Source organism: Vicia villosa, linkage group LG6 (assembly GCF_029867415.1).
Source record: "Vicia villosa cultivar HV-30 ecotype Madison, WI linkage group LG6, Vvil1.0, whole genome shotgun sequence".
NCBI lineage: Eukaryota > Viridiplantae > Streptophyta > Magnoliopsida > Fabales > Fabaceae > Vicia > Vicia villosa.
Genome location: NC_081185.1, coordinates 156,947,588 through 157,019,676, shown reverse-complemented (window position 1 = coordinate 157,019,676; position 72,089 = coordinate 156,947,588). Strand labels below are relative to the sequence as shown.

The 72,089-nt window shown below is 33.0% G+C and overlaps 5 protein-coding genes across 8 annotated transcripts in view; 3 read left to right on the top strand and 2 right to left on the bottom strand.

Moving 5' to 3' along the window:
• Nucleotides 1-21,304: 21,304 nt before the first annotated feature.
• LOC131610729 (mitochondrial carrier protein MTM1-like) lies at nt 21,305-26,985 on the bottom strand. 2 transcript variants are annotated; one of them, XM_058882756.1, is made up of 10 exons: nt 26,783-26,985; nt 26,603-26,677; nt 26,422-26,514; nt 26,268-26,327; nt 25,950-26,120; nt 23,201-23,297; nt 22,955-23,046; nt 22,701-22,850; nt 21,965-22,023; nt 21,305-21,817 (listed from the first exon to the last, which is right to left on the bottom strand). In XM_058882756.1, the coding sequence occupies exons 1-10, from the start codon at nt 26,897-26,899 to the stop codon at nt 21,682-21,684; spliced, it is 1,050 nt and encodes a 349-aa protein (XP_058738739.1). In that variant the 5' UTR covers nt 26,900-26,985; the 3' UTR covers nt 21,305-21,681. The 2 variants fall into 2 exon arrangements, with proteins under 2 accessions (XP_058738739.1, XP_058738740.1); XM_058882757.1 differs by lacking the exon at nt 26,783-26,985 and having other exon boundaries at nt 26,268-26,343.
• Nucleotides 26,986-47,840: 20,855 nt separating this feature from the next.
• Nucleotides 47,841-50,056, bottom strand: LOC131610728 (ubiquitin-conjugating enzyme E2-17 kDa-like). Its single transcript, XM_058882755.1, has 4 exons — nt 49,888-50,056; nt 48,843-48,970; nt 48,536-48,640; nt 47,841-48,214 (listed from the first exon to the last, which is right to left on the bottom strand). The coding sequence occupies exons 1-4, from the start codon at nt 49,955-49,957 to the stop codon at nt 48,071-48,073; spliced, it is 447 nt and encodes a 148-aa protein (XP_058738738.1). The 5' UTR covers nt 49,958-50,056; the 3' UTR covers nt 47,841-48,070.
• Nucleotides 50,057-58,297: 8,241 nt separating this feature from the next.
• LOC131612917 (NDR1/HIN1-like protein 13) lies at nt 58,298-60,348 on the top strand. Its single transcript, XM_058884657.1, has 2 exons — nt 58,298-59,167; nt 59,783-60,348. The coding sequence occupies exons 1-2, from the start codon at nt 58,443-58,445 to the stop codon at nt 59,796-59,798; spliced, it is 741 nt and encodes a 246-aa protein (XP_058740640.1). The 5' UTR covers nt 58,298-58,442; the 3' UTR covers nt 59,799-60,348.
• A 7,129-nt stretch (nt 60,349-67,477) lies between these two features.
• LOC131615096 (uncharacterized) lies at nt 67,478-67,918 on the top strand. The gene has a single exon (XM_058886601.1). The coding sequence runs from the start codon at nt 67,478-67,480 to the stop codon at nt 67,916-67,918; it is 441 nt and encodes a 146-aa protein (XP_058742584.1).
• Nucleotides 67,919-69,989: 2,071 nt separating this feature from the next.
• LOC131610727 (exosome complex component RRP41 homolog) overlaps nt 69,990-72,089 on the top strand; it is a 5,260-nt gene continuing 3,160 nt past the window's right edge. Inside the window, exons 1-6 of one of the 3 annotated variants that reach the window (XM_058882751.1) lie at nt 69,990-70,136; nt 70,496-70,596; nt 70,682-70,728; nt 70,847-70,907; nt 71,286-71,324; nt 71,423-71,490. In XM_058882751.1, coding sequence (XP_058738734.1) covers nt 70,543-70,596; nt 70,682-70,728; nt 70,847-70,907; nt 71,286-71,324; nt 71,423-71,490 — 269 coding nt within the window. In that variant the 5' untranslated portion in view covers nt 69,990-70,136; nt 70,496-70,542. Of the gene's footprint in view, nt 70,137-70,459; nt 70,597-70,681; nt 70,729-70,846; nt 70,908-71,285; nt 71,325-71,422; nt 71,491-72,089 lie in introns of all 3 variants that reach the window. The other 2 variants (XM_058882754.1, XM_058882752.1) reach the window with 2 other exon arrangements.

The window sequence follows — 72,089 nt, the reverse complement described above, 5'->3', positions numbered from 1 at the left end:
CATAATAATAATTATTATAATAATACAATAATAATATTAATTTTAAATCACTCATATTAATAATACTAATAATATTATAATAATAATATTAATATATTAATACAAATAATATCGGTAATATAAATAATGAATTATTTCTAATATAAATAATATTGGTGGTATAAATAATAAATTATTTCTATATATATTATTAAAATATACAAGTAATTAAATTTCAAACCATATTTGAAAGTGATTCCCTAAGGGTGGTTCAGGCGATTCATTCCAACTATCGTGGAAATTCTGAATTTAGTTTAATTATCTTATTTATACAGAAATTGTTACAATGTTACTCAAACTTTAAGGTTAAGTTGATTAAACGCCAAGCGAATATGGTTGCCCACTCGTTAGCGAAGGCGGTCAATTCTTGGTCTAGGCTTAGTATTTTTAATGTACCTCCTCCTTGTATTGAACATATTTTGATTAATGAAATGTGTTAATTTTGTTTTGGTAAAAAAAAAAAACAAATGCTTTTGGGATTATTAAAACGTATCAATTTAATTTTTAAATTTTCACTAATTTTATTTAATGTCTAATGATACAACTCCAATACATTAATTCTCCTATATCATTCGAATATTTAATAGTTTCTTAAATTCTGAATAAATAAATAAATACTAAATTTATGAATTATTTTTCTACACAACAAAACAACCATTAAATAAATAATTATGTACCAATTCCTCTATCATTTAATTCATATAACTTACAGGCCCATAATACATTTTTTAACAAAAAAAAATAAATTAATGAAAATATTTAATTATAAGAGATTTAAGTAATATACAAAGACATATTTATATTTTAAATGAATTGTATGTTATAAATTATATAACTAAACCATTAATGAATTGAACCGTTACAATTTAAAAAATTATTATTGTTATTTATATTAATAAAAAAAACTTTATCAATCTTTGAACTACTCCCTAACAGTGGTATTAATAATAAATTTCCGGTTATAATTTTATTAATTATTATTGATATACTTGCTCTTGCTCTAGGTGAATATAAATATGACGCTTTAGTTTCATATCTTCACTTTTGTGTTACTCTTTAAGTTTGTATGATAGTTTTTATCTTCTTTTTCTTACTTTATACACGTGTATTGAATATTAATTTTTTTTCTTCGTGGCAGGATAAAATATTATTTATTTGCTAATGACACCTCATGTAAGTATTTAGATGTTTTTAACTCTAATTTTTAGATCAGTTAAATTAATATTTAAACAATTTGCATAGATATTTATTTCTATAAAAATTGATATCGATAAACTTTTATAGATAGTTATTTTTTTATTGTGAAAAAGTTTAGGTGAGTTTGGCTTCAGGGGCTTGCCATGGTAAGACAGTCCTCAAGGATCAAAGAGCTCTTATAGAGGCACTTACAAATCATCTATCAAGGGGATTCTCACATCATCCATGGGAATTGAACTCACGATCTCTCGGTGTGTGAGTCAACTCATTACCAATGATTAAATATCAGACATCGGAAGTAAATATCACACATCAAGACTAAATGTCACGTCCCTATATTTCATATCATTTCAAAGTTATTCTTATACTTTTGGTTTCAACAATGATCTAAAAAATGGTTTTTAGAATTCATTATGTATAAGTCTTATCAAAGACACCTTTTTAATGTATATTCATTTTGATACCAGCTTTAAAATTCTTCTCATCCTTTCAATTTTAATAAAAACTAAAGATCATATACACTCACGATCATATTAAATATCGGACATCTGAAGTAAATATCACACATCAAGAGTAAAGTCACACCCTTATATTTCATATAATTTCAAAAGTATTCTTATTTTAAAATTATTCTTATACTTTAGATTTCAACAATGATCTAAAAAATGATTTTTAAAATTCACTATGTATAAGTCTTATCAAAGACACCTTTTTAATGTATACTCATTTTGATATCAACTTTAAAATTCTTCTTATCCTTTCAATTTTAATAAAAATTAAAGATCATATACACTTACGACTATAACACTTCTTAAAAACAAAAATTTTAGTTATTGTTTTTACAACAAACAAAAACTAAACTAAAAAATATATAATTATTATTCATTTATTTTACTTTAAGTTGAGAAATAATATAATCTTTTTTATTTTATTTTGGATTTTACTATTTGAAGAATGTTAAGGGACAAATCCGATGGTGATGGTGGTCAGAGCCGTCTCAAACTTTTGAGAGGCCCTGTGTCAGAAGTTGATATTATCTTCAGTTGAATCGTGAAATTTTTTTAAGAGGCCCTATTTAAGCCTAAATTAACAGTGAAATATATAAATGGAGGCCCTTTTCGCCATAGCTTAAACATGAACAAGTGTGAGGCCCTGTGCTGTAGGTCGCCTTGCACACCCTCAAAGACGGCCCTGATGGTGGTTGACAAGAAGAAACTCAATTCATTTCATTAAACAAAAGACTATCAATACAAGGAGGAATAACATTAACGATACTACGTCTAGACCAAGAATTGGCCGCCTTGACTAACGAATCGGCAACCATATTCGCTTGACGCTTAATAAACTTAACCTCAAAGTTTGTAACAGAACTCAACAATCTTTGGATAGAAATAAATCAATATATTTTTTAAAGGAGTTACAAATAAGTAGTTTAAAATATAATCATGGTAAATCAATATATTTTTTCCTTTTTTCCTATATTCTTTTGTTTGGTATAGTAGATTAATTTTCGGCCATTAAAAAAAAAATCTAAGTAATTTTTCTATTATTTAAATTCAAAATTTTATACAAATGATAATAATTTTAATATAAAAGGTAGAAGATTATAAAAAGTTATAGAAAATTTAAATGATTAAAAAAATATATACTTGATTGACATAAAACAACAAGAAATTCACATATTTATCAGTAAAGTTATAATTTATCAAAATTATGAATTTTCTTAAAATAATAATCATATTTCAACATAAAAAATTCTTATAAATATATTATAATAAAAATCATGCAACACACAAGTTATATATTCAACCTCAAAATCATGTAAGTTTAACTTTTAGATTATCAAAAAATTCTTAAAATTAATATTAAAGTTTTGTGTTATTATATTAATAAAATTATGAATAATTCAATTTTTATGGTAAATAAAAGATAAAATTATATAATAAAATAATACTAATAAAAAACATTTTGATGTAGTGTAATTGTTATAAATTAAGACTAATAATGTATTTTAACATGTTAATAATAAATTAAATATCAACTTTTAATAAGTATCATAATTTTCTAATTCTAAAATAGTCGTGCAATGCACGGGCCAACAATCTAGTTTATAATAATATTATGTGTTTTGATAAAGGTGGATGTACAATTTGTATAAATATGTAACTTTATTTAATGAATGAAGAAGTAAAGGAAATAAAATGATATAGATAATTTTTTGTTAAGAGGAATAAAATAAGGTGACTTGTAGAATTTGAAAATATAAATTTGGCTTAATTGTAATTTTGCTTTTTTATTTTCATTTTTTGATTTTAATCTCTCCATTTTAAAATCTAAGTTTTTGGTCCCTTAAATTTGATTTTTTGAGAACTTTAGTCTCTCTTCAAATTTAAAATCAAAATTTTGATGACATGGCAGTTGACTTGATGATGTGTCAATGTTACATTTTTAATGAATAATTCCAAGTCATTACTATTAATTTTTAATTATAAACATTTTTTTTTTAGAAAATTAGAAAACTTAAATATTTAATATTTAAATTCAACCTTATATAACATTATTAATTCAACAACCTCCCCTCTTTTTCTCACCACCTATTTTACTGGTGTCGCAACCGACTTAGAAATTGAGAGTCGTCGCCATTATTTTGTCCTAAGGACGGGAATAACAGATAACCCCAATTGTATAGAGATTCTAGATTCGTGAGTCGCAGAGCCGTCCCAAACAATTTAGAGGCCTTGTTCTAAATTTTAATTCAAAAAGTTAGGTCCTAAAAAAAATAAAAATATATTTTTTAATAAACTAATAAATAATATAATATTTATTAAAGTAAATAATATAAAAATTTATACGGAACATCAATAATATAATATTTTTTTTATTTATAAAATAGTTTTCTATATAAAAAATCATTTATCACTTTAATAATATTTTAAATTTTAACATATAGATAAAATATGCTATTTTAATTACTATTTTCTTATGTATTTCATATATTTTGTTTTAAATAACTAAATCTCTAAAGACAATTTCATTAATACTGGATATGAAGGTAAAAACGTTTTAAATAAACAGAATGTACACAATGATAGAAAAACTCTGATAATTAAAATTAGATAAAATAGTGTAACACTCAATAATACAAAATAATAGTTAATATTTAAGCATGTTACTTCTAAACTTAACTCTTTTTAGATTCATTAGCAAGATGAGTAATTTATTCTGCCACATGAAATATAGTTGCATTTGAGAAAATTAGATTGTTTATTAGAAAAAATAATCCAGATTATTATTTTTATTTTCTTGACAGCAACAAATTTGTCATGAATCTCTAATCTCTAATCTCTAATGAGGCACATTTGAGTAAAGATTTTGTTGGGGTTGATTGTATGTCTAATGTTGCTTAAATTCTTAAATAAAGAAGGAAGTTAAAAAGTGGTTATTTGAGAAGTCTCACATTGCTTAGTGTGGTGAAGCAAGGGGGGACCAAGGCTATATATTGGACCTAAGTTCTTTGTTTTTAGATACACTAGTCAAAAAGCACTTTAAGCTTATATTTGATTTTCTTTGTTCTCTTATGCTCATGTATTAGAGTATTGTGAGATTTAGTTTAAATATTTGCTTTGTAAGAGTGTGGGTGTACTAGGGGATAGGGGTGAGAGTAGAGAAGTCTATGTGTTGTAAAATTTTCACATAGTAATAATTCTCTGGTTGTCTATTTAGACAACGGTCGTGGTTTTTCTCCGATTTTGGAGTTTCCACGTTATATTCTTGTGTTATTGGTTGTGTTCTGTTTATTTATTTTTTTTCTTCAGCTGTGTTATTTCCCAACAGTGGTATCAGAGCTTCGGCTCGATAAGATATCACAATTCTTAGTATTCTCTGTGGTTGCAGCATTGTCTGATCTTCCACATAAGAAAAAAATTGTGATATTGTGAAGGTGCTGAAGAAGGGGTGGTACTGTGAAAGTGTTGTTAAGGGAGGTTCTGGCTAAGGAAAGACTTGGTATTTAAGCCTGTCCGTTGTGACCCACCTCTGTTTCCTGGGAACCTACTTGGTGCACGATTTGCAGTCTACGCGCAACTACTATGTCTTATTCAAGTGCTATGAAGTTTGACATAGAGAAGTTTGATGGAAGAATCAACTTTGGCCTGTGGAAAGTACAAGTCAAGGATGTGTTGATACAATCAGGATTACACAAGGCGCTAAAAGGAAACACTTCCAACATGGAGGCTGACAAGTGGGAGGAATTAGATTTGAGAGCTGCAAGTGCAATTCGTTTGTGTTTGGAAAAGAATGTTCTCGCGAATGTGCAGAATCTGTCATCAGCCAAGGAACTCTGGGAAAGGCTCGAAGGGTTATATCAGGCAAAGGACATCTCAAATCGTTTGTTGTTAAAGGAGCAATTCCACACTTTGCGCATGGATGAGGGTACAAAAATCTCTGATCATCTTAGTACTTTGAATAATATTGTTTCTGAGCTTGAATCTATTAAAGTTGAGATTGATGATGAAGATAAAGCGTTAAGGCTTATTTTGTCCCTTCCACCTTCTTATATTCATCTCAAACCTGTTTTGATGTATGGGAAAGAAAAGTTGAGTTTTGAAGAAGTTGCAACTAAAATTATTTCTGAAGAAAGGAGGATGAAAAGTGATGAAAGTACTTCATCAAACTCGGCGTTGGTAACTAGAAGTGGGGCTAATGGAAAGAAGATCCATGCAAATAATATGGTGTGCTGGAAGTGTAGAAAGTCTGGGCATTTAAAGAGAAATTGTCCAGGTGGAGCAGTATCTGAAAAAGACTCTGAGGCAAGTGCTAGCAACGTCTCCCTTGTTATGGGAGATGACGGGGATCCTTTTTAGAAGATAAGGTGTGTCCTTATGGTATTTCCACTATACCATGCAAAAGGACAAATCATTGCTAGCGGATTCAGAGCAACACACAGGCATTGGTTGGCATTGATGCAGGGTGTGTGGTGAGATGTGTCGAGGGCTGAAGAACTTCCTAAAAGCCAACATGGGAGTTGCACCATTGTTGAAGCGGTAAAGCGGCAAGCAACAAAAGATTTGGAAATATTTATCCGGGAATTATCGTGTCCACAGAGATTGGTTGAGAAAAACTGCCGTTCGACTATCTCGCGTTCTATGTTTCATGATTTGGGGTGCGGAAAGGTAAATGCGGGAAAAGTAAATAAAAGCAGATAAACATTCTCAATAGTCTAAGAGAAAAAGTTATGGAACTGTATTTCGTTCTACCCGTCTAATACTTAAATCCGGAGATCTATCGCTCGACACTCACAATACGCATCAACATCACCGGCCATCAATCGAGACGCCACATCGGTGCCCATGTCTGCAACACCGACGAAAGCTCAACCACACTATTCACATCAGCGATTTCTCCACCGACACAAACAACACGGAGGCATTAAACTCGATACCCACTACGATTGTTAGCCCTAAATCCATGTCTGCAATCCAGAAACTAACAGTTATCATTCTTAATCAAGATCTATGATGTCCATGTCTGCAACACCACAAATCCAGAGCATTTAAGAAAAAAAGATCAAGAACAACAACAATGATAATTTGTAAAGCAAATATATAAACGATCCCAAGATCCACAAATATACATACAATAAGAGTAGAAATATACATACAACACCCACCATTGGAATGAAACAAAGGGAAGAGAGAAGATGAACCGGAAAGATCTCATCGGTACAATGGAATCGAGACAGATCCATGATCAATCCACATGGTGTAGCATCCAATGGTGTTTCCTCAAGCTCTAAACTACCAAAAATGGATCAGAGCTCAACTTGTCAAGAAGAGATGATAAAAAACCTAAAAAATATGACTTTACAACATATATACAAAAACTGAAGACGCAGACCGCGCTAAGCGCGCCTACCGCGCTAAGCGGGCTGTTTTTTATTGGTCTTAAACCGCCAGACCGCGCTTAGCGCCAAAAACCCGCGCTAAACGCCAAACTTTCTGCCAAACGTGCCAAAAATGCTCCCAGACCGCGCTTAGCGCGGTCAAGCCCGCTTAGCCCGCTCAACAGAAAAATGAAATTTATTTTGGCCATATCTTGAGAACCGTAACTCCGATTTGCGCCCGGTTTGAAGCGTTGGAAAGCTTATTCCATGCTCTATCTAAAAATGAATAAATATCAATGAAACTGATGATTTTTCTCATATTTGTTTTGAGCGTTATCCGCCGATGAATTGGTAAAATCGCGTGCTCGCCGCCGTGTCTTCAACACTTTATTCCTCAAAGCATCGAACACGCATAAATACCTACAAAAAGACAACAAAACTATCAAACGGTATATATTTACACGAAAATGTAACAAAACACAAACGATACAAATATACACAAAAACGGGGAATTATTCAAACGGTATTAACAAAAAGTATCGATAAGTGCCACTATTTACAAACACAAAATAACTACATTTTGGCACTTAACAACTCTCCCCAACTTGAATTTGTTTGTCCTCAAACAAGGCCAAACACTCAAATCACAAAAGTAAAAATCCAAAGAATCAAGAATCAACACGATTTGGAAAAACGAAACAATTCTACGGTTCAAACAAAAACGTACCAACAAAGTAAATACTTACCATAATCCTACAATGACAACATGAAAATGAAACGGATCCTAAGTACAAAAATCATACAAAACATTCTAAAACAAAACAAGCTCAATCACGAATCACGCCTAGCAAAAATTCATCGGTAGATGAAAAACACCAAAAGGTGAGGACTTTGACACACACCCGACAAACTTGCAAACAATAGACAAAATTATGCGTTCATCCAAAAATAGAATCGAAAATGCAAAGGCACGAATCACAAGGGCTTTAAAGGTTGTAATGTGGCTCAGTTAACAAACAAGTGATAATTCCTAAAGCTAATCAAAACAAAAACTTGCCTAAATCTAAGGGAGTAATTACTTCCACAAAGTTTCAAACAAAGGAATTTCAATCAAACTTCTTCTTCCTCACATGTTTCACACCAAACACAATACTTATTAACACAAATCTTATTCCAAACTCTTTTTGTTCTTTTTCTTTTTCCAATTTTTTTTCTTTTTTCTTTCTTTTTCTTTTCGTTCTTTTTCACAATTTTTTTCTTTTTCTTTTATTTTCACAACCATATACCAACCACATCATAAAGAGGCAAACATCCTCTCCCCAACTTGAATACAACTATCACCATAATAAGAATACTCCCTACTTTCTAAGGCAAGGTAAAAATTCAAACTATAAATCATAATTGAGGGTTCAATAAAAAACGATAATCAAAATCCATCAAAAAGGTGAACTATGTCACAAGTTCAAAAACAAAATGGACAATGACAAAAAGGCTCAAAGGGGTTACGAATGGTCACACACTCACAAGGTGAATTGACATTTGGCTATGGTAGTTGTGCTCAAAATCAAACAAGTGCCTTGATCACTTTCGTGCATTCACAAAATCAATACAAACGAAAAATTAAACATAATAATATCCAGTTAAAACAAGAAATGTCGGTCACTCGCATATGTATACAATGGAAAGCCACCTCACATTTGTGGTAAAAAGGGGAAACTAATGTGATTCAAGTCATGAACAAGTTATGCAAAAAGAATGAATAATATGAAAATTGTACAAATGAAAAGTCTCCTAAACATGTTATGCTATAGAAAGCGATAAACGAGTACCTTGCTATGTACAAATTCGAACAATCATTACCGCACAATTGGCATGTTGAATCAATCAAAATTGAAGAATTACCCAATGAGACTTCAAGTAATCGAGCCAAAATTTGAGTCTAAACAACAACAAAAGAATTAAAATTATAACTATAAAATACATACTATAAAGCCTTGGTGTAAGTGGGAAAAAGGTGAGGCAAATGAATCATTAAAAAGAATTCATTAGCCAAAAGCTACAGACCGCGCTAAGCACGGTCTAGCGCGCTAAGCGCGCTACACCAGAAAGACAAAAAACAGTGCAACAAAACAGGAATTCCAGTGTGCCTCCACTTAACACCTACACTACTCATTTACAGAAAAACAGAAAAATAAAACTGTTGGGGTGCCTCCCAACAAGCGCTCGTTTTACGTCGTTAGCTCGACGCCTTTTATTGTTTCGCGAATGGTAAGAAACTTCCTCGCGGTACGCCAATGCTTTCGCCTCAAACGCCACCTAAAGAAAACGTCCTGCCCAACCACTTAACAAACGAATCAAAAGCAAAAGTATATACAAGTATGTGTAAAAACATAATATACATAAAATGCAATATTTACAAAATCCTTATTTGGCTAAACAAATTGAAAAGTGAAGAATTAGAATTTACGAACTATCCGAGTTCAATTTGTTTAGCTAACTTCATCTTGCTAAATAGCAAAAGTAAAGAGGAACAAAATCAAACACACAAACATGTACAAGTATGAAAACATAAACATGTATAGATATATAAAAACACACAAGTATGGGAATATGCACAACATATACAATATGGACATATTTACGAAACTTAAAACACAAAACCATCGTAATGCGATTAATCTCAAAACCAATCCCCGGCAACGGCGTCATTTTGTTGAAGTGATAAAGCGGCAAGCAACAAAAGATTTGGAAATATTTATCCGGGAATTATCGTGTCCACAGAGATTGGTTGAGAAAAACGGTCGTTCGACTATCTCGCGTTCTATGTTTCATGATTTGGGGTTCGGAAAGGTAAATGCGGGAAAAGTAAATAAAAGCAGATAAACATTCTCAATAGTCTAAGAGAAAAAGTTATGGAACTGTATTTCGTTCTACCCGTCTAATATTTAAATCTGAAGATCTATCGCTCGACACTCACAATACGCATCAACATCACCGGGCATCAATCGAGACGCCACATCGGTGACCATGTCTGCAACACCGACGAGAGCTCAACCACACTATTCACATCAGCGATTTCTCCACCGACACAAACAACACGGAGGCATTTAAGCAAAAAGATCAAGAACAACAACAATGATGATTTGTAAAGCAAATATATAAACGATCCCAAGATCCACAAATATACATACAATAAGAGTAGAAATATACATACAACACCCACCATTGGAATGAAACAAAGGGAAGAGAGAAGATGAACCGGAAAGATCTCATCGGTACAATGGAATCGAGACAGATCCATGATCAATCCACATGGTGTAGCATCCAATGGTGTTTCCTCAAGCTCTAAACTACCAAAAATGGATCAGTGCTCAACTTGTCAAGAAGAGATGATAAAAAACCTAAAAAATCTGACTTTACAACATATATACAAAAACTGAAGACGCGGACCGCGCTAAGCGCGCCTACCGCGCTAAGCGGGCTGTTTTTTATTGGTCTTAAACCGCCAGACCGCGCTTAGCGCCAAACTTTCTGCCAAACGTGCCAAAAATGCTCCCGGACCGCGCTTAGCGCGGTCAAGCCCGCTTAGCCCGCTCGACAGAAAAATGAAATTTATTTTGGCCATATCTTGAGAACCGTAACTCCGATTTGCGCCCGGTTTGAAGCGTTGGGAAGCTTATTCCATGCTCTATCTAAAAATGAATAAATATCAATGAAACTGATGATTTTTCTCATATTTGTTTTGAGCGTTATCCGCCGATGAATTGGTAAAATCGCGTGCTCGCTGCCGTGTCTTCAACACTTTATTCCTCAAAGCATCGAACACGCATAAATACCTACAAAAAGACAACAAAACTATCAAACGGTATATATTTACACGAAAACGTAACAAAACACAAACGATACAAATATACACAAAAACGGGGAATTATTCAAACGGTATTAACAAAAAGTATCGATAAGTGCCACTATTTACAAACACAAAATAACTACATTTTGGCACTTAACAACCATAATCTTTCAGTAAGGTTTCGACGTGAAGAAAAATTCTTGGGATGATAGTTTCAAGTGTAGTGTACTCTTTATGGTGGAGTATGATAATTTGATTTGTCGGTATAGACAATGAGAATTATGATTGTCAGTGTAGACAATGAAGATTAAAGACCATTACAATCAAGGTGGAGATTGTTGGGGTTGATTGTATGTCTAATGTTGCCTAAATTCTTAAATAAAGAAGGAAGTTAAAAAGTAGCTATTTGAGAAGTCTCACATTGCTTAGTGTGGTGAAGCAAGGGGGGACTAAGGCTATATATTGGACCTAAGTTCTTTGTTTTTAGATACACTAGTCAAAAAGCACTTTAAGTTTATATTTGATTTTCTTTGTTCTCTTATGCTCTTGTATTAGAGTATTGTGAGATTTAGTTTAAATATTTGCTTTGTAAGAGTGTGGGTGTACTAGGGGATAGGGGTGAGAGTAGAGAAGTCTATGTGTTGTAAAATTTTCACATAGTAATAATTCTCTGGTTGTCTATTTAGACAACGGTCGTGATTTTTCTCCAGTTTTAGAGTTTCCACGTTATATTCTTGTGTTATTGGTTGTGTTTTTGTTTATTTATTTTTTCCAGTTGTGTTATTTCCCAACAGATTTTCCTATTTTAATTACATTTATTATTGTTCTTAAGTGCAGTCAAACTTTATTATTGTATCATAACTTCTGAATTATTGAGGCCTTTATTCCAATATAAAACTTGTTCGGTTTATTAGAAAAATATTTGAAGCCTCATAAGTCATGTAGTATGTTTTGTTAAAAATTGGACAAATGAATTTGGCTATAAATATATAATATAAACTCAATTTATGAAAAATAGTGTCAATAGAATTTGTTTCGGTGGACCCTGCCCAGTAGCAAGTACTCCAACATTGATAATAAATAAATATAATATTATTATATGTGAATTGTGCTACTTTCCTTTTCTATAAGTATGATTAATGCAGTTATGAAAAATTGATGATAAATAATCTATTTACCATTTAATTTTTACTTTTTGGGGGCCTTTAGATTATGAGGCCCTGTGGCACATGTTGCACAGCCACAGAGCCAGTACTGGTGAGTCGATTAGATAAAGGGAAGGTGTTAGGCATCATTTACCTCCCTTGTACTCAAGGGTACCCTTTTAGATTTATGATTTAATGAGATTTTTACTTAAAAGATGTTATTTCCATGTATGAATGAAAGGGTTTTAATTTTTTAGTTAGGAAACTCGCTTCGATTTTCACCACATGCCTATGTATCTCGCCGCATGCCTACGTATCTCCTTGCGAAGAATCAGAGTCGTATTCGCTTTCGAATTATTGAACCTTGTCTGGGTTTTGAGATATGAGTGATCGTAGACGTAGTTTGCAATTTTGATTTGAAAGCAATGCTATTTAATTTTATTTTTTTGAAAATGTCTTGAATTTTATTATGTTAAGTAAAAACATGTTTTGATTGTTGAAAAAGAGTTTATCTTATTCAGAATTTAGGGCTCGTTTGTTTTGGCTTTTTTTAAAAATGATTTTTATAGTGTTACAAAATTTTGTGAAAAAAAAATTTACAAAGAAACTTTTTATAAAAGTTTCAAATGAAAATTTTGTTTGAATAGTAATTCTTAAAATGTGATTTTAGGCATTTCATCTATTTGTGGGAAAAAACTTTGGATATTAAAATTTCAAAAAATCACTTAATTTTGAAGCTATTTCAAATAGATTTTCATAAAAATCATTTTTAAAATACAATTTTTTTAAAAATTACAATTTTGACTAAGTTTTGATCTTCAATAATGTGTGTTTATGTTATAGGATGTCAAAAATAGTGTTTCATTTTAGAAAAAACGAATACAAAAAAATTTGTAATATTTTGAAAAACGGTTTTGAAAAATCTATTTTCAAAAATACAAAGAAAAAATCCATTTTTTTAAAGCTGAAACAAATAGGCCCTAAACCGCATTAGGCGAAGTAATTGATTGGTTGATAAAGAGTTGATCATTATTTGAATTAAATTGCACTAGACGAAGTAATTGATTTGTCATCGCATGGAGCGAAGGGAAACTTGGTGAGTTGCGTGGATTTTAATTATTCCGATTTAAATAATTAATTGGTAAGTGATGCAAATGTTTAATTTCTCCGGAAAAAAATAAATTATGTTTAATTTCAAAATTGAGGAACTAATAAATTATTGACATGTGGCAGAGTAATAAAATAATAATAATAACAAAAAGAAAAGGATAAGTAACAATTGCATTAAGAAATCAAATTAAAGCAAAAGGGACTTTTTCTCTCACTTTCATCTACGTACGTTTCCAGTACCTTGACAAAGAAATGTCAAGAACCAAATTCTTTGAATTTTCTTGTTTGTTCTGTTTATGTTGCTTTTGATCTCACAGGTTGTGAGAAGTTTTTGTTATAAATTTTGGAGTTTGAAATTGATTGAGATTGGTGTTGTTACTGTGAGTTTATGGTGTTTGTAAGTGTTGGTTGTTTGTAGGTGTTGATTATATAGTAAAAATAATAGGTTTTGAAATTTAATGAAATTGATTAAGATTTGATGAGATTGTGATTTGGAGATTTGATCTTAATCTTGGTGATTAAGTTTATTGTTCTTTTGGAAATATTAGATGTAATGGAAAGTGGCTATGAAGAGATTGAGGACGGATACGTGAAGATGAGGAAGGAGATGATTTTGGTTTTATTTAGAATGAATTTAGTTTGTTCTATGATGGGGTTTACTTAAGAGATTATTTGATTCAAAAAGAGATTTTGAACTCTTGACACTTGAGATTTGAAGATGGAGGTATTTGATTTGGTACAATGCTTCTCACGCTTTTGAAGTAATAATTTTGTCAATTTTTTTTTTTTTTTGGGAAAATACTCTTCTTCGTCCCTTATCTTTTTGATTTGGGGTCCAGTTTAATCCCTTAACTTTTAAAAAGATCATTTTAATCCTTTAACTTTTTAAAATGTATCACGTTAGTTCTTTCTGTCTAAATGACAATAACACCGTCAAATATTACTGACGTGGCGAGTGATGTGTAACAATAAACTTTTGTGAGTGATTTAGCAATGGAAATTTTGGTCACTAAAAAATTTGTTTTGGTTTATCATCTTCATCCATACTATCCATACCTTTAACTGAAAATCAAATTTCTACCTTCAACCTAGATTTTCATTCATATCCCATATTTATAGAATCATTTAACATAGAAACATTGTAAAAAAATCCATGACCCGTAATTCAATTTTTTTGTGAAGGGAAACTAAAAAAAGTCATTGCAAGTGCACCTCCACCACCATATAGCAACATACTCTAATTCTAGATCAATTGGTATCCTCCGCCACCACGTCCACCTCCATATCCACCGCCACCACGACCTCATCCACCACTACCACGGCTTTGAGCTTCGTTTACGGTGATGTTACGTCCGTCCATGTCCTGACCCTTCATCCTTTCGATCGTGTTTCTCATGGATTCCTCTGTGGCAAAAGTCACAAATCCAACGAAGCTCTTATACTCAACATCTGAAGTAGCCATGGATGAAAAAGAAACACTGAAACCGGGACTGAGATGGTATTAAAGAAAAAGGGATAAAACTCATTATCCAATTTGAAGAAAAAGGGATAAAACCCATTATCCAAATTGAAGAAAAAAAGGATAAAACTCATTATCCAAATTGAAAGTTCCAATTGTTCATGGTGTCGTTGTTGGTGTTGCTTCTGGTACCTTCTGAGTTGTTGTTACTATGCATTGTTTCTTGGTATATTTGATAGGTTTTGGTTTTTTTAGTGAAGGGAAATTATATTATGAATATATGTAGATTGTTGTAATCCACTTGGATTTTATAGTTTGGATCTTTATTTCCAAGGTTTTATTGTTTATGGAGAAAGAGAGGAAATATTGGGGAAGAAGATGAAGAATTATTATCAAAACCCAGAAGAAAAAAAATTAGTGATGGATTTTGCGTCACTAAATCCGTCAAAAAAATTGATCTAACCCATGTGTCATCCACGTCAGTGTCACGTGGTCTTATGGATTGACTTTGACTAACAGAATGGACGGAAAGGACTAACATGCTCTGTTTTTAAGACTTAAGGGATTGATTTGAACTTTTTAAAAATTAAAGGACCATAATGGACCCCGAAGCAAAGTTAAGGGACGGAAAAAGGGTATTTTTCCCTTTTTTTTTTAATCCTAATAATAATAACATCTAATATGCCGGCAAATAACTAATGGAGCTATGGTGAAGTTACATATTAACGTGTAGTTATTTTAATTGGCCAATCAAAACACACTACTATGAACCCTAACTGCCACAACATTAATTTATATCAATCCTAACCGCCACATCATTATTTTATATGAAACTTCCATTTATTACATATCAGTCCTTCATAAAATTAATATTAAATTGAAAAAAAAAATTGTGACAAAATAAATCTGTATTGAAATCCCTAAATCCCAAACCCACATTTCAAAAGTTCGCCTTCTTCTTCTTATCATCCATCTTCCTTTGGTGGTGCAGATCGAATTCGTATTTGTTTCAGTTCATCCTTCAGTTTGTTATCAATTAACTATTATCCATCATATTCATCCTCATCTAAGGGTATCGAAAAATTTCCCTCTTCGTTGTGCTATTGTCTCCCCAATATTCATAGTGGAATGGCGCCTTCTTTTTTCACAGGTAGTTGTTCGTATTCATCTCAATCTTTATATTTTTCTAAAATCAAGTTGATTGGAGTTAATTTGCATAAATTATGGAATTGGATATTAATTTTGTATGTGTAGTTGAAGTTGATTTGGTGATGAGGGTTTGTATTTTAATTTGAAGTCGGTATGTGATTTGGAGATTGTGGTTTATATTTTAAGTTGAAGTTGATTCAATTCTTATGCAGGAATTATGGAATTGGGAACATGGTTTATATTTTATGAAATTCATAAATTCATATAAAATGCATTTGAGTTGAATTGGTAGATAGTGAAATAATCTTAATTTAATTGAATCTTCGGGGTTTCAATTGAATTGTTTGCTTTTCAGAGAAATTTATATTGTGATATTATTCAAATTTAAGTTGTGGTTGTATATTATTTGAATTATTTTAATGGTTTATTCTTCAAATAACCTGGATTAAGTAATGGCTACAAACAGTATACTCAGAGTGTTTGAGCTCAAAAACACATCTTGAATAAGGGCTTGCATGGGTAAACAAAACAGAGTTAATTCACGAAGGTTATCCCACTTAATGGAATAAGGTTTGATTGTTGTTATTGTTTTACTTTTATTGATTAAATATTTTGATAAACAACAGTAGATTCCGAGGGAGGGTTTGTTTAGTGGACTATATAAGACTTTAAATTTACTAGTGTGCTATTATTGGACAATGTTTTTTACCCTTTTTTGTGAGTTTCATTCGTATGAATAGCTATTGTTGTTGTTAGCAAACTTTTTAAGCTAATATTCCAAACATTTTTTACATCGAAAGGCTTTGGCTTACATCAATAAACCTCCTGAAGTGTTGAATTTATTCTTACCATATTGTTATGTTGATAAATTATGTCATCACCCTTTTTTAATTATTGCAGCAATGTGCGTTTATTGATGTAATTGTTCATGAGGTTTGCATGGATGGTACAAGCCCGCAACAATTTACTACTTGCATTAGATGATACTGTTCAACTCTACCAAAATATCTGATGTTCAGAATGAGTTTGAACTCGAAAATACACATTGACGAAGGGATTGCATGGGTAAACAAAACAGGTATAATGCGTGGTATTATTAACAAGCACCAGTGATATCTCTGTGTGGGGATGGGTTTGGGTGACTTTGGGATTATGTGACTTTGGTAACTTTGTATCTATCTATCTCTAAATTAATATTTCTCTCTCAATAAATAATATATTTTAATCATTCATTCACCTTTTAATTTGCCTAAAGTCACAAATTTACCAAATAGTAAAGTCATTGAATCCAATCCCCTCTGTGTGGGATGCAAGGAAATAGCATAAGAAACATGTGGCTGTAAATTTGAGATAAGCTCTTGTACATTAACTGTTATAGAATGATTTCGTAGAAAATACTCTGTGTTTGCATTAAATAATGTAAGTTTTTTAGTCCCAACTAAAGCTTGAATTTTTTTATTATAATTTATCCAATTTAATGATAAACATTTGAGCTTTTCGTTGAATCAAATAGATTGAAAAAGTTTGTTCCATAACAAAATGTTCGTTTTTTGTTTCTATGGTAAAGTTAGTATATGAGTTCAATAACAATTTTTGAAACAATTCTAAATTATCACGACGAGTCTATGATTTGAATTTGATAATCACTTTACTTTTGTTGCATTTTGAAATAGCGTAGACGAGTATGCAACATGTTTGTTAGAGTTCAAGACAACTCCTGAAGAAGGAGAATGTCAACATAAAAGCCCAAGTCATACGTTAACTCAATTCAATTGTACATAGCCAGATCATTGAGGTATGTTTAATCCAGACATATGATATCTTTAGTTTTGTGAGCTATTTGGAAATAAAACTGTAATGTGTATTTGGTGTGTAGATGTTGTATAGTACATAGTATTAAAATTTGTCATAAAGGCGAGAGGAAGATATGATAAATGATAATATTATACAACATACAACCCAATCATCCAAAAAATGTGGCAAATTGTCAATATGAAACATCTAATAGTGTGTTTGTTTTCACGGTGAAATTGGTCTCAGAAACGTACGTTTATATTTCTAAACGTGAAACCAAACACACTATAAATATCATATTACAACCCAAAATGTTTCCAAATAAACGACTAGTCATAAAAACATCCAAATTCAAACTTCAAAATATTATATTACAACCCAAATTGTTTCTAAATTAATGGAAAATCAAAAAAATATCCAACTTCAACCTAATTTTACCAACTTCTTAGTTTTTCCTTCTTCTTCCAATAAGCTACCGACTTTGCCAACACTTCGCCTAACAAAACATTATTACCATAATGTAACAAAAAAATGTGAGTTTCATTCTTGTTGAAGTCATAACCTATATGGAATATAATTATGAACATTTAGGACAATTTGAAATATATTTACTATGGGAAATGATTAAGTTAATGATATTCACATGAATTCAACGTACATTGATTTCTTCAAACAAAGTTTTGAAGGAACACCCAATCATCCACTTACATATCCAAACTCCACAATCATTTATGTGGTCAATGAGTAAATGCATTAGTGACAAGTAATAGGTAATATTGTCAATCAATTAAAATAGAGTAAGGTTAAGGTATGAGAGTACTTACGATCCAGCAAGTTGTTGTCTAAGGGATGTTGGTTCCGCTATGGTGAAGGTTGTTATCGTATTTGCTGGATCCGATGGAAGGATATCACCAAAAGATTCGTGAGACAGAATCTCCTCAAGAAAAATGGCCTTCCACGTAGTACAAACCAAAGTTTAAAAAAAAATCCAAGTAGTAGAATGGAAAGTAAATAACAAAATCCGCACACACATGCATACCGTTTTCAATATTCCACGGCGTCTGGATGCGTATCTTTCAGTGTAATACAGAGAGTCCAACCAATGCAGTTTCTTGTCAAAAAATAAATAACCATGAGATACCAGTGGTCTCCAAGGTCGTTCATCCGAATAAAAATCTGCAAAAATGTAATTTTGAGTTTTAGAAACAGAGTTATAAACGTGCCAACTATTTTAACAAACAACACACCCGGAAAACACGAGATTTGGTTGTCATAAAATGAGTCTTGTATATATCCCTCACACAGTCAGGATTGTGATGTCCTTCCAGGGCATATTGCTGCAATTAAAATAAAATATTAAATGTATTATAGTTTAATTAAATTAAGACAAACAGAATGTACAAGTAACCGTAGTATAGTGGAATAATAATCACCGCAAACTCAATAGAAAAATACCAAACGGGCTCGGTCTTTCCCGCATAATCTATGAACTAGTTCTGTCTTGCCACAACAAGATTAATAATCTGCATTTTCATATGAAAATGGCCTTAACAGAATTATACATAAATGGGATAAATTCAACGCAATATCATATTAACAATAACCTCCTGGTCTAAAAGGCATCTTGGCATCAGGGTCGTAAATGTTTTCTGATCTCCATATACATTTGAAAATGTTTTTACCAAAACCTCATTGTTGCTTAGAAAATTGCAATTATCATAAAATTAAATGTGATAAATAAACTTGCTATTAAGTATGTGCATTAAAAATAAATACCCATTACGTTCTTCTTTGTTACTCATAAAAATGTATGCGGAAGTGCAATCACATATGTCATTTATGTACATTGTCGGAGATGGTTGAAATGTCATTGGTATCCACTGTAATTAAATATAATCCAAACAAATATTGTTGTAATCATTAATGTTATATTAAGTTTTATTCAAAATAAATACTTAACACTTACTTCAGAAATTTCAACAGGATCATGTTCACCTTCATATCTAACACTATTGTCAAACAGATGGTAGTTGGGGTAAAAATCATGATCTATGTGTTCCTCAGGTCGACAGAAAAGGGTCTACCTAACTCTTGGGATTTGCCCATCAACTACATTTCCCTTTCCCGTTTTTTTCCTGGTGTTTGGCAGTGCCGAGGTTGTTCCCAAAGTCATAACTCGTTTAGACTTTGTTGCTTTCCTTTCTGCTTCCGCCGCCTTTTATATTTTTTTGGTTTACACAATAGGCGTAGATGTCGTTGAATCATAGTCTTTATGTTCAAATTTGTCACTCCTAGTCGTAGTACTTTGATGACTACTTAAATCATTAAAAAAAAACAGTTTAGTAGTTGTTCTGGACTGGGCCAGGATTCGGCCCAGTCTACTTTCAGCCCAATTGGACTTGGAGGCTCAAGTTATCTCTAAGCCCACAGGGAGCAAGTAGTGCTCGGCTCCTTGGAGACCCCACGGCGTTAGAGCACTGCAGCGCGTGCTCGGCGTGTGATGCTCCCCGCGAGCGTCCCATTTGACGAGGACTCCCCTCCTCATCACGTCTCGCGTCTACATGGCACACTCCCTGCGAGCATTCCTCGAGGACACTCTTCCTCACGGCCTTACGCCGGGGACCCTCCTCATCGTAGGGTTGCTTCACATCAGACCCCCCAAATAATACGGAGTCCACGTAGTCCCTAAAAGACCGCGTCTCCCTTAAACTTCAGAGTGGTTGACCAGGACGGAGACCACGTACTCGCCTCTGATATTTCCGTCCAGGAATCCTGACAGTCTCCTAATTGGGCCTGGGTATCCAGTCCAGTAGCGAGATCTTAGCCCATCGCTTGGGGCTATAAATACTCTATTTCACTAGAGGGTCAGGTATTCATTCTCTTCTACCCTTTACCTTGTACTTGCGCTTTGTTGCTCATATTCTTACTTTAACATCAGAGTACCTTGCAGGTACACCCCTCCCCCCAATTCACTGAAGATCCAGATCCTTGCAGGCCTTGAAGATCCATCTGATCAAGTATGATCAGTAATGATATAAAATTAAGAGTAACACTAAAAAAACAAGTTTAGTTATAAATATAAATTTACTTCAAGAGAACATAAAAAAGGGTTACTAAAAGTATTATCCATCAAACATACATTCTAATAGGTAAACAAAAATAAGATTTTATAACCTTATCTCGAACTCGAAATACTTTATGTGATTATCAGTATATTGCTCACAAATTTGTAGAGACCGAGTTGAAATTTTTGACAGTCTTATCTATTGTTGGTTTTTGATGCCTTATGTAGAAAGATGCCTATCTAACGACCATAACCTAACCATTTAGAGAAGTTTTCTCGTCAAAAGGAACTATTTTCAGTTATAATTTGAACTAACCTATTTTATAGTATTTGATCTCCAAAAAAGTTTATGTACTCCGGTTATTATTTGATTTTCCGTGATGTTCAAAAACAAATCTTTAGCATTATTGAGACATTGATATATTGGTTGTGTTGTATGATAACTTGGTATTTAAAAATATTTCGTTTTAATTGTCGTTTAGTATTTAAAAATAAAGTTAATTCAAATTTTGTCGAAATTTCTTTTAACTGTTTATTATAGAAAGAAAAAAAAAATGTAAAATGAGATAATAAATAGTAATAATACCAAAGATAAAAGAAAATTTATTTTATAAAATAAACAAATTTCTAAACTTTTTACCAAAATAAATAAATGACCAATTTTCTCTGCACACGCTAAATCACCTTGTTGTTAACTTATAAGGTTGCAATTGTAGTGATGAAAATTTGAACACTTGCCTATCCAAAGGGAAACTAGGCATGAAGAACATGGTTACTGGGTTGTTACTTATGAATGTCATCATCATCCTGAATTCTGACTTCTTGCGATGTCAGGAACGTGTATTTTGAGGCTGAAGCTGAGACTGCGACTAGTTAGTGCTTTTGATGCAATCAATTATTAAGCTAGCGTTAAAGCATTCTTGACAACTTCGTAAAAGGAGACAACTATGCCAACAGATGGACCAGCACGAAATAAGGTAAGTGAAGTGAATTCTATGATGAAGTTGAATGTCTATGATTTAAAGCATACTTGACAACTTCGTAAGAGGAGACAACTATGCCAACAGATGGACCAGCACGACCTACACGGGGAGCAACGCCGGTAAATAACCCCCTTAATCCTCCATCCCTGTCCCAAGAAAAGTGAAGGGCTCAAAGTCAGTCCAAAATCTATTGCCCTGAATGACCCGCTTAATTTTGCTCAAGAAATAACATGATCTTCAAAGCAAGAAATCAAATGATATCAGATCAATAACAGTTCAAAATTATGACATACCTCCAAATTTCAAGCAACGTAGTTCTTGTAGTCATCTTTACTGCCCTTTCAGGATCTTTCTGGGAACATATAAGATACCGTTTTTTAGCGAACAGAAGTCATCGACTATGTACTTAAGCAATTAAGTAAAAGTACCAACACATTCCGTTGAAAGAACACTGTCACACCATGTTTTAAAGTTTAAACTTACTAATTGCAAATTATGCAACTCTGCTTTTGATCTGTATAATGAACTAAGCCTACTACATTTTAGCAATGCCCAAATCTAACTATATCACATTCCTGCAGAATTCTTCGTTCAATTTGAAATCTAATGTCACAAACTCATGCATAATATCCTCCAAATATGTAGTAAGATTATATAAGGCAACTCTGCAAGTTGATATTTGTCTAAACATATGAAAATTTAGCAATACACAACAATCCTAACTGCATTTATAGTGTGCACAATTTTCATTCAATTTGAAGCCCAGTGCCAATATGTTAAAGCCAAATATCCTCAAAAAAGTAGAGAGTTTGCATTATTTGTATTCATGAACAAATACTCTGATGTCATAGGCCTAGCTCTACCAGTTTTAAGGACCAAAACAGAATAAAATTGGGGGAAATTTGACTTATCACAATGGCTACCATTGCATTTTTTTGTTCGCAAATTTGACTTTTTGGCAGGAAATAAAATAAATGAAGGACACATAAAATTATCACTAAAGCAAGGTTCTGCGTCTAAGCGTCTAACCTCTATCTGTCGTCGGGTTTTTGCCACATCCAGTGGACATGTCGCAGCAGATGCTAAAGTTCCTGCTACAAAACCAGCAGAAAAATTTGCACCAAGGACAGTTGCGGCACTTGGCTCTTCACCCATCAGTCCAAGAATTTTTTTCCTTAGCTGCAAGCATATCCAAATCAATATATGCACTAAGAAATATCTCAAACCAAACAAAAAAACAAAATCACTTATTCATTTCATAATTAAATATAATAAAATCTTACTGGCTCAAGGGTTGCCCAGCAAATTGCCGAGTATGGAACATCCCTAGAAAGCTGTGCTCCAAGCCCAGTCCACCAGAAACGGTACCGGTGCACTATTTAGAAAAAATAATCAAATTATTAACTAGTTGAGGCAACCAAAAGAACACAGTAATCATATAATGTAACAAAAGTAAACTCAAACTTGTTTTAACTCTGAAGGAAAGCAAAGATAAATAAATCGGAGAGAGGTGCAAGGAATATACTTACAATTTTTTAGAATACTTGTTCCCTTGTCTGGGTTGATCACTCCAAGCAATGTCTTCCATACACCTGGAGGTTTTCCACCTTGTGTTACTCTAAATGCCTAAGAACAAAAGAAAATATGTCCGACACATAACGTCAATAATTTAATCTGGAAAAACCACAAAACATAATATTAAGAAATGTGGTTGGGCCTAACTGATCCCTACAAAACCAGCTTGTAGGGTGAGGATTGCCCCCACTTATAAACACAACACAGGCCATATCTCTAAGCAATGTGGGACTAATCCACCCCTTCAAAGCCAACACAATGAATGTGTTGGGGGCTGCAATGAGGCAAGCCAAAGTGCCGCAATTAAGGCGACTTGGAGAGGACCGCAATTAAGGCGGAAAGTCCAACACATAAATTTCTCTAGCAAAGTGATTGCAAAGAAATCAAAGTGTTGTATTAGTTTAGGAAGGTATGTGTGTAGGCCCAATTGTCCCAGGCCTATTAGGGAAACAATAGTTAGTTACAGGAGAGAGAAAAAGAGAAAGGGTTGAGTTTGTCATATAGGAGTTGAAGGATAGAGGAGGGGTATCTTTGGAAAATCATCTATGTAGCTATGGACAGAGAACATTGTTCTAGGAGCTTGGCTTTGTGGGCATTAGGATATTCATCCTTCTGCGGTTATCTTTCATATGAATAATACACTACTTTCAGTATTTTTGCATTTTTCTCTTTCGTCTATGTTCGGTAAGTTGAGGTGATATGGGTACGCAACAATGGTCCGATTTGCAGGATTCGTGATGGGATTGGTGCTTTACCGAGATGAAAATCAACAGATGGAGGAGAAATTAGACACTAGAGGAGATCACATGGTCAACATTCAAAAGATTTTGAGAGACCTGCAGATCCAACAGAAAGAAAATCATGATCAATTGGTTGCATTGTTATCCAAAAAGCATCCAAGTAAAAGGAGAACTGAGGAGTGTGAGGAAGACTGAAGCATCTGAAAATCGCTCACCGATGAAGGTTTGTATCAAGCTAGAGGAAACTACAAGGAAAATCATTGGAAGAGCTCCATCAATCACCCTAAAAGGTGGGGCCGAAGATGGAAGGGGCGATCGGGGAAGATGAATCCAGCATCGACCAAAATTCTTCAAAATGAGGGTGAAGGTGAGTGACGGCTTCTCCGACAATGATAGGTCAAAATTTGATGTTGTCATAATCGAACTTCTTCAAAATCAGGGTAGTGTTTTCTTCAAAAGCGTGAGATAAGTTACTGTACGGAGTAATGAAGGTTCAAAACAGCATTTGGCTCGACAATGGTTCCAACACCACCAAAGCCGCCTGACTCTAACCCAAAAGTGGTTGACCAAGCATCGTCAATCTTAGGGCAGCAAAAGCCATTCGAATTGCTGGATATTAGACGACTCACTGCAACTTTCCCACAGCCGGTTCCAACACACATATGTTCTCTATGAAGCATCAACAAATATGGTTATTAATTTGAAAATATATTTGTTATTTTTATATGAATTGACACACGATACTGCCATATTGACAAGGGGAGATAAAAGTTGGGACATATTAGGAACTTCAAATGAAACTGTTGTTTTCTCTGTGTGGGTTGTGATTGATGAAGGATTAATTGCTCATCAAACTCCGAACAGTGGGATCCTGGTGGAAGGATCCTAGTCTTCAACAATTGTATAAAGAGAGTTTTTAGAAGAAATGCTACTGGACAATTTTTAACTCAGCGGAAAAGAATTTGTTAGGAGTTGATTCCATATCCTCCACCCTTCATATGTGTTTTCCCAAACTTTATCTTAATGGGGCAGCAGCAGATTTTAAAATCAGAGTTTGAATGGCAGTAACAGCTCGTCCTTGGCCTCGTTGCAATTCTTATTGTGTTGCTCATGTAGGAATCTCTAGAAGTTGTTCATGGCCAAGCCACACAAAGATTCAATACTATGAGTCAATGTATAAATGTCTCAGCACCAACAAGGGAGGAAGCCACTAGTAGAAAAGCTGACTTTAACAAGCAGCAGAAATCTCCTTTCTATTCTGCAGGTTGTGACATAGCAGCAGCTATTAGAGAACGAATTCTTTTTATCTTCCTTGAGGACAAAGCAAATTTAAGGGGATGGTATTGCTAGGTACCAGATATATATGTGTAGGCCCGATTGTCCTAGGCCTATTAGAGAAACGATAGTTAGTTACAGGAGAGAGAAAAAAAAAGGTTTAGCTTGTTATATTTGGGTTGAAGGATAGAGAAGTGGTATCTTTGGGAAATCATTTATGCAGTCATGGATGGAGAATATTGTTTTCTGTAGGAGTTTGGTTCTGTGGGAATTAGGAATTAGGATTTACATGAATAATACAATATTTATTCAGTATTAGTGCATTTTTATCTGTTTCGCCTATGTTTTGTAAGTTGCGGTGATACGGACACACAACAATTTTCCACTATTTGCTTTTATTTGTGTGTGTCTTTATATATAGATATAGACATTCTCTTCTCTATACAGTCGTACTCTTTTTTCACATTTTCATGTAATAGGATGTGTTCTATTTTTTTTCATTAATTTTAGGGTAGCAATTACAGAATCTAAGTAGTTTAGTCTATATTATATTTTAAAATTTGTAAAATGTTTTTGTAGTCTGTACAATGTCAAGCATATCTTAGATCATGTCTGATCAATTTTCTCTCTTCACGTCTTGGTAAATTATGCAATGCATCAAATAAGTTCTAGCATAGAATTGTTTTACCTGCATGCGAGTCCTTGCAAGTTCTACAGGATAACAAGAAACGCAAGCTAACGAGCGTGCAAGTGATCCCGCTACTAATGGAACATAAGGCGTTAAATTTGGAGCATTTTGAGTTGTATATTCCTCCATAAAGTTGCGGAAGATATCATAACAAGGCATATAAATTCCTACCTATTTGACAGAAAACATACACAAACCATTAGTATACTGTATATAACTACGGGTGAGATGAACATACAATATCGAAGAATCAAAATGAACAGTATCACCATTTCTCTAAAGCAAGTCAAAAAGCAGAAATGAGAAAATATAGCTTACACTTGGCATGGCCAATGCCAAACTAGCATTTGTGCCTCTCCATAATCTAGTAAATCCTTCCTGCATAAATTGACTCCTGTGAACCCTCTTAGAGTAAGTATAAGTAATTAGCATGATGAAAAGTAAAAGTAACGAAGAAACACAAAGCACTAACCTGACGTATAACTCTGTAGAGTACATCTAGTGTCCCTTTATATGGTAGTGCCTGAGATTTTGAAACCTTTGTAAATTCAATATCCTGTAGCATCTGAAAACAAACAAATGCGGTATAAATTAACCAGTAGTATTGAATAGCAATAAAACAATAACAAGAGAAACTGAGAAAGAAGCATTACCGTGTTAGTTTGAAAAGACGGCTTTCGATGCGCGTCATGGTAGGGAACTCCGGCAGCCTGAGCTTGAAGTCTCGTCTGAAAAAGAAAGAAATTGAGGAAACCATATAGTAATAGGTGAAATCGTTGGAAGATTTGGATTTGAACATGAATTGATGATGGTTGAAAGGGGAATTAGGGTACCTTGACGACGTCGAGAGGATTGACGATGACGGCGGAGAGGAAAGCGGCGCCGGCGGCGGATAGAGCGCGTTCTGGAATAGTTAATTGCGTATCGGAATTGGAACGTGTTTGCGACATTACAATGATCTGGGAGCTTCTTTTCCATTTTTGTTTAATTCATTGTTTTAGTAATACAGATGTTATTGTAAAATATTATATTATATGAGTAATTTGTTTAATGTAACGGTGGAAGAAATGTATGTAGAATTATTCGTGGCGTGAAATTGAGCACCGCGCCAAACATTATGCTTCACATTTTTATTTACATCCTCTTTTAGAAAGAAAATTTACTTACAATATATATATATATATATATATATATATATATATATATATATATATATATATATATATATATATATATATATATATATAAAACTAACTAAAACAATAGAGAGATCAAAGAGAGATAGAGAAGAAAGAGAACAATATTACCTTATCTTATTTCAAGTGTGCTTTACATTGTAATATGGGTCTCTATTTATAGGACTCAAGAGAGATAGAAAATCATACATATTAAACACATATTAAGTATGTAATAGGAAGATGAAGAACTAGGAGATGGATGGACATCCACTAACATAAATATTCATAACACTCCCCCTTGGATGTCCATTGAGGATATGCTTCGTTAAAACCTTACTAGAAAAAACCCAGTGGGAAAAATTCTAGTGAAGGAAAAAGAGTACAATATCCTTTGAATGTGAATTGCCTCGTTAAAAACCATACCAGGAAAACCCAATGGGACAAAACCATGGTGAAGGAAAAAAGAGTGCAAAACATATGTATTTCTCCCCCTCATGCAGACATTTACATGTGAGACGATATTCTTTGTAGTCGTTGCTTAAAATGTCTTCTTCGAAGTGACTTCATGTAGTGGTAATAGTTATGCAGGATTTTATGAAGTTGTTGCCATGATTTGTTTTGTAGATCTCCATGAAATGGTTGTACCATCACATGTAAATAAATAACCTCTTTCTGATCTACCATTGTGAGAATCTGACAAGTAACCTACATCTCTAAGATAATGAAGCATATGGTTGACTGCTTTCCAATTTCTTCGTGTAGATGAATAATTCTATCTTACTTATAGATTGACCGCAAATGATATATCATGATGTGTGTATTTAGCAAGGTGCATTAGTACTCCAATTTCACTAAGATATGGTACTTCAGGACCAAGCAATTTTTATCCTTTTCTCGAGGCCTAAAAAGATTTTTCTCCATATCTAATGATCTAACAACCATATTGGAGTAGGCAACATGTGACATTTGTTCATATAGAATCATTTCAACACTTTTCTATATAGCCTTCTTGATGTACAAATATTCTTTTGTCCACATGCTCAATTTGCAAACCTAGACATATTTTGTCTTTTCTAGGTCCTTCATCTCAAACTCTTTATTTAAGCAATTTATAGCTTTTGGAAGCTCTTCAGGAGTTCCAATAATACTTATGTCATCCGCATAGACAACTATTATTGCAAATACTTTTCCACATCATTTTATGAAAATAAAAGGACAAATTGATCATACCACATGCGTCTAGATTGTTTCAATCCATAGAGAAACTTGTTCAATTTGATGGAGTGGTTTTCTCGAGATCCAAAATTACGTGCCTTTGGTATATTGAACCCTTCAGGGAGTTTCACGTAAATGTCACTATTAAGTGAACCATATAAATAAGATGTCATAACATTCACCATGTTCAAATTAAGCCCTTCATGTGCTACAAGGCTAATTAAATATAAAAAAATCGATTGAATCCACTACAGGTGGATATGTTTTATCAAAATCAATCTTAGGTATTTATGAAAATCATTAAGCAAACTTTATATCATTCTTATGTTTCTTTTTCATAAAAATCATTTATATCCAATTGGTTTCACACCTTGAGGTGTTCGGACTACAGGTCCAAAAGTGAGTCACTTGTAAAGTGAGTTTAATTCTTCTGTAATTGAATATAATCATTTGGCCAATTCTCACTTAGTCTACAATCTTTAATAGACTTTGACTCATGATCCTCGTTATCATTGATCACTTTTAGCGCTATATTGTATACAAAGACATTGTCAATATTGACTTTATTTGGTTATCTCAATTTCGGTTCCATTCTATTTCATCCATGACATAATTTATCGAGATCTCTTTATTTCATATTTCAAGTACTTGATTTGTTCTTCTGGAACTGAAAATTAAATTAGGATAAAGTGATCTTAGCATTTTCATATCCTCACTTGGGTCATCTTTAGTTTCTTTTCTTAGTAGAGGACTTTTAACATTGGAACCGACTTTCATATCACGCTTTCGGCGCAACAACAACTCATTTGCAATATTATATTATCCAATAGGAGAACCCACTTTGAGTAGAGTATTACCAGCTGATAATTTATTTCATAAACTTTACAAATGAATAATATTTTAAACTTTTGGTTCATATTGATTTGTACGAGGATCAAGACAACAATTTATTTTAACTTGTTCGTTTGAACTTCTTGTTCATGATTTCAGCTGTTCATTTCCCTCCCCTTAATATTGGGAAAATTAATTTATCGAGTGATAATCAGCCTACTGGGCTGCAATCAAGTATTTGATTATTTTCTCAAATTATATCCTCAAAATTGAGAGTCATATTAATTATATTTTTCCAATATTCTATCATGACTCATCTTAATGTATTATATTGGAGCAATTGGAATATACACAACACATCCAAATGTTCATTTAGATGAGAAGTATTAGAATAAATTAGGGAGGACTAAGATATAGTATCTTGTTGGCTTAATGCGAATAAATATCTTAATATCATAGTTTGGGTGTTTTAAATATATAATTTAGAATTGATGATCTCATAAGTATCAACCATATAATTAACTTTAGACGTCTAAAGAATAGATCTTTGGGTCCATTTTCTTTTTATGAACATATATTACATGATATTCAATATCAATTTTAATAATATATGTGATACTTATACATGAATTTTTTTTAAAAAATCCAGAAAAACAAGATCTTAGTCTAATTAGTTGAGAAAATAATTTCACAAACTTCTGGTTGTGAATAGAGACATATGCATGATATTTTAGTCGATGCAACAGTTAATGTCATAAAAACGCAATTTCTCAAATTTTTATTTTCTTTTAGAAACACACAAAAATTTAATGGATTGAAGAAACTTCTGGTTTGTCATACCCCAAAATTTGCCCATACTATTTCTCTTGTACAAGTTCAAATCAATACACAAGGCTCCTAGACACACTCTCCTATACAAGGCTCTGAAACTAGGGTTTGACTTATTCAAAGGAAAATCAGTGAAACAATGACTCCAAAGCATCTCATATGGCTAAATACACTTCACACTATCTCTATAACAAGTATCAAAGCCTATCTCAAAGTTCTGGTCATTCAAAAGTTCAGAAGATCAACAGTCGACTGGGTAACCTATAAAGTCAACTGTGGTCAAAGTAAAGTCAAAACTCCTGATTTTTTTTGTCAAGATCCTCATATTGAAATACCATTCACCATTTGATCAAGAATTGATCATGGTTCATCAAGGAAAGATCAAAAATCAACAATTCAAAAAGTTTCTAAATTAGGGTTTTCATTGGAGAAAGTCAACGGAACTTTGACCACCCATAACTCTCACATGGAACATCAGAAATTTTCCATCCAAAGCTTATTTTGAAGGAAATTTGATTCTCTATAATTTTGTCTCTCACATGCCAAGTCTAAAAATGCTTCATTTGAGAGATATGGACCAAAACATTATAGGTCCTTTTTTAAAAGTCAACAAAAAGACATTTTTTTCAAAAGGGGATAAAATGAGCATGGAAAATAATTTTGATATGAGACCAAAGACACTGGTTAGAGGACTCTCCAAGGTTTCTAAGAAGTCCTAGAACACCTCCATACCTCAAAAATTGAGAGAGATAAGCCTTGTTAAAGTTGGACTATTTTGGAGGAAGAAATGTGAAGGAATTTTGAATTTCTTGCTAATGGGCCTATATTTTCAAGATCCAAACTTGTTCCTTATGATATTAAGAGCCCAAGATCCTCTTGCCACGAAAATATATTAATTGGTTGACCTATATTGATTTTTTATTTTAATTAAAAAGGAATTAAAATCATATAAGTCATGGAAAATCAAATATTTGGCTAGGGATTATTTTTGTGCAATATCCAATCATCAATTATGCTCCTCAATCAATACAAAATTCGTGCAAATAAGATCTGAAGAGATTAGATTGAAATTGAGCAATTTTGGAAAGCTTTCATAAGAGATTTTCAATCAAATTTCCAAAAAAAACTTTCAATGCAAGATTCAAAGAGATTTGGGCCAGGTTTGTTGACCTAAAAACCTTCCCCTATAAGTAACAAACAAATCCAGATGCAAAGGGGAGAGAATTCGGCATCAAGAATCCTAAAATCCGAGCATCCAAGAACCAAAAATTTCAAAGATCAGTTTGAAGTTCAAAGCGGATTCAAGATATTGTGAGACTTCCAAACGATTCCCAGGGGTTTGTTGGAGCTTTTTCAATCGTTATTCTCGGTCCAAGCATCCAGAATCGACCACAAACACTCACGGTTTGCGCCTTCTAAATTTCTTTCGATCTCTCCAAATCATGATGCATAAACATTATTTGAGTTCATATTCTTGCTTGTGATGATGTGTGGAGTATTTCTGGGTAATCAATTTAACGTTTGAATGCCTATATAGTATATTGCCATTATTGAGTTTTAGGGTTTCAAATTAGGTATTCTTTATGCAGGAGAAATTAGAACAAATCACAGCCACCATTGAATTCTTATCATCCATACGAACTTAACTATGGTTGAGTTTTTAATTTTTATGCTTGTATAAGGATTTTATAGTTTGCAGGTGGAATAGCTATGAACAATATCATAGTTGGGTCGTAGCAAAATCAAGGGATGTTCTGCAGGTCTTTTGGAGAAGACAAAGACGTGTCACACTGCTAGTGGCTTGTTTAAAATTCGCGCTCGTTTTGAAACATTGAATGTTTGTTTTAATATACTATAGGCTGAACGTATCATTGGTACACGAAGCGAATCTGGTTCAGCTGGTAAGCGCATGTGGTTGTTCACCTAGGGGTCCAGGGTTCGATCCTTGGCCCTAGTATATGTTTTTCAATATTTTCCTTGCAGGTTCTCATGCGTCTCATCCATAAGGGTTTGTTGTGCACCCTCAAGATCCAACCATCAGTTCCACAGCGCTTTGGATCCAACGCCTTCAGCAATGAGAGTGCATCATGCTCCATCAGAAACGTACCACAAACAATCAAAAGCTAAGTTTTATGTCTTTATTTATTTATTTATTATTATTATAAACTTGTTTGTTTTATTTTATGTATATATATATATATATATATATCTTGTTTCAAATTTTTTTTATCATAACAAATTATTTTCAAAATCTTTTTTATTAACAATAATAATTTATTTATTTTATTTCCTTTTAATATTTATATTATTTTCTTACTTTTATTCTCTTACTTGTTTATATTAAATATTTTAATTATATATTCACTTACTTTCTTTTATTTAAATCATATTTAATTACTTATATTTCAAAATTCATATATGCTTTATTTTAATTCATTAGAAATCATCAAAAAAAAAGTTTTTACCTGATCCTATTTTCTTTTTTTTTTCGATTTAATTAATTAGGTCGCGAGACCAATAATTAAATCGATTGCGTTATTTTACTCAATTTACGCCCAAATTAGGGTTTACGAGAATTAACCCTACACTGAGATTTATTTCTTTTCTGTGCCTTTTCAGGGTTAGCAATATGATTAATCCCGACTACGCGCCTGATCCAAAATATGAAGTTAAGTACTCTATTTAATTTAATTTAAATACTATTTGGTTTATTTTTAGAATTAGGGTTTGTTCCGCCTTCATTTTTCTCTGCCTTGTTTCTTTTCAGGGTTAACCTTAAAGGCGCCCTATCAACCATATCAGATCAAATCAGAGCTAAGTACCTTTGCCTATATCATTGTTTTAAGCTTATTTATTCTTTATTTTAGGGATGATCTCGTTCGCCTTCGAACTAGCCATACACTCACCCTATTTTTTTGTTTGCTTGCATTTCCAGGGTTTGTTGATCACCAAAGCTACGAGTTTGGTAACCCTAAACTTTACCCTTTATTTTTATTATTACTTATGTCAAACCCTATTGGGATCCGCTGGTTTCATTGTCCCCTCCCCCATATTACTATTTCTTGCCTTATATTATCTGCGTGGTTAGTAAAATAGGGAGTGATAACCATTAAATTGAATTAGCCTCACTAATTACAAGATAATATAATTGAATATAATCACGTGATTGGTGCACACACGCACGCTTTTGGGTAACCCTCTCTATTGCCTGTTGCCTGTTGCCTTGTTGCCTTGTGTTTTTGCAGAATAGCCAGTCCCTCGAATATGAGGATACCTCAGCCATGTTGCCTCGATAAAAGGTCATGAGACCCTAAAATGATGTTGCCTTCGATACACTAACATGACCCTGACCCTCGGAAGTTGCCCACAAAAAAGGCTGAGGTATCTTCTGGTTGCCTACGGAAAAGGCTATTCTGATCATTCCCTTTAGACTACCTGCCTCTCTATGGCATGGGTCAGTCTTTGGGCGAATGATATCTCGACGACCCTTCAACCTCCAAACGAAAGGCTTCCTGCCCACTTATGGCAAGGATTGACCCTTTCATTCTGAAAGGCTAAAAAGAGACCTATCATCTGAGTTTAAGGTAATTGCCCCTAATTGCCTTGCCATGCTCTATTTTCTATATTCTTTCTCAAAATTCTTCAAAAACTGGCTACGCTCATTTTACGAGTTAAAGTCCATTTTTTCCTCTTTCACCTACATTTTCTGAAAACGAGCAAGCAAAGCAATTAAGAGCCCATGGAAAACCATGGATGCAAAGGGTGCCTTACACCTTCCCTTTGCATAAATTACCCCCCGAACTCAGATTTCTTTAAAAGGTTTTTTTCTGTTTCTTTTAGCCTTTCCGATTTAGTTTGGATAAAATAAAAGTCGGTGGCGACTCATGCTTAACCGCGACATTTCGATCGATAAAAAGTCAGTTCACCGTATTACAGAACTGGCGACTCTGCTGGGGATTTTTCGATAAAAGAGGGGTTACCTTAAAAGTTTAGGATTCACTTAAATGTTTTCTATTGTTTGCTTTGTTTGTTTTATTTTTCAGGGGCGTTTTGGGAATTAATTGAAGGACGAATCCTATTCCCGGATTCAAGTACACTTAAGATTAGGAGTGGCATAGTCATGGCGACCTCTTTCACGTATGTGGGAGATGAGTCAATATGAAGTTCACACTTGAGTTAGGACTCCATAGCATATGCACACCTTTCTCAAATGAGGGAGGTCTATGTATGTGTCTGTGGGTGCGCCGGAGCTCAAGGACCTTTAGTTACCCTTAACCCATCCTGGCCTTTAGGAACGTAGTGGGGGGACTACTCTTGACAAATGTTGAGGACTAGTCGCTACCCGATGCTACAATTCAGATAGGTCCTTTCTCAAAGTATCATTGCATGGTGCGAATGCATCATGTCCGAGGGTGCTTTAGAAGGGCTGACAATTCTGGATAACTTATAGAACCTGTTGCTGAAATCTCCTTATCCATAGAAGTACCTTTGGGAAGGACACCTGATCAGACTCCATGCAAGCCTTAAGCCAAAAACTGTGTGACTTGTGTGACTTGCGTGACTTGTTTGTGTTTACTACTAACCTTCATTTCCTCGCAGGTTTTGTTGAAAGGACTTGTTTGTCCTTACCATCTCGCATTAAGTCTAACGAACTGCATTCTCATGACATCATGACATCATAAGCATAACATAATTAACTAACTCTTTCAAGGATCTTAGGAATTTAGGGCGCGCAATTTCAGGTACTCTTATCCAGGGCTGAATTCCTATCAAGGGGCAAGAGGATTTATTTTCCTCTGGCCACATACCTTCCAATTCAGAGACTCGATGCCTATCAAGGAGCAAGAGGATTTATTTTCCTCTAGCCATGTATCTTCAAATTCAGAAGTATCCCGAATCATAGGCGATGACCCACTCGATATGGTGAGCTTGATTCTCAAAGAAGGACGTCCAAAGACGAAAGCCAGAATTCTCTAGACATAGCTGTGTTTGATTCAATGTCTAAACGTTGCAAACTAAATTTCCTATAGATCCTTGAAAGCATTGCATTTGCATTCATAACATCGCATAACAGGTTTCTTACAATAGGTCTCTCATCCCTCCTCGCTGTTTATTTCAGCATCATGAATCTCGAACAATCAGTTAAGGATCTCCAAGCTCAAAACACTGAGTTCCAAGCCTTGATTTTGAATTTGTCCAAGGGGCAAGATGAGCTGAAATCCCTTCTGACTAAGAAGGAAAAGAAGACCAAGAAACCTAAAGGTGTTCTCAATCTGGGAAGAAGGTTCAAAGGCCCTCTCAAAAGGGTTGAAGAAGCTGAAACTCCCAAAGAGGGTAAGAAGACTCGAGTAAAAAAGCTTAGACCAATCTTGCAACTCAGGGATGCTGAAACCTCTGAAGACAGCGATGAGGATGAGCAAGATGATAATACTAGTATCAAAACCGATGCAAAAAGTAACCACGATTCTGCCAAACTCTCTGAAGAAGAAGAGGACTATTACCATGAGGGCGAACATCCCGATGACAAATACAAGATGTTAGAAGAGCGTCTGAGAAGTGTGGAAATTCAGAAGGTACCTGGGCTGGATTTTGAAGAGCTTGGACTTGTGCCTGGGGTCGTTATTCCTCCAAAATTCAAAACTCCCGCCTTTGCTAAGTATGATGGAGTCTCTTGTCCTAAACTACACTTGAGGTCTTATGTAAGGAAGATTCAGCCTCACACTACTGATAAGAGGCTCTAGATCCATTTCTTTCAGGAAAGCTTATCTGGAACTCAACTCGAATGGTACTATCAACTGGAAAATACCAACATCCATACCTGGGAAGATTTAGTTGTTGCTTTCTATAAGCAATACCAATATAATTCCGATCTCGCACCAACTCGCATGCAACTACAAAGCATGTCCATGGGACCTAAAGAAAGTTTCAAGGAGTATGCTCAAAAGTGGAGAGATCTAGCTGGAAGAGTCAAACCCTCCTTAGCTGACAGAGAATTGGTCGATATATTTATGAGTACACTGACTGGTCCTTTCTATAGTCATTTATTGGGGAGTTCATCATCTGGATTCACTGAACTCATACTGATTGGGGAACGTGTCGAGAGTGGTATTCAAAGTGGTAAGATTCAAATGGCTACATCTTTAGGTACTACAAAGAAGCATTCTAATGGGAGGTCAGATTTCAATGTTGTGTATGGGCAGAAAAGTATAAGCCATGATCAATCTATTGGGGCAGTTCTGAGCTCCACACCGGCGCCTCAACAGGGTCGTCAAAACAAACAAGATAAACCCAGACGTCAATTCACAAAGATCAATATGTCGCTAGCTCAAGCCTTACAACATCTGCAAAAGGCAAATTTGATCACTCTGAGGGATCCTCCTAAAAATCCTAACACCTCTGCTCCTAGTTACAAACCCAACGCGAGGTGCGCATATCATTCTAACAGTCCTGGAAATGACACGGAGAATTGTTGGCCGTTGAAGAATAAGATCCAAGATATGATCGACGCTGGTGAAATTGAGTTTGACCATCCTGCAACTCCTAATGTGATCACTGCTCCCATGCCTAATCACAACAAGATTGCTAATACTATGGATGGCTAGAAGGATGAACTTTTTAGATCATTAGATTTACTTTTGTTTGCAATTTCTATTCTGTTTGTTTAAACATTCGACTTATGATAGACATTATCTATTTTAATAATTATCATCAGTGCACTGCATATGTTTGTCTTGAATACATTATTTCGTTATCATTCATTTCAAATCACGTATTTACTTTGCATATGTTTTGTGTTTATTCAACTCCTGCTAAGCTGTAAGCCTTTTGAGGGAGGATGACGAAAACGATACCGCAACCTCATACAGTATGCTTTTGAACGGACTATGTTGACGATGTACAGGCATTATTTCAATTCCTAAACAGTGGAGATATAAGGATGATAATCCCTCGTTAACCCTTTTGAGCCTAAGTTGTAGGAGTTTTCTTTCTTGAATAATTCAAAACCTGTGATCATAACCTGGGGCATGGTAGTTCTCAGTTAATTTGGCTGTGCATTCTATTTTAAGAGAACCATTCAGTACACCTTTCAACAAAGGTTTCAATCACAAACGTTCAACCGCACGCATCAAAGAAGTGTTGGAAATGTCAATCAAAAGACAATGACGGTTCATCAATCAAACAAGGCAGTCATTATCTTTCAAAAAGGAAAGAACGAAAAACATATATACAAAGAAAAGCCTGCTAAGTCAAAAATAAAAAAGATGACTTAGGCAAAAATCAAGGCATCCCGCTGACGGTAAGCTCACAATAGACAGTTCAGGCAAAAGTTAGGGATATCAAAAAGATGAAAAAAGAGAAGTCAATAAATTCTTGAACAACACAAAGTTGTGACTACCAAAAGGAAGAAATGACTGCCATATCAGAAGTTCTCATTACTTGCGAACCATCAACATTATCGAAGGCGCAAATCCATAGATCTCTTGGAACTTGAATGCATAAGTCGAATTAACTGAGCTTAGGATCGAAGAACATCACGAAGAGGGGTGGGTACAAATAAACTTTGAGCCTTTATCCTTTGTTTCTTAAACCGTGAACCAAGCCACGTTACAACCTTTGAAAGTCCTAATTGAAACATGGTTAGTTCGAAAGCATACTGTTACCAAAAAGGTATCCTGACTCCTTAAGGTTTACCATAAATGCCAAGTTGATGTCAAGTTTTTACAAACGACATGTTGTTATAAATATCATGTTCTTACAAATGTCATGTTTTTACATCTCATGCTTTAATGTTTTTCAAAAACTCAAGACAAACGTATGCACTGCATCTCATGAATTCATTATTAAACAAATTTTGCTACATAATTTCAAATGTTAGCAACAGAGAGAATTTGCACAGGATACAACTAATGACTGAAAGTTATCCCGACAGACAATATTACTCCAAGAAGCAATGTCTCCTACGTATACAAGGGGGCATGACACGTTTTTCCCAATCAATCTGGGGCAATCAAGTCAAGATTCCAAGAATCTCTCAAAAGCCAAACAGTCAGGGGCATCATCCTAAGTTTACGATTACTAGGGGCATGTCGCCTACAATATACACTTCATAAAGTCCTCACTAGCAGGGGCAAATCTATGAAAGTCCAGTTTGACATCTGATCAATACTTAGTGGTGTGTCCTAACCTAATCCAGGAATGGTAGTTACTATAATACTGGGGGCAACTTTCACCCATGTCTCCCCACAGAGATGGGTTCACAAGATCTTATCCCCACAGAGTATTCATTAAGAAGATATCTTCAAACGCTCTCGACAAAGACATGGCTCCCCAACAAAGTTTACATCTTCAACACTGCTGGTTCTCCAACACTTTGCTCTTCGCCAACATGGTTTATTAATGTCTTTATTCCCAATCAGGGTACATCAAGTTACTGATCATCCCCAAGCAAGAATCATAAATCCCCAGTTGTACTTCTTCAAGACAAGATCAAACGTCAAAATCCCAATGATACAGAGATTTATTTTCTCAAGATACTCCAAATAGCATAACTCATGTTCATACATCATATATCATAGTTAATTCATAACATACATACGTCTCATGACATATGCATAACACTCTCATTCTTTTAAAAAAAAAATTACAATACATACATCACGATATTGCATAAAACTAATGTTTCTTTTGCAGTCTACTTATACATCTTCTAGATATAGTGCAGATATAATCAATTCAACGATTTAATTCTGACACTCATTCAAGACAGAGATTTAGTTCTGACACCTAATTTTGGATACCTTCCAAAAATGGTTCAGATATAATCAAGACAGAGATTTACTTCTGACACTTAATTTTGGATATCTTCCAAAGATAGTTCAGAGATAATCAATACAGAGATTTAATTCTGATACTTAATTCCGGGTATTCTCCAGAGATAGTTCAGAGATAATCAAGACGAAGATTTAATTCTGATACTTAGTTCCGAGTATTCTCCAGAGATAGTTCAGAGATAATCAAGACAAAGATTTAGTTCTGATACTTAATTCCGGGTATTCTCCAAAGATAGTTCAGAGATAATCAAGACGAAGATTTAATTTTGACACTTAATTTTGGGTATCCTCCAAAGATAGTTCAGAGATAATCAAGACAGAGATTTAATTCCGATACCTAACAGTTCAGAGATAATCAAGATAGAGATTTAATTGTGACAATTATTTCGAAAATAGTTCAGAGATAATCAAGACGACGATTTAGTTCTGATACTTAGTTTCGAGCATCCTCCATGAATATTTCAAAAGACTTAGATCTAATTCAGTTACCACGAACGGTGCTGACATGATCAATCTCCAATAAATTTTCTCTCAAGGCTTGGATGGCATCTTTAAGCCCATCTCCGACAAAAGACCCTACTTCAGCTAGGGCAAATTTCTTGGTATTCTAGTGTTCAATCATCTTCCACCTTCAGATACCGACTGGCACACAAACCACTCTACATCTTCAGGTTTAAGATAATTGAACAGGGGCAGCTGTCATACCCCAAAATTTGCCCATACTATTTCTCTTGTACAAGTTCAAATCAATACACAAGGCTCCTAGACACACTCTCCTATACAAGGCTCTGAAACTAGGGTTTGACTTATTCAAAGGAAAATCAGTGAATCAATGACTCCAAAGCATCTCATATGGCTAAATACACTTCACACTATCTCTATAACAAGTATCAAAGCCTATCTCAAAGTTCTGGTCATTCAAAAGTTCAGAAGATCAACAGTCGACTGGGTAACCTATAAAGTCAACTGTGGTCAAAGTAAAGTCAAAACTCCTGATTTTTTTGTCAAGATCCTCATATTGAAATACCATTCACCATTTGATCAAGAATTGATCATGGTTCATCAAGGAAAGATCAAAAATCAACAATTCAAAAAGTTTCTAAATTAGGGTTTTCATTGGAGAAAGTCAACGGAACTTTGACCACCCATAACTCTCACATGGAACATCAGAAATTTTCCATCCAAAGCTTATTTTGAAGGAAATTTGATTCTCTATAATTTTGTCTCTCACATGCCAAGTCTAAAAATGCTTCATTTGAGAGATATGGACCAAAACATTATAGGTCCTTTTTTAAAAGTCAACAAAAAGACATTTTTTTCAAAAGGGGATAAAATGAGCATGGAAAATAATTTTGATATGAGACCAAAGACACTGGTTAGAGGACTCTCCAAGGTTTCTAAGAAGTCCTAGAACACCTCCATACCTCAAAAATTGAGAGAGATAAGCCTTGTTAAAGTTGGACTATTTTGGAGGAAGAAATGTGAAGGAATTTTGAATTTCTTGCTAATGGGCCTATATTTTCAAGATCCAAACTTGTTCCTTATGATATTAAGAGCCCAAGATCCTCTTGCCACGAAAATATATTAATTGGTTGACCTATATTGATTTTTTATTTTAATTAAAAAGGAATTAAAATCATATAAGTCATGGAAAATCAAATATTTGGCTAGGGATTATTTTTGTGCAATATCCAATCATCAATTATGCTCCTCAATCAATACAAAATTCGTGCAAATAAGATCTGAAGAGATTAGATTGAAATTGAGCAATTTTGGAAAGCTTTCATAAGAGATTTTCAATCAAATTTCCAAAAAAAACTTTCAATGCAAGATTCAAAGAGATTTGGGCCAGGTTTGTTGACCTAAAAACCTTCCCCTATAAGTAACAAACAAATCCAGATGCAAAGGGGAGAGAATTCGGCATCAAGAATCCTAAAATCCGAGCATCCAAGAACCAAAAATTTCAAAGATCAGTTTGAAGTTCAAAGCGGATTCAAGATATTGTGAGACTTCCAAACGATTCCCAGGGGTTTGTTGGAGCTTTTTCAATCGTTATTCTCGGTCCAAGCATCCAGAATCGACCACAAACACTCACGGTTTGCGCCTTCTAAATTTCTTTCGATCTCTCCAAATCATGATGCATAAACATTATTTGAGTTCATATTCTTGCTTGTGATGATGTGTGGAGTATTTCTGGGTAATCAATTTAACGTTTGAATGCCTATATAGTATATTGCCATTATTGAGTTTTAGGGTTTCAAATTAGGTATTCTTTATGCAGGAGAAATTAGAACAAATCACAGCCACCATTGAATTCTTATCATCCATACGAACTTAACTATGGTTGAGTTTTTAATTTTTATGCTTGTATAAGGATTTTATAGTTTGCAGGTGGAATAGCTATGAACAATATCATAGTTGGGTCGTAGCAAAATCAAGGGATGTTCTGCAGGTCTTTTGGAGAAGACAAAGACGTGTCACACTGCTAGTGGCTTGTTTAAAATTCGCGCTCGTTTTGAAACATTGAATGTTTGTTTTAATATACTATAGGCTGAACGTATCATTGGTACACGAAGCGAATCTGGTTCAGCTGGTAAGCGCATGTGGTTGTTCACCTAGGGGTCCAGGGTTCGATCCTTGGCCCTAGTATATGTTTTTCAATATTTTCCTTGCAGGTTCTCATGCGTCTCATCCATAAGGGTTTGTTGTGCACCCTCAAGATCCAACCATCAGTTCCACAGCGCTTTGGATCCAACGCCTTCAGCAATGAGAGTGCATCATGCTCCATCAGAAACGTACCACAAACAATCAAAAGCTAAGTTTTATGTCTTTATTTATTTATTTATTATTATTATAAACTTGTTTGTTTTATTTTATGTATATATATATATATATCTTGTTTCAAATTTTTTTTTATCATAACAAATTATTTTCAAAAACTTTTTTATTAACAATAATAATTTATTTATTTTATTTCCTTTTAATATTTATATTATTTTCTTACTTTTATTCTCTTACTTGTTTATATTAAATATTTTAATTATATATTCACTTACTTTCTTTTATTTAAATCATATTTAATTACTTATATTTCAAAATTCATATATGCTTTATTTTAATTCATTAGAAATCATCAAAAAAAAAAGTTTTTACCTGATCCTATTTTCTTTTTTTTTCGATTTAATTAATTAGGTCGCGAGACCAATAATTAAATCGATTGCGTTATTTTACTCAATTTACGCCCAAATTAGGGTTTACGAGAATTAACCCTACACTGAGATTTATTTCTTTTCTGTGCCTTTTCAGGGTTAGCAATATGATTAATCCCGACTACGCGCCTGATCCAAAATACGAAGTTAAGTACTCTATTTAATTTAATTTAAATACTATTTGGTTTATTTTTAGAATTAGGGTTTGTTCTGCCTTCATTTTTCTCTGCCTTGTTTCTTTTCAGGGTTAACCTTAAAGGCGCCCTATCAACCATATCAGATCAAATCAGAGCTAAGTACCTTTGCCTATATCATTGTTTTAAGCTTATTTATTCTTTATTTTAGGGATGATCTCGTTCGCCTTCGAACTAGCCATACACTCACCCTATTTTTTTGTTTGCTTGCATTTCCAGGGTTTGTTGATCACCAAAGCTACGAGTTTGGTAACCCTAAACTTTACCCTTTATTTTTATTATTACTTATGTCAAACCCTATTGGGATCCGCTGGTTTCATTGTCCCCTCCCCCATATTACTATTTCTTGCCTTATATTATCTGCGTGGTTAGTAAAATAGGGAGTGACAACCATTAAATTGAATTAGCCTCACTAATTACAAGATAATATAATTGAATATAATCACGTGATTGGTGCACACACGCACGCTTTTGGGTAACCCTCTCTGTTGCCTGTTGCCTGTTGCCTTGTTGCCTTGTGTTTTTGCAGAATAGCCAGTCCCTCGAATATGAGGATACCTCAGCCATGTTGCCTCGATAAAAGGTCATGAGACCCTAAAATGATGCTGCCTTCGATACACTAACATGACCCTGACCCTCGGAAGTTGCCCACAAAAAAGGCTGAGGTATCTTCTGGTTGCCTACGAAAAAGGCTATTCTGATCATTCCCTTTAGACTACCTGCCTCTCTATGGCATGGGTCAGTCTTTGGGCGAATGATATCTCGACGACCCTTCAACCTCCAAACGAAAGGCTTCCTGCCCACTTATGGCAAGGATTGACCCTTTCATTCTGAAAGGCTAAAAAGAGACCTATCATCTGAGTTTAAGGTAATTGCCCCTAATTGCCTTGCCATGCTCTATTTTCTATATTCTTTCTCAAAATTCTTCAAAAACTGGCTACGCTCATTTTACGAGTTAAAGTCCATTTTTTCCTCTTTCACCTACATTTTCTGAAAACGAGCAAGCAAAGCAATTAAGAGCCCATGGAAAACCATGGATGCAAAGGGTGCCTTACACCTTCCCTTTGCATAAATTACCCCCCGAACTCAGATTTCTTTAAAAGGTTTTTTTCTGTTTCTTTTAGCCTTTCCGATTTAGTTTGGATAAAATAAAAGTCGGTGGCGACTCATGCTTAACCGCGACATTTCGATCGATAAAAAGTCAGTTCACCGTATTACATGGTTCTTCAATACAAATTATTCGCATCATATTATATCCGAGATGACCCAACCGGTTTTACCAACGACACATTTAAGTGTAATTTGTAAACTACTGGTTTACAATGACATGTGCTTAAATTGTACTAATATAAGTGTAGTACGAGCCCAAGGAAAAAAAGACGGTAGCTTTTCTATTATACATTTTATGTCCAAATTCATTTGTGTAATACAAAGATATTCAATACCTCCAATATAATTCAAAACCAATATAATAATAGTATCTCATTATTATACACTTTAATCAAACACATTCATATGAACATATTATCATATAATTATCAAACAATTACCCCTTATAAAATTAAACATATTTAATCAAACAATATTATATCACTAAAATTATATCGTCATATAATTAATTTGATTTACTATCCTTCAGGGATGGATAAGTTCTTCAAAAACTATAAAAATAATTTATTTTTCTATCCTTCAGGGATGCTTGATAAGTTCTTCAGGAACTATAAAAATAATTTGTTATATACAATAATCTAAAAAATATATATAACCATCCTTCTGGGATGCGTTAAAATTATTTGTGTCATTTTTCTAGAATGACAATCTTTTAATGAACATATTACAAGTTATGAATTTTTAGATCGATACAAAAAAAATTATGAAATCCTTCTAGGATTCAATAATATTATAGATGCGACCTTTTAAAGATTATCGAACTTTGAATTCTTCTGAAATTCATCAATTATTGATAAACACAATACTCGATTAAACTCAATCTTTGAATAATAATTTGGAGATAGTTTAATAATAATAATCTTTAGTTCTACAAATATCACATCACAAATTATTTCCATAAACAACAGTCAAGAAAAATTATTCTTTGTGCAATCCTTCAGGGATGCTTGAATATTAAATTAACACTTTTATGTGTTAAAATTCAATTTCGGACAAACATATAGAAATGCTTTAATGTTAAATTCTTCTGGAATTTAACAAGAATTATCAAAGAAATCTAATATTATTGTACAAGAAAAATAAATTTATCTATAAAATATATAAAAAATAAACATATTTATATGAAGAAAAAAATAGTAACAAAATCATGAATTATATTATATTGGTTCAAATATATTAAGATTAGAAAATAACGTAGAACCTGGCTATATCATGACTCGCGTTGTAGAGTATCGTGCTGATAACGTGTTATAAAACTAACTAAAACAATAGAGAGATCAAAGAGAGATAGAGAAGAAAGAGAACAATATTATCTTATCTTATTTCAAGTGTGCTTTACATTGTAATATGGGTCTCTATTTATAGGACTCAAGGGAGATAGAAAATCATACATATTAAACACATATTAAGTATGTAATAGGAAGATGAAGAACTAGGAGATGGATGGACATCCACTAACATAAATATTCATAACATATATATATATATATATATATATATATATATATATATATATATATATATATATATATATATATATATATATATATGGGATGTATCAAGTAGGAGGAATGTTTAAATAAGAGATAAGAGGATTCAATGGTAATCATTGGATTAATCAAGAGAGAGAATTAAATTATTTATTAAAATAATAATATAATTATTATTTCTCTCTCTTGATTAATCCAATGGTTAGCATTGAATTCTCTTATCTCTTATTTAAAAACCCTCCTACTTGATACATTCCCTATATATATATATATATATATATATATATATATATATATATATATATATATATATATATATATATATATATATATATATATATATATATATATATTATTGATTAAAAAATACTACTAATTTTACTTTAAAAAAAATTAAAAAGTAATGCATGACAATGGAAAATAGTTTTACACTGTTATTCAATAAAAAGATATTGGGGTAGATAGCTCAGTTGACACTTGTTAGTTAAGTTAAGAAAGTTGTTGATCCAGAGTTCAAATTTGTATCATGTGCATGTGTGTATGGTGATGGAAATAAAAAAACAAGTTATTAATTCTAAATAAAACCAGACTTGTTTTTAAGTTTACTATTATTCTCTTTTTTTTTCAACAAAAGACAGTGCAATAACAATTTTTACTTGTTTAATTGATTCTATTTAAATTGATAGTAATAATTAAACTAAATTTAATCACTAAAATCAATCCAAACTAAATAGAACTTAAAAATGCAAGTAATTATCAATACAAAATAAATCAAAAGTCAAAGCTTGACTTTTATCCATGCAGGCTAAAAATAAAATGATCAAAATGGAGAACCATGATATAAGGAAATGTAAGTATGAAGGACTAAAAACAACAAAAAAATTGGATTTTAAAAGCGGTCGAATGATGCAGTTGAATTAGGTCAAAGTGCAGATAATCTTTTTATTATTCAAATGATCAATGCGATTGATGCAATGGGAGGGGCAAAATTGAGGTATGACAAATACCCTCATCGATAGAATTGTTATACTCCTTCTATAACAAAAGCAATTACTTTTTCTAAAGCCTTATTTTTCCCAGCTATCTTCTTTTGAAGATTCGAAAGCTTCTCAACTTTGACATTTCAGAAATCAGTTTCCTCTTTTGATTGACTCACCTTTGCTTGGAGTTTTGGTACCTTCTCCTTAGGGCAGTCTGATTACGAGTAGATGCTTCACACTTACTCTTCGGCGGTTCATTTTCATTGAGAATGTCATCGGGCACAACCACATTACCTCGTTTAGCGGCAGCCAGGGTCACTAAAGAAGCCTCACATAATATATGATATGTCGTCTCACCCATCAATTCCATCTTCCCAGTATTTGAAAGGTTCTAGAGGTAGGCGACATCTTGCTCCAAAAAGGACTTCCATACTTCCTGGGACATCTGATGGACCCTAGAAGAGAGAAAAGCAAGAAACTTAGCAACCGTAACATCAAGAGTTTCAAGATAAATCCCAACGGAACAAGAATCACAAGTCTTCTCCTTTTTTTCATCACCTTCAACGACATAATATTTGTCTCAGCCCTTTTTACTGGAGCCATCTATTGAGGAAGGGAGACAATCATGATACTTCTTACTCCTCCTTTCACCTTTGTTGCTCGAACTCAGAGGAGGAATGCAGATTGTGAGGCGGCGAGGTCAGGAGACAGTTGACCGACGGTGACCTTGGCTGGGTTTTGAAAATTGAATCCGAAGGGCTAGAAAAAGAGATAACCTTGGCAAGATTCATAGCTTCTGTAATCGTCCTCCTCTCATAAGGGTTCCTAATCGATGTCATCTTATCTGCCATCAAGGAGGGACGATCATTCACAACAACAAAAAATCTCCCCACTAAATAGTATTCTCCTCTCCTTAGCATTAGAAGCATCCAAGATAGTCTGAGAGTCAATAATCCACCTCTGCTGCTTCATAGATCCTACTTCTTCGAGGCTTTTTCCCTCCTCATAACCTAGGTGTTCCCAAAAGGACACCAGCTCATTCTTCAACAACTTATATTCCAAGGAAAGCTTATCATCACCAAGAGAATATTTGAGGGATTCTCGTTCAAAGTGGTCATAAGACTAATACTTCCTAACTCTTTCTCGCCATCGAGAGGATGGGAAAAGGGAAGTTGGAACCTTCCTGTCAACTTTGCGAAAAATCGAATGAGCCTCCGAACTCAAGGGAGTTACCAAAACATAATGGTCCTTGAAGTTCTTCCAACTGTCCAGGTATACACCAAACATTTTATTCGAATGACGAATGGAAATGATTCTTTGACCACAAACAAAGTCTTTCGAAGTCCAAAATACGAGAAATAAATTGAAAAAAAGCCTAACAAATGGTTTGACCCCTCGATACTCGCACCAATACTGAAACACCTTTGCGAAGGCCCAGGCAGACGGATAAAGTTGGGAAAGAGATAGGGTTAAGTGGTTTAGAAAGTCCTCGTCGAAAAAGTAAAGGGTAATCTGAATATCAGCCGAGTGAAAAAACACTCATAAAGAATAGCTTGCTTGCCGTAACAACTGCAAATAAAAGTATATATTATTTAAATGGTTATCTAATAAAAACGAATTGAATTTATAAAATTTGATAAGTGGTAAAATAATTAAGAAAAAAATCAAACTTTAAAAAATGGTAATTGGGAGAGACTATTAAATAGATGCATAATGAATTACTCAAGAAGAAAAAAAATATTACTAAAGTTGACCGAAGAGTACTTAAAGGGAAAAGTATGATTATTATTATAAATAAATAAGAGTCATGAGATGATTAAAGTTGAGAGAAGAGTAATTAAAGAGCGAAAAGATAAAATGGCCATATCCATAGCATATCGAAAACATAATTAACACAATCTCTTAAGTTGATGTTAACATCTTATCATAAGGGGTTTGTCTTCATTAGTGCATACGGAAATACAATTATTTACCAAAAAAAAATTATATTATTGACTACAGATATTTCACATCAGAAGCAGAATCTTCATACAAACAAAATAAAATCCTCTTGTTTTGACTCTTACCAGCAACATAGATAGATATCTACTCTTCAATGTGCTAAAGGCGGGAATGAAAAGATATGTTTATATGATATTACACATCATAACACTTAACAAATGGAATGGAAGTAACATGTACTTCCGACATACTTGCTAGCCCATTGCATACTTCTGAGTCCAGCTCCGAGCAGTCGTCTCGTACTTGGACCTGTCTGTCTTGTACATGTGAGCTATTTCAGGCACCAAGGGATCGTCTGGATTTGGATCCGTCAATAGCGAACAAATGGATAGCAACACCTGGAAAAATCAAATACAAGTCCTTCCCACCCACTTAAGAAACAGCAGTAATAATAAATCAACAGAAAGGAAAAGTAACCATGCATAGCAGAGACAATGCCGGATAAACATCATCATGGCAAAGATCATAGTTATGCAACCTAGTACTACATGATACTCAAAAAATGTTTGGCATTTGCAACTAGACTCAGTACAAAAGCATTTCACTGTGCTTATAAGCATTGTTGATGATGTACATAAACATTTTATTTCTAACATAAGTAATTAGTGATGTTTAAGAGAGATTTGAATTAAAGAGTTAAGCAGCGGCAGAAGTAGAACCTTAGATATCGTCAAAGCGGGGCTCCACTGCTCCTTTAAGATATCAAGACAAATACTACCATTGCTGTTGATATTTGGGTGGAAAACTTTAGTCCTAAATGCAACCTGCAAGTAAAAAAGAAAGGTTAAAAAATTAGAACAAATAGTGCTTTTTATAACTTAGAAGCTACAACTAGCTATGTCAAGGCAAGAATTTGGAAAAGCTCGCTAAGGTATGAACTATGAACACACAAATCTGATATGAATCTTGAAATGTTCAGTACAAGAAAAGTCCTAATTGTTAAAATTGCATTGACCAACGCAATACCTTGGGTGGCTTGAATGGATAATCAGGAGGAAAATGAATGGTAACTAGAAAAACACCTCCAGCATAGGGGCTATCAGGGGGACCCATTATAGTTGCTTGCCAATGAAACATATCTTCTGCTACAGGACCTGTGAAAGTGATATAGATAAACACAAGAAGAATATAAAAAATTTTACATCTGAAAATATTGTAAAATTGTTTCATACACTTCAAATAATATCAACTCATTGAACAGTTTGATAAATAGATTTTTCACAAACCAAAACATAATACTAATAATTGCAAATATCAGAGAGATAAAATCAACTTGATCTTAAATCAACAGTTATCTTACAAGGCATGCATCTACTTGAATTCCACAACCACATAAAGAGACAATTGAATTAGCTTCTATAATCCATGATAATTCTTTAAAAAAACATAAAAACTGGATTCAACAATAAATTTAAGGTTAAAATCAAGTATAGAAGGTAAAGCGCGGTGAAAAAAATTAATTTTGAGTGAAATGATTTTGTAAAACTAATAGTGATTAAAAGTAAGTTGAATATAAAGTGATTTACATTTGGATACCTTAATGTAAAATTGAGTTGGAAGTGTAAAAAATACTTTTAAACTCAAAAACTACAAATTTTAGCTTTGAAAAGAATCAATTCCGAAGTCAGAATCAATTCTACTTTGAAAGAATCAAAGTCTCAGAATCAATTCTTAGTACACCTTCAAGTTAGAATAATTCTGATAACAAAATCAATTATACTAGAAAATATTGAAACATAAGTGAAGCAATTTTACATCTCTAGAATCAATTTTGACTACTCCAAAACTAGTAAACAACAACAAACTTACAAATCGTTGTTCATCATCACGCATAATTCAAACCATGAAAAGTTTATAACAACAAAAAAGAAAAGCATCAGAAATCGCTAGTAAATTAGCAACACACAATATAATCGAGATAAACGAGAACAAGGCAGATGGATAAAAGTTGAAAGTCGCAGATCGAAGAAAACGGGAAGGTAGAGAAGTGTTTGAAGGTAGGAAAGTTTACCAGCACTGCATGAAGTTGGAGGATCTTTCTGAAGGTCCTTGAGTTCCTTCAGGATCCGCTTGGAAGCCATGGGAATACAGAGAGAGAGAGAGAGAGAGAGAGAGAGAGAGAGAGAGAGAGAGAGATATGTGACCAACTTCTTAAAGTAAAAAGAAAAAGAAAAGAAATAAGGGCGGAAAGGAAAGGAAATGAAAAGAAAGAGAGAATGATTGATTGATACAGTGATCTTTTATATTGGTGTTTGTAATTGGTTGGACATTGTTTTGCTCAACAGAAAAATGAAATATAATTTTTTTTTATAAAATATTTAATCAATTTAATTTAAAATGTTAAATATAAAGTGAGAATTTTTTTGTCCACCCTCTTGAAATTCTTATCAACCTCGCGAAATTTCAATTTTGCTCGTGTTTCCGTAGATGCATATTCGGAAATACATTTTTTAAAAAATAAATTTATTTTTTTCGTAGGTACATCTACGGAACATGTTAAAACAGAGTGTTTGGTAGATGCACCTATGGAACAATCTGCTAAAATTTTTGTTCAAACAATCGTCCCTCTAAATATTTCTGTCCCTATTATGCATCCCTGCCGTCAATTCCAACTAACGGACGCTTACGTGGACAATTACTTGGCATTTTTTAAAAAAAATTGTGAACCTATGCTGAGTTGTCAATTACCCAAAGTCTAACTTATCAAAAACCAATTAATTCACGTTTTCACATTTTGTTTACTTAGAATTTGCCCTAAAATTCATATCTCTTCATTCCTCTGCTAGGGTTTTTTCCCAGAAGAAGGTGAAGCTGCTCTCCACACTTCCATTCATTTTCGTCTCCTTTAATCACGCTTTGGTTGTACTTGTCACGACTTAATTAAGTTTGTTATGGTTGCAGATTCAACATTTTGCTTCTCACGTTAGTGTTAAGGTCCCAGACAAGGGTTGAAAGGTGCATGCTTGTGGTCCCTCGACATTGAATATGAGGTAGGTCCAGTTGTCTATTATTAGATTCCATTTTGTCACCGTGTTGTGTATAAAAAATGTTCCTTGTGGGTCCAATGTTTACTATCCTTTTCATTGCATTTTTTTAGGAATGAGTTCATTTAAGGTAATATTTTACACCAAGGGCCGTTTTGTAAAAGATCCAACTATGACCTACGAGGATGGGGAAGTTTATGCTTTTACTGGTCAAGACACTGGTTCATGGTCGTTTTTTGGTTCCTGTGATTTAATTATGTCCATAGACCCTGGGTTTGACTACAAAAAAGTTAGGATGTGGTGGAAGCATGTTGATAGTAGTCTAGAAAATGACCTAAATCCATTTAGGGATGATAGTGATGCTTTTGAGATGGCTGCTTCAGTCCATAATGAACTTGCTGGTATTGAAATATATGTTGAGCACATACCAAGAACAAGGGATGGAACATTTATGGAGAATGTAAGGAAAAGGAAGAAGGGTATAATGGTTAAAGGTGGTGCTGAACCAAATGGTGATGAGGGTTCAAGTGATGAGTCTGTGAAGGATATTAAGTTTGAAGACAATGAGGAAGAAAGGATGAATCCATTTGATGAATGTTTTGATGAGGGTTTTAAAGATGATTTAGGAGGTCAGCTCATTAAGCAACCCGCTACAGATGGTGCAGATGGTGCAGCTGGTGTAGGATCTAGTGAGGGTATGAAGCCTAGTTTGATTACACCAGAAATGGGTAAGGAACATGTCATTGAAGATGAGTATTTGACTGATGAGTGCCAAAGCTGAATGGGTTGCAAAAGTAATTGTTGATAGGTTGAAAAATTTTAACAAAATGAAATTGAGTGATGTAATTGAAGATGTAAGAGTGAGATAGGCAACTGAAATTATGGATGTTATTGTTCAGTTAAGAAATAAATAAACACTTTTATTAAAATATGTAATCGTTTAATGGCGATATATTTTTTTAAAATTGGTAAACATACATTTTTATATAATAATACAAATTTTTATATAATAATACAAATGTTATTATATAAATATGCAATGTAAGTATGGGGCGGGGTGGATAGTAAGATACCCGTGTCCACACGTATATCGATTTACTTTTATGGGTAACTACTCGTGCGCGTATCCGTATCCATTTTGCAGATTTTTACCTACCCGTTATTGACATTTTTTGCGGGTATTCATAGGATATGGACCAAATTGTCGTCCCTACTTGTTGATGCAAAAAATTACATTAAATGATTTTAGTACTAATTATTATGTAATCAAAGAAGAGCTTCGCGATCATTTAACTCCTTTGCATCAACATGTACTTGAGGTTTGCATCAACATGTACTTGAGGTTTGTGCTTTAGTTTCTAAGTAAAAAGTAGGGAAAAACTAATATCCAGATTAGATAAATGAAGCATGGTGACAAATATAAGATCAAACATAAAATGTTGAGACAAAAATAATTTTACCATCCATGTGTATCACAATTGCTATCTCCTTTACCTTTCGGCAGGGGAGCCAGAAATTTTAAGGAGTCCGGGCAAAAAATTTATACCTTATTTTTACTAATTTTACACCTTGTTTATACTAATTTTACCCTTAATTTTGTCTAAAAATGTTGCCCTTAATTTAGTCCAAAAATTTTACACCTTATTTCTATTAATTTTGCTCATAATTTTGTCTAAAAATTACTAATTTTGTCCCTAGTGTTGTATAAAAAATCAACTATTAGGTGGGGAGTATACAACGAAATGAGGGGTTGAGCCCGGGCGCGTGCCCGGACTCGCTGGGCTATAGCTCCGCCCCTGCTTTCGGGTCAATAACCTGAGATAAAGTGAAAATCAAGTAATGAGATGTCAAAAAATAATAAATATTAATGAAGACAAACCAATCTCAAGTCTAGACTATTCATATATATAATCCAATCTTTTTCCTCTAAATGTTTAAGAATTGATTGAGCTTAGTGTTGTTGAAGTAGAAAATTAAAAGTCTGACTTCAATAATTTCCAAATATTAAATAAAAGCTAAAATTTCAACTGCATTTGCTTTTATGCTTCTTTGTTCTCTAGGTCATTCAGACAGAGACACAAGAAAATAAAATTTGGAGTTAATAGAATGAGTTAGAGTGTTAGATTACCTCAACACATGTTGTAATCAAAGTTGGGCCAAGTAAAATGATTCTAGGTTGGCATATTATCACACCTGCAATTGAAGGTTCTAATCACTCTAGTAAAACAAAAACAAAAGTCAGAGATAATGGTTAAAACTTAAACACAATTTAATTAATCATTTGATGGTCCGTGTCTTGATATTTTGATGGTTCCCAATTTTTTTATCAACGACATTTCTTGCTTTTTTATAAGCAGCCTTTCTATGAGTCTACTACTTTTTAGCCATAAGCATAACATGCAAACATGAAAGAGAATTATTTCACCGTAATGTCTACGGACTATCTCTCATGTTTTTGCTTTAGTGTCACAAAGTAATATCTTATATCATTATTGTCATTCAAGTTGTATTACTTTATATTGGAGTATATTACACCATAGCTGATTCTATTAGTGTAAAGTGTATGCTTTGCTGTATTTTGTTTATTGGTTATAATTGTAATCTGTTAGTCTAGGTGTCATTCTTTTAATGGCTAACGGTGTTGTTTGAGATAACTTTCATATATAGCTATGTACGGTCACCTCTTTGCTTTTCTTTCACTGTGAGATGAGATCAGATATCCATCTCTAACATGGTATCATTCGCGGTAACGAGCTTCCACGCTTCCCTCTAAATTCAGCATTTCACCAAGCTTGTTCATCTTCTTCGCAATCAAAGCTCAAGATTCAACAATGAATTATCTGATGAACAACAAGAACCGGTGATCAAAGGCACAACACAAACTCAAGATATGGCCGCCATTTTTGCGTCTTTCAAAGGTACCAACACGTTCGGACCGAAGCTCTCGATCAAACTACAGGAGAACAATTATCTGCTATGGAATCAACAGGTTGAAGGTGTGATTCTCACTCCGAAGATGCACAAGCTTGTGGCAAATCCGCAGATTCCGGTGAAGTTCCAGAACGCTCAAGATCGTCTTGCAGGTACAGTTTCTGATGAATATGAAGCATGGATTGTTCAAGATCAAGTTGTGTTTATCTGGCTACTATCCATGATTTCTGAATCCGTTCTACCTAGGGTTCTTGCGTGTAAACATGCTTTTGAAGTTTGAGATAAGATTCATCAATACTTCAATGCTCAGATGAAGGCCAGAGTGCGTCAATTGCGTGTGAAACTGAAATCTACAAAGAAAGGCAATCGCACAATCACTGAGTATGTTTTAAAATACCCTCAACACCTCCACAATTTCACTATGGTTCCTAATAATAATAACTTTTATAATATATATTCTTTTGATTTTATATATATATATATATATATATATATATATATATATATATATATATATATATAAAAGTATCTAAGTATTTTTAGAATTATTTAACATGAGAGTTAATATTTAAGTATTTTTTTAAGAATTTAGATAAATTATTTAACAGGAGAGTTAATATTTAAGTTTTCAATTATGATGTTTTTTAAAATAATAAGAAGAGTATTTAGATGAATTAATTTTATTCTTAATTAAAAATAAAATGTTAAATGAAATTAACTATAATAATTTAATGCTTTTACATCTTGAAAAATCTTAAAATATATTAAGTTTAGAAAAATATTTTTATCATATTAAAAATATTTAATTTTAAATATTGTCTTACGCCTCTAGATAATTCTGCTAGTAGACAAAGATTCCTTAGGCTATGTTTGGATTGATGAAACATAACGGAGCAGAGCAGAATGGAACATAACGGAGCGGAGCGGAATGGAACATAACGGAACGGAGCGGAATGGAACATAACGGAGCGGAGTGGAGCGGAGGGGAGCGGAACATAATAAAGATCTCACTCTATTGTTTGGTTATTTTATTTAAAATTTCTCATTCCATGACATACACCCCAAATTGGATGGAACAAAAAATATAGAATTGGATGGAATGAGATGGAATGCATTCCATCATGTTCCATTCCATTTCATCCATTATTTGTAAATCCAAACGATAAAATCTCATTAATTACCATAACATTCCATTTCATTTCATCCCATACCACCAATCCAAACATAACCTTAGAGTAGATTTACTTTATATATAAGAGATAAATATGTACCTTTTCCATTTTAATGGTTCTAAAGAACAAGTTGACTAGTGTGTAGCCGTAAAAATTACAACAGATGTACACTTGTGGCGTCTGTCTCAAGCTAAAGAAACAAAGTAACACAAATAAATATAGAAATATTGTTATCAAGAATATTGGATTTAAACAACTAACAAATAAAGTTCATCACACCCACATATTAACTAACCAAAGGGACACTATATGTTCATAAATTTGAACTTGTAATCTATTGTAAAAAAGTGACAAGATAAAAAACATAATCAAACCACGGGTTTTAGGCAGAAAATGAAGAAAAAACATAAAAATAACAAGTAATTGCTCATACCACACATTAGGAGTAAGATTTTCATTCGATAAACATTGCAACCCAGTATGTGTTGCAAAAGAGACATGACCCAGTTCTGACAGTGGTTTTGAATCAAGAATGACATTATTCAAAGATTTAGATCGAGAGAGAGAATGACCTTGAATTGTAATTCTTCGATTGAGAAAGGGATGTGAATGATTGTGAACACGCCCGTAGGGGTTTTTGGGGTTTGATTAGTGATTCTGCTTAAGAGAAAAACTAAGGAATCGAGAGAAGAGTGAGAGTTTCAAGGGTTTTGAATTTTGAACACAATCTGAATGAGAGAAGCGGTAAGATTCATGTTAAAAGGGAAGGGAGTAATCTTATGTTTATGAGATTTTATTTTTGGTTGATGAAGCGCCGCACAACTTTGGTCGATGGAAAATTCTTAGGTGGACACATATCTAAGAAATTATTTTACACACAACCAATCACAAAATTTTAATTAATAAAAAAAATACTGAATTTTCTCTCTCCTTCATAATCTCAACCATCCCATGAATCGAATTAAAAACAAAATTAAAATAAAATAAATTAAAAAATTGCCCTCTTCTTATTGGTTGTTCTTAAGAATATGGATTTAGGTTCGTGTCCATGCAAGAATTTCTCTTGGTCGATGAAGAAGGAAAACTGTAAGCGTGAGAAAAAGAAATTAATATATCATACCTAATTTTCCTAAAATAGGATATATTTTTATATTTACAAATTTGCCATTAATTTAATAACTAATTTATCTCGCCATTTTTTCTTTAAATCAGGTTTTGATTGATACTTTAGAATTTATCGACATTTTTATATCCGTCATTCTTAAAATTAAGTGTTATTTATTAATAAAAGAGGTATAAAATTAATAATTCTATTGTCATTTGTGTAGTGGTGAGTATTAACAAAGAATTTGGTACCTAGAAAGTTACATATTCTGAAGAATGAAGATTACAACAATAAAGAACATAGAGTTTAAAACCTAGACAGTTGCAAAAATTATCATTGGAATCATAAAAAAAGGAATAAGGTCGATATCTCTCATAAGCATAAGAATATGAGAAATAAAAAATCAACTTTGATTTCCCTATTTATAAGCATAATGAGTGCCGAGATAAAACATTAGGAAATCAAGAGAAAATCATAAGCCACACCCAACCATCAGAATGATACCTAAATAATGAGTGCACTCAAGTTCTCAAAGCGCCTTCTTACCCTAAATGCTTGAATGAAAGTGGTGATTTTGTCTAAAACAACATTTCAATAACACAATGATGATTAAACGTGTGTGTTCCTTATGCAACATACTCCCACTCAACATCACTATGAAGCATCCTTTTGTTCCCTAGGTCATCTTGTTAACAGACATATCTCAGTAACATAACTCATGTTTAGTCTGGCCTCGTAAATATCAACATCAACATTCTTCGTCAATGACTTTGGGGACAATTGTTTCAAACTAGCCAAAGGCTCAATAAGACCAACCCAACTTGCGGCTAATTCAGATAAATCATTTCAAAGAATGGAGAGCCAATGTACGTCCACTATAACACACAACACTAAAATATGTCACTACTTTCATCTCCACCAATGATATGCATCCACCATACGCCCACAATCCATGTTGAGGCAACCAGAGACGGTTCTAATTGTCTCTCATATATAAGTGTGGCCCTAAATCACATCCATATATTCACTCACACTTGAAATCTCCACCTTGCTCATTGATTGACTTGAGTATTGGAGTGTTAATCTTGCCAACACCCCTCTCTAATCACTAGAGGCATTTACCATCATACTAAAAGCTTTTCTATGGTTGTCATCTTCAACTTGTCATATATCTTCTGTTCTAGTACAAACCAAAAACAAATTGGCTCAATTTACTAATTTAATTCATTTAACATATTTTTAGGCTTCAACTTTGGTCCCTTAAAAATATTGTCTGGCTTTGATTCTTAAGCTTAAAAAAGTTATACATGTTAGTCTTTTTTTTTAAGAATGAGACCTACTTAAGAAGAATTAATACTTTATTATCACTTACAGTTAGAAACAAGACTAAGTATGTGTTTAGTTTTGCAGCAACAGAAAATTTATTTTGAATGAATTGGTTTTAATTAAAATTAAATTGAAGTTAAAATGATTTATGTTTAGATATATTGATGCAAAAGCGAGTTGAATAATAAATTTTTGTATAAAGACTACATCTGAAATGAAAAACTACAAATCTTAACTTCAAATATAAAGTTATAATCAGTTCTACTATTGATGAATCAAGCAAGTAACAATCAATTCTATACATCTAAAATTATTTTTCATCTTCAAAAATAAAAAATAAACATAGACAAAATCATGAACATACAATTTAAATGAGAAAAAAATATGATATAACAAAACTAGAGTGATACTTAATTTGCTTCAAATGCAAGTCATAAATTGCTTATTGTTTGAAACTCGATTCTCTACTATTAACTTTTGCTACACTCATATAATCATAATATTAGAAGTTAGAACCATTGAATCTAAGATCAAAAGATCTAGATTGGTACACATTTGAATCTTTAAAATAATAAAAATATCAATTATAAAAATATTGACCATTTGATCTTATTCAAACAAACACAAAATCGTGACTGCGTGAATATGTTTTTCTACCAATTATAGTGAATCGAAATCCAAATTGAATAGCTAAAATGATTACCATTCTTTAAAATTGTAATATATATATATATATATATATATATATATATATATATATATATATATTACAAATTTAATTATTAATGAATTTGTTAATTAGTTTTAATTTTATATATAAAGAAACTAAACTAAAATTGTCAATTTAAAATTAAAATGGGTAAAATAATTGTGTCCTCTTCTCTCATCCCTCAAGCAACAAAACAAAAAACTTTCATCTTTTTCTTCCTCTCCCCTTTCCAATGGTTTCTTTACCATTCCTATTCCGAAACAAAAAACCTCTCATTTTCATTCTCTTCAATAATAACATCGAATCTTTCTAAATCAACCCCTTAATTCAAAAACCACAATGGAACAACAATCACCAGAACAACAACCAATAATACTACAAAAACCACCCGGTTACAGAGACCCAACCACCCCACAAAAACACCATCCTCCGCGTAAAACGCCTCCTCTCCCACCTTCTTTCCGACCAAAACCCAAGAAACGTCATTATTGTCGCATGTGTTGTTGCACATTCTGCATCCTCCTCCTCATCCTTATCTTCATCTTCATCTTCCTCGTTGCACTTTTCTTCCTCCTCTACCAACCTTCTCTCCCGCAGTTTCACCTCGGTTCCTTCCGTGTTTCAAATTTCAAGATAAAACCAAACGCGGATGGTGGAAGCCTCGACGCAGATACAATAACAATGGTGGATATAAAGAACCGCAACCCAAAAATTGCATGGCATTTTGATCAAAGTAGTGTCCAAATATGGGCGGATAATGGTGACTTAAATTTAGGTTCTACGAAGGTGGCGGGGTTTGACGTGAAAGTGAGGGATACATCAAAATTGAAAGTACAAACAAAGGTTAAAGACGAGGTTTTGGATGAGAGACAAAAGAGAAGATTGAAAAGTGTGTTTGAAAGTAAAGCTCTGATACCTAATGTGGAGGTTAAAACAAGAATAGGATTTAATATTCAAGGTTGGAAATCTATGACGATTGGAGTTACTGTTGTTTGCGGTGGGGCTACTATAAGACAAATTCAAAATGGTGATTCACCTCATTGTTCCTTCACTATTCTCAAATGGTAATCAATAATACTAAAACTATTTATTAGTGCATGTTTTTTTATTAGTGCATGTTTTGAATAATGAAAAAGTGTATAAGTTAAGGTTTAATTTTGATTTTATTGAAATTTGAATCTAATTTTATCCTTTTGCACTTTTTAATGTGATTTCAAGAAATTCTAAATCTTAGCTTATGTGTTAATGTAATTTTTTTGATGTGATTTGGTTGAATTTGACTCAATATCAAACACATACTTAGATTTACATAGTAGTTTATTATAGGATACATGTCTACAACCATGTTACATAACAGAATATGCTATTATAATTAGAAGAAAGTATGCCTTTTTCAGTTTAATCTGCATAAATTTTAACCACTCATATGTGTAACTACACATGACGAAGAATGTGAATGACAAAACATGTCAATCATTCATTTGAGTTACTGCATGCATAGATAAGTGTTTGAAATACTAATATAGACTCTGGACCATCCGACTAGTATAGAGGATCCAAATCCGTATTCGAGAATTATTATTTGTTTTGGATGACCTTGTATGTTTGTTAACTTGTGCATTTTTCATCAAATTAATGACTTATTGTTCTAATTTAAGTTGTTGATTGATTGATTACAGGATCAAAATGCAATGAGTCGGGACTTTGTTATTATATGAATATTATGTATGGGTTGGGAGGATTGATGTTCATTTTGACAATTCAAAGGTGAAGGAAGGTTATGTGATCGTATAAATTATTTTTTTGTTACTTCTTTTTTCTTTTTTCAAAAGAGACGGAAGAATATAATGTATATATTCTTTGCTTTTGGAAAAGAAAAGGGGCATTGTCTATAGAAACTCAACTTGCTACTTAGTTCTCTCAATTTAGGTTGCACATATATAAGTCATTAGGTTGTATATAGTGTGAAACTATTAGTATTTATTATATGTATATAATGTGGTTGTTGATAGGATTTATCACTCCAACAAAAAAATGGGAGAGTTACCTTTTTAAGGTGTAATATACCATTCTCTTTTGAAACTATGGTAAAGGAGAACTTAAGGGCCAAAAATATATATGGTTAGTGGTTAGGAAGAGAAGGATATAAGATCTTCGTGATTGTGACATATCTTGACAAATATGTTGTATGTGTTTTTTTCTTCTCTTTTCTTTAGTGTAAAGCATCATTGAATTTCTTTTATTTTCATTGTATTAGAAATTTGGATTAAATCCAATTCATTTTACAAGCATATATTGTATGATAGTCATAATTTAACACATTCAAAACTTCACATTGTCAATAACAATAACATAATAGTAGTGTAAAAAATTCCGTTAAATCAGGTCAATGGATAGTTGTGCAAGATTATCAAACTGTAGAGATGTCAATTTGAATTCGTGACTTCTCATTTATTTACCTTTAAAAATGAAAAGCTACTAAACCAAAAAAAATCTAGACATACCATAATCAGATGTCTTTGATTAGTCCATAAAATTTAATGTTTTAGATTTTGACTGAAATTTAACCATAATTCTATAGGTAAATTCTTATCTATCCAACACAAAAAATGGATAGAGCTACCTTTAGAATAAAATGTTTTGAAAACATACAACACATATAGTACTATTTAATAAATAATTAAATATGATAAAATAAATACTATTGTGTGATTGGTTGAAAGAACCCTATTTTTTAATTTTTTGTTTGATGGAAAGAGAAATTATCCTCAATACTATATATATATATATCTGTGTGTGTGTGTGTGTGTGTGTGTGTGTGTGTGTGTGTGTGTGTGTGTGTGTGTGTGTGTGTGTGTGTGTGTGTGTGTGTGTGTGTGTGTGTGTGTGTGTGTGTGTGTGTGTGTGTGTGTGTGTGTGTGTGTGTGTGTGTGTGTGTGTGTGTGTGTGTGTGTGTGTGTGTGTGTGTGTGTGTGTGTGTGTGTGTGTGTGTGTGTGTGTGTGTGTGTGTGTGTGTGTGTGTGTGTGTGTGTGTGTGTGTGTGTGTGTGTGTGTGTGTGTGTGTGTGTGTGTGTGTGTGTGTGTGTGTGTGTGTGTGTGTGTGTGTGTGTGTGTGTGTGTGTGTGTGTGTGTGTGTGTGTGTGTGTGTGTGTGTGTGTGTGTGTGTGTGTGTGTGTGTGTGTGTGTGTGTGTGTGTGTGTGTGTGTGTGTGTGTGTGTGTGTGTGTGTGTGTGTGTGTGTGTGTGTGTGTGTGTGTGTGTGTGTGTGTGTGTGTGTGTGTGTGTGTGTGTGTGTGTGTGTGTGTGTGTGTGTGTGTGTGTGTGTGTGTGTGTGTGTGTGTGTGTGTGTGTGTGTGTGTGTGTGTGTGTGTGTGTGTGTGTGTGTGTGTGTGTGTGTGTGTGTGTGTGTGTGTGTGTGTGTGTGTGTGTGTGTGTGTGTGTGTGTGTGTGTGTGTGTGTGTGTGTGTGTGTGTGTGTGTGTGTGTGTGTGTGTGTGTGTGTGTGTGTTTGTTTATATTTAAAAATGTTGTATTAATTTTACGAATTAACAATGAGATAACAATCTTTTTAAAAGAATAATTGGGTGTTTTCTTTTAAAATAAAAGTTTTATTTTTAATATTTCTAAAAATGTATCATTTAAGGACATAATTTTTAGGGGTGTTTAATCCAAACCATTCCAAATAAAAATTGCAAATCGATCCAAAACAAAATTGCAAAATTTCAAATATTATTATATTTGTTTGGATGTCATTATATAAAAATAGCTCGATTTGAAATTCAAATTGATTTTTCAATATCGATTTAAACCAAACTGAACCGCGAACGTATATTTTAATACATATTTAATTTTTTATTAATACAATATGGTGTAATAATTTATTATTGAATGATTCTTATTTTTAAACTATTTATTAGTTTAATTTAATCTATTTATTTTTATTATTTTATCTAGCATTTTTATTTTGTAATATTGTTTTTTATATACTATATTTGATATGTTATTTCAAATTTATTATTTATTAATATTTTTCAATCTATATTTGATATGTTATTTCATCTTTATTATTTATTTTGGATATTCAAAAATCGATCGAAATTAAATCGCATGAAATTGAATTCGATTCGATCAAATTTTTTAATCAATAATCCAAAACTAAACCAATCCGTGATAAAAATTATTTTTAAATCAAAAGAATTTTTACCTTAAAAGTGATTCAATCCAAACCGCGAACACCCCTAAGATTCATTTTATCTTCTTTCTATCAAATTGATCCATTTTCACATCATTTTATTATTAACAAGTTAAAATAAATATATTTTCGTTTAAAAAAATTCTAGATTAAGTAGGAGGAATTAACTTGTCATCCCCAAGTTGAACCTGACACTCCTCATACTCTGATAATTCCCAAACTGCTTATGGACAAATTTTAGTTAAAAAATGCGAACAAAATTTCCAATAGTTTATTTTTAAATTTCCGGTAAAAACGCATACATTTTGAAATTTTTGGTAAAAAATACAAGAGTTTTTATCAGAAATTTAGAAATTTTCGGTAAAAATGCACACATTTCAAAATTGTCGGTAAAATTTTCATGAGTTTTTACCGGAAATTTTAAAAGATCCGGTAAAAACACATACATTTCGAAATTGTTGGTAAACGTTTTATGAATTCTTATCAAATTTTTTGAAACATTCAATATTTTTTTGAAAATTTCGATAAAACTCATACTTTTTTAAATTTGATAACTTTAAGCAAGAATAAAATAAAAAATGCAATATTGAAGAGTGTCAAATCCACTATATAAGAAAATGAATGGCTCTGGAAAAGACTTTATTGCCCTTCTTGCTCCCTAGACCTCCACGTCACTTGATTTAATATCTTTCATCAAAATCTTTTGCGTTTTAAAACTTTTGAAATGCCCAGCCTTTTGCAAACTTTATGTATAAATATTTTATTGTATTTTTTTCTACTCTAAACTCTATAACTCACCAATATTTTCATAGCTCTTCATTGCAACAAGTTACTCCTCCATTGCAATTTTCTAAAAACCCTACTTCTCTCATCAATCTAAACTCCAACCCCATTTTCTGCAAACTTCCTCCCTTATAACTCCCTAATTGATTTCAAATTTTCCACATACCTCTCCCTTTCTCACTGCTGCAAACAAAAAATTGTTTGCTTTCCATCACCAACTTCCATCCCTTTATAATTTGTTCGTTAATCAAAATAAAAAGGATTTAAAGTTCTTATTCCTAATCTTTCAAAGTTGTTCTTTTGTTACAAGGTTTTGACATTTTTAACATGGTTCCTTTTTCGTTTTCGTTTCAATTTTGTTTTAGTTTTTGTTTGAGCTCCACTCACATGATTCTTTATTTTAGGGCTAAGTTTTGAACATTTAACATTGTTATTGTTTAGTTCCATTTCATATCTCAAGTTGAACCAGGTAAAAATCAGTCTCCTCATACCTATTTATATTCATTTTTATTATTTTATTTTTCAATGAACATGCTTTAATTTTTTCGATTTCTTCTTATGAGATTTTCTATTTTTCATATCTCAAAGCTGAACTTATTTCCATTGTTATTGTTAATTTTTCAATGAACATATTTAATTTTTTATGGTTTCTACTTATGAGATTTTCTGTGGTTCATATCTCAAAGTTGAACCAGGTAAAATTCAGTATCTCCATACCCATTTATTTCTATTGTTATTGTTTTATTTTTAGATGAACATATTTAATTTTTGCTGGTTTCTTCTTGTGAGGTTTTCTGTTTTTGGATCTCAAAGTTGAGTCAGGTAAAAATTAATTTCTTCATACTTAATTATTTTCATGGTTATTATTTTTTGTTTCACTATGTTCTAACTTTTTCCAATTTCTTCTTATGAGGTTTTTTGTTTTTCATAGTTTTCCATGATTATGTTTTCATCGTTAATATAAGTCATGTTTATTTTTTTGATTAACATGCTATAATTTTTTTTCCAAAGAATTCTGGTATTGAGATTCTATTCATATTTTCTACAGTAACTTTTGTGAGTAGAATATTGTAGTAATCAAATTGGATGATCATGTATCAGTGAGGTCTTTTATTCCATTTCCAACAATAGCATTGGTGATGGTTGAGGGGGAGAGGTGGCTATCTGATAGTGGTGTTTGCATTGGATTCATGTTGCATTTTTTCTAATTTCTACTTATGAAGTTTTATATTTTTCCTAGTTTTTCATTGTTAATATAAGTCATGTTTATTTTTCGCTTAACATGCTTTAATTTTTTTATTCAACTGTTGTGTGTATTTTGCAGCAGGTTTTGGAGTTCTGTCTTGAAAGTAGTTTTTGATTGAAAGCAGGTTTTGTAGTTCTGTCTTGAAAGTAGTTTTAAATTGTAAGTATTGCAATTAATTCTGATATTGAGATTCTATTCATATTTTCTACCGCAACTTTTGTGGTAGAATATTATAGTAATCAAATTGGATGATAATGTATCAGCGAGTCTTTTATTCTGTTTCCAACAATAGCATTGACAAAGGTTGAGGTGGAGAAGTGGCTATCTGATAGCGGTGTTTGCATTGGATTCGTGTTGCATTTTTTGTTGATCAATTTGTCACTAGGATTGTTAATAAAAATCAAAATATTTTTTATTTAATAATTTGATCTTATATTGTTAAAAAAATTGGTAATAAGGAAGGCCCAAGCCCAAAAAACAAAGAACTACAAAGCTACAAGTCTAGAAGAAAGTTCATCTCTAAAATCCTCTTGCTATTAAGAATCATAACCCTCTTGTATTGATGAAATTTATCCTCTATAACCTCTCTAGAATTTGCAGGACGAAAGTAGTTGATATCATGCACCTCATTGTTTCTCCATTACCACAACGCATGGCAGCTACTGGACCAAACATTACACCAATCAGGCTTAACATGTAAGTTATTGTGAATGTTGAGCATTAATCAATCTTGCCAACCTGCTTGGAAAAAATTACACATGATATTAACAGGGACTATATTTTCCCAGAGACCTTTCAAAACCTTACAGTCTCTCAATGCATGAAGGGAAGACTAACTCACGACTCCATAATTTTGAACATTATAATTAATTGAATTGAAAATTTTCAATTACTCTTAACTATTAAACGTTTTTATGGATAATAGTTTTTAATATGTAGTTTTCAACAATCTCACTTTTAAAAAAGGAATTAATATATAAGAAAATTTTGTCTTACAACACAATACAAATTAATAAAACATTTAAATGCACAATACAAGCTTATTTTTTTACAATATATTTATACTGTAAAAAAGTGTTATCTTTTGAAAAAGATTATGGTTTTGTTTGATAAAATTAGCGGTTGGGTGACAAGCTAGCTTATGGCTGATGACTGAACTTATAGCTCATAGTTGATGACTCGATGAGAGGACTGTTACCAAACATGTCTTTTATTATCATACGAGCTTATAAGCTATAAGCTCAAAATTTGGCTTGCCAAACAAAGCCTATAATGAATAAGAAAGTGTTATCTTTTGAAAAAGACTATAATGAATTGGTATTTTGTTATTGATTATGAGCAAAACAAATATTTTTTTATAATAGTTTACACTACTTTTTTGTCAATTAAAAATTTTAAACACATTGTTTAATGACTATTATTATAAAATAAATACTAATTAATGATTATTATTTTTAACTTATCTATACAATTAAAACAATATTTATAAATGTTGATTTTTAAAGAAAAATGATATATATATATATATATATATATATATATATATATATATATATATATATATATATATATATATATATATATATATATATATATATATATATATATATATATATATATATATATATATATATATATATAAGGAGAAATATTCTTACTCCAACATTAAATTATAAACACTTACTCCAAATCTAGATCATTGATTCTTCTCAATCTAATGGTTAAAAATAATAAGTAATTAAATGTGGAGAGAGAAAACTATTACTTATTATTTTTAACTATTAGATTGAGAAAAATCAATGGTTCAGATTTGAAGTAAGTGTTAAAACTTTCTTTTATATATATATATATATATATATATATATATATATATATATATATATATATATATATATATATATATATATATATATATATATATATATATATATATATATAAAGGGGACGACTCAAGTGAGAACACTTGGTTATTATGAGAAATGAGAACAATGAATCACGACCATTGAATTTTGATTTTGTTGATTTTAATGGACTGGATTGGTTTCTCTTTCTATGATCCTTAATATTTATTTTAAATCAACATAGAAATAGAAACCAATCATGTCCATTAAAATCAACAAAATCAAAATTTAATGGTCGTGATTCATTGTTCTCATTTCTCATAATAACCAAGTGTTCTCACTTGAGTCGTCCCATATATATATATATATATATATATATATATATATATATATATATATATATATATATATATATATATATATATATATATATATATATATATATATATATATATATATGGGACGACTCAAGTGAGAACACTTGGTTATTATGAGAAATGAGAACAATGAATCACGACCATTAAATTTTGATTTTGTTGATTTTAATGGATTGGATTGGTTTCTCTTTCTAAGATCCTTAATATTTAATTTAATCCTTAATATATTAAAATATAATACACATTAAAGCGCCAAATTTTAAGTAAAATTCCCCCTAAACAATTTTTAAGCACATTATTTTCTTCTCTCTTTTCAACAAATATTAATATATTAATATTAATTAATATTTAATATTAATTAATATTTAATATTAATTACTCCACCACTAATTTCTATGTACTTCAACTATTTAATCAACAAAAATCCTTTAAAAAAATGATGGCATGCAATAGATTTTTAGAATTTGTCCCGTGCATCGCACGGGATGAAATTACTAGTTAAAACATAGAAAGAGAAACCAATACAGTCCATTAAAATCAACAAAATCAAAATTTAATGGTTGTGATTCATTGTTCTCATTTCTCATAATAACCAAGTGTTCTCACTTGAGTCGTCATATATATATATATATATATATATATATATATATATATATATATATATATATATATATATATATATATATATATATATATATATATATATATATATATATAGTACAACTGGGGAGCGGCAGTACTAACGTACTTCTACTCGAGACTCGAAGACGGATGCTTGTGGAAGGCAAGGACTGTGGCAGACAGTTGTTCACTCTTAGTGGTAACAATCTTATATCCTTCTACTTTTTCTCAAAGTTGTTCATTTTATTGTCGTAGTAATATTTGATCCCCGTGTTTTTTATTTTCATTTCACAATTGGATATTACAACACTTCCCTATGATCATTGTCTGGGGAGAGGTGGCTGGCTACACTGAGTCCATGTCGCATGCTAGTGCCTTCATCCCCCTTAGAAGGAACCAAGTGTCGGATCCCTACAGAAACTATCTAGACTACATGGATGTCGAGGACACCTGCTGTGACTGTTACGCTAATCACCGTGAGAAAGTTATATGGGATGATGTTGCATTATATTCTGGATGGTTGGCATGCAGTTCGACCATCACTGTTCGCTATCTTCCGGAGCGCGTCATGCGACAGCTCGGGCACTGTCAGACAATCCCTCACCACCCTCATGTCTGTGCTCATATCAGGATGACCCGTCGGCAGATAGATGAGGCCTTTACAGACTTTGAGCATCACATGGTTCCAGACAAGGCTCAGGAGACCAAGGAAGAGGTAGACTTAGGGGTGTACATGGGCTGGGTTGGATTGGGTTGAGTCTAACCTGTTACCCAACCCGTTCAAACTTCAATGGATTGGGTTCGCCGTCCAACCCGCAATTTCATTATCAAAACCAACTCGAACCGACCCATTCATTTATGAGTTGAGTTAGGTTCGTGGGTTGTGTTTCAAATTAAAAAATAATATATTTTTTAATTTAAAAATATTGTAACACGATTCGATACATTTATACTCATTTCTAACACACAAAATGGATGAAGCACATCATATAATATCTAATAATATTCATCAATATGACATAACATTGGATAATAGTATAAAATTTCACAAGAGACATTATTTTTATAAAACACGTAAGTTAGAAATAATACAAAAGAAAATAAGAAACAACATTTCGTCTTAAAATTACGTATACTCATTAATCTAGTAGTATTATTGGTGGAGAATAAAGCTTTTTTGGAAAAATTATGGTTAGTATTGAGATAATAATTTTATATTTCTATTTAAAATAATAAAAAAAAAAAGAAATGACTAATGTCACATAAATGAGTTGGGTCAACGGGTCAGCGGGTTGCAAAACTTAAACCCGATACCCGAACCAAAACTATATGGGTTGTTACATATTGGGTTGGATATACTCGTAAATGAATGGGTTTGGTAATTTATATGTTAGTTCGGTTTGGATTAGCAGGTTCGTGGGTTGACCCGCACCCATGAACACCCCTAGGTAGATTGGAGCTGCACCGACGGATACTTCACTTGGTACTTCACGGTGTCACACCCTTACGTGATCTCCACTACAGAGGGATCACCTCCCATGCCAACTTATTAGGAGATATTGCAGACTCATCAGTCTCAGTTGGACCACACACATGATTAGGGATGACAACGAGTTAGGTCGGGTGCAGGTTTTACACAACTCAAACCCGCACTCGAAATCACCACCTGAACCCGAACCCAAACCCAAAGGCTATTCGGGTGGCGAAATAACACTCACGCCCACATCCGTTGGGTTCGAGTTTTTCCACCCGAACCCGCAGCAAAACACATAAAATACAACAACAACATTAAAATTTTCCATCAATCCAAACGGGTGGAAAATCACCGTAGAATTAAAATATATTTAGGGGCATAAAATACAACAACAACATTATGAATTATATATATAGGGGAACTTATGTAATTTCAAGTCTAAGCGGGTGTGATTTCAAGTTTCGGGTGCGGGTTTCACACTGCCCAAACCCGTATCCGAAATATCGGGTGGCACCCAAATTCAGTCAACTTGAGTTTTCACCCGTTGACTTGGGTTCGGGTGCGGGCGGGCCCCGCGAGTTTGAGTCTGCCTGCTATCCCGACCCACATGATGTTTTTCCTACTGTCGTGGAATACTTGAGATGGCGCGGGCAAACATTGAGAGTGGTTTCTTCCCTGAGGGGTTTGATCACATGCGTATACTGGATGATATCATGAGGGTGACAGATGTGACATTTTTGTACCGTAGACATCTTGTTAGGACATGTGGGACACTTGACGGTAGAGGTAGAGTATCTGACAGACTACGTGGTTGACGCAGAGGCAGGGCCAGAGGTAGAGGAGAGGAAGAGGAAGATGCTGTCCGACACACACATTAGTGATCGTGCTGATTATTTTGATGACTGCATTTTTATTACATTTATGTACTTTATTTTGATTATGTATATGACACTATTTGGATGATTTATACGACGTATTCTTTTGATGTACTATATTACATTGCCTTTAAATTACACTACTTTGTTGTACAAAAAAAATTGGAGTATTGGACTGAAATGTAGTTGATCTGCGAAACACTATGTTTTTAAGACCTTCCGTAAATATATCTATGAAAGATTTCTTAAATTCAATTAATTTAAATTTTCCCAACGTTGATTAATTTTTAATGCTTTCGTAGATACACCTAAAAAAAACTAAATTTTATTAAGAAAAAACTACTTTCTAATGTGCATTTCCAAAATCAAAAGACATAATTAAAATTTTGGCATGTGGCTAAAAATATAAGGGTGAGTTAGATATTTAAAAAAAAAATTTTATTGATAAGCTTTAATTTTCCAAGTATAAAAATATTTAACCTCCCTAAAATACGAGAAACGGCACAGTATTGACCACAACAAAAAAACCTTCCACCAAAAAACACTCATTCACTCAACACATAAACCATAACTCTCAGACCGCCGCCGCGACAGCCGTTCGAATTGCAGCGAGCCGCCGATCACTGGTTTGTCATTGGCACCCTTCTACTTTAATTCCCGTTCATAATTTTGATTTCTAAAATCTAAAACTCTGTTGTTAAAGTAGATACTCCTCTTTCCCACGCCTAATGTTGTATACTTTCCTTTCATTTGTTAGGGTTTAGAATGGGATATTAGTACTTTCGTAAAACCCTAACAAAGTTCTTTTACAATTTTCTGTTTACATTCATTTAAGAGTATAATGTTTCTGTCTTCAGAATTGATTCTACTTAGAATGCGTAGCTTTCGAATAAACTGATTTTTACAGTGAAATTTCATGTAAACTCACTTTTAACTAATCACTTTACAGAATCAATTTATTGAAAATAAATTCTTTTCACTGCAGACCACGAAAAACAGCATTGCCTGTATAAAATAATTTGAACTTCAGAGATGGAGTATGTCAGCCCAGAAGGACTTCGCTTGGATGGTCGCCGACCCATGGAAGTACAGATGTTTTCCTTTTTTTTTTTTTCAATTAAATTTATTTTTGAATTGAACATTACTTTACCATCTTTTTATGTAATCCTAGATGCGACAAATTCGAGCAGAGATTGGTGCAGTATCCAAAGCTGACGGGTAAATGTTTTCATCTTTTGGTTCTCAAACTTTCTAATTTTCAATTAGTTTTTTTAAATTCAGTAGTAAATTTATTCTAAGCATTTTGCCATACATTTCTCTTTCATTGTGAAACCAGCTCGGCCATTTTCGAGATGGGTAATACCAAAGTGATTGCTGCTGTTTATGGCCCTAGAGAGGTACTATATGATCATGAACTTTCTCTTGCACTGTTACTCATGGAATTTGAAGATGGATAAATATAAGGGTTAAATATGTTTTTGGTCCCTATAAATATCTCAATTTTGGCTTTTAGTCCCTATAAAAAATATATTGACTTTTAGTCCCTATAAAATTACTTTTGCACTCAGTTTTAGTCCCTGTAGAGGGACTAAAACTGAGTGCAAAAGTAATTTTATAGGGACTAAAAGTCAATATATTTTTTATAGGGACTAAAAGTCATTTTTGATAATTTTATAGGGACTTAAAACATATTTAAGATGTTTAGAAAAGTTTAGAATTTGCTTTTGAGATTTAGATGATTTTTCCATTTTTTCTGTAACTTCTATATATTTCAGGTTCAAAATAGGAGCCAGCAACTGAGTGATCAGGCTCTGGTATCTTTCTTCAATAAGTTATTATATAATTCACTGGGTGTACTTTAAGTTTATTTATATGCAATGTCCTGAAAATTTAATCTGCTTTCCATGTATAGGTTAGATGTGAATACAGCATGGCTAATTTTAGCACTGGTGATCGCATGAGGAAACCAAAGGGTGACAGGTTAATCTCCCTGTCTTTTTGTATGATCTAGATACTTAATTGATATAGTATTAATGAACTAATAGGAGAGTGAGCACATTAGCAGAATCATTATTGAGAATAACTTACAATTGTGAATTCGACATTTTTATTGTTTTGCTTAAGTGGGTATTAAACTACAAAATAGGTGTGAAATAGGTATTGAAATTAGGAGTTGTACTTTGTTTCCTTTTCTGAATAGATGTTATGTAAGACCTGGTTGTTATTGTGATGAAATGTAGATGTTGGTTTCATTGAGAAGGTAAGTGAATAACGAAGCATATTGAAGGAGGAAATTGTAGAAACTCTGTTTATTGTCAAGGTAAAGCCTAATTTGTTCACAGATCCAACTCCATAAAACCCTGGTAAACTTAGTGCTGCCAATGACAGGTTATGATGGTTTTGCATCTAATCTTTTAGAAGGTCTCTAGTTGAGTGGATCAATGACATAAGCTTCACTGGAAATATCAACGGCTTATTGTAAACAAGCATGGCTGATCATTGAATTCTGAGAACCTTGCCAGGGACCAGCTGATTTTGAAGGAAATTTTAGCAGAATCACTGTGTAGAGATAATTTGTG

What these genes read in the sequence shown, in the direction of transcription:
- LOC131610729 (XM_058882756.1), bottom strand. Translation starts at nt 26,899, where the DNA reads ATGTCGCAAACACGTTCCAATTCCGATACGCAATTAACTATTCCAGAA. An exon ending in TTGCAAGGACTCGCATGCAG is followed by an intron (nt 23,298 to 25,949) that starts GTAAAACAATTC and finishes TTTTGTTCTTAG; the next exon opens with GCATTTAGAGTAACACAAGG. An exon ending in ACGTTGCTTGAAATTTGGAG is followed by an intron (nt 21,818 to 21,964) that starts GTATGTCATAAT and finishes TTCTTGGGACAG; the next exon opens with GGATGGAGGATTAAGGGGGT.
- LOC131610728 (XM_058882755.1), bottom strand. Translation starts at nt 49,957, where the DNA reads ATGGCTTCCAAGCGGATCCTGAAGGAACTCAAGGACCTTCAGAAAGAT. An exon ending in TCCAACTTCATGCAGTGCTG is followed by an intron (nt 48,971 to 49,887) that starts GTAAACTTTCCT and finishes TCACTTTCACAG; the next exon opens with GTCCTGTAGCAGAAGATATG. An exon ending in CCGCTTTGACGATATCTAAG is followed by an intron (nt 48,215 to 48,535) that starts GTTCTACTTCTG and finishes TGATTTTTCCAG; the next exon opens with GTGTTGCTATCCATTTGTTC.
- LOC131612917 (XM_058884657.1), top strand. Translation starts at nt 58,443, where the DNA reads ATGGAACAACAATCACCAGAACAACAACCAATAATACTACAAAAACCA.
- LOC131615096 (XM_058886601.1), top strand. Translation starts at nt 67,478, where the DNA reads ATGATCATTGTCTGGGGAGAGGTGGCTGGCTACACTGAGTCCATGTCG.